The 71,842-nt window shown below is 32.1% G+C and overlaps 7 protein-coding genes across 15 annotated transcripts; 4 read left to right on the forward strand and 3 right to left on the reverse strand.

Moving 5' to 3' along the window:
• Positions 1–435: 435 nt before the first annotated feature.
• LOC100794090 (exocyst complex component SEC5A) lies at positions 436–17,242 on the reverse strand. Of its 8 annotated transcripts, none has more exons than XM_006606146.4 (22): positions 16,691–17,241; positions 14,388–14,554; positions 14,142–14,233; positions 13,193–13,387; positions 12,847–12,974; positions 12,600–12,758; positions 12,201–12,311; positions 11,181–11,255; positions 10,898–11,035; positions 10,615–10,803; positions 10,149–10,292; positions 7,827–7,953; positions 7,543–7,753; positions 5,665–5,780; positions 5,288–5,519; positions 4,739–4,832; positions 3,720–3,797; positions 3,520–3,576; positions 2,596–2,745; positions 2,002–2,217; positions 1,519–1,740; positions 436–746 (listed from the first exon to the last, which is right to left on the reverse strand). In XM_006606146.4, the coding sequence occupies exons 1-21, from the start codon at positions 17,060–17,062 to the stop codon at positions 1,522–1,524; spliced, it is 3,270 nt and encodes a 1,089-aa protein (XP_006606209.1). In that variant the 5' UTR covers positions 17,063–17,241; the 3' UTR covers positions 436–746; positions 1,519–1,521. The 8 variants fall into 8 exon arrangements, 6 of the variants coding, with proteins under 6 accessions (XP_006606209.1, XP_006606210.1, XP_014628163.1 ...); XM_006606147.4 differs by lacking the exon at positions 436–746 and adding an exon at positions 1,221–1,400; XM_014772677.3 differs by lacking the exon at positions 436–746 and having other exon boundaries at positions 1,221–1,740.
• Positions 17,243–21,878: 4,636 nt separating this feature from the next.
• On the forward strand, positions 21,879–22,763 carry LOC100794627 (transcription factor UPBEAT1). The gene has a single exon (XM_003556146.5). The coding sequence runs from the start codon at positions 22,131–22,133 to the stop codon at positions 22,512–22,514; it is 384 nt and encodes a 127-aa protein (XP_003556194.1). The 5' UTR covers positions 21,879–22,130; the 3' UTR covers positions 22,515–22,763.
• Positions 22,764–26,530: 3,767 nt separating this feature from the next.
• On the forward strand, positions 26,531–31,658 carry CDPK-BETA (calmodulin-like domain protein kinase isoenzyme beta). The gene is made up of 7 exons (NM_001348955.1): positions 26,531–27,126; positions 27,875–28,018; positions 28,159–28,311; positions 28,432–28,544; positions 29,367–29,534; positions 29,673–29,897; positions 31,317–31,658. The coding sequence occupies exons 1-7, from the start codon at positions 26,592–26,594 to the stop codon at positions 31,449–31,451; spliced, it is 1,473 nt and encodes a 490-aa protein (NP_001335884.1). The 5' UTR covers positions 26,531–26,591; the 3' UTR covers positions 31,452–31,658.
• A 1,217-nt stretch (positions 31,659–32,875) lies between these two features.
• Positions 32,876–38,424, forward strand: LOC102659421 (calcium-dependent protein kinase SK5-like). The gene is given in 7 exon segments (XM_041013570.1): positions 32,876–32,879; positions 35,821–35,991; positions 36,125–36,277; positions 36,396–36,529; positions 36,894–37,103; positions 37,357–37,581; positions 38,247–38,424. Coding segments are annotated over 7 exon segments (1,014 nt in total). The 3' UTR covers positions 38,364–38,424.
• Positions 38,425–39,312: 888 nt separating this feature from the next.
• On the forward strand, positions 39,313–42,486 carry LOC100795152 (putative 50S ribosomal protein L21, chloroplastic). 2 transcript variants are annotated; one of them, NM_001252777.2, is made up of 5 exons: positions 39,342–39,681; positions 40,018–40,098; positions 41,039–41,140; positions 41,225–41,299; positions 42,177–42,486. In NM_001252777.2, exons 1-5 carry the CDS (start codon positions 39,394–39,396, stop codon positions 42,270–42,272), a joined length of 642 nt encoding a protein of 213 aa, NP_001239706.1. In that variant the 5' UTR covers positions 39,342–39,393; the 3' UTR covers positions 42,273–42,486. The 2 variants fall into 2 exon arrangements, with proteins under 2 accessions (XP_040868992.1, NP_001239706.1); XM_041013058.1 differs by having other exon boundaries at positions 39,313–39,681; positions 41,039–41,299; positions 42,177–42,429.
• A 1,536-nt stretch (positions 42,487–44,022) lies between these two features.
• Positions 44,023–47,576, reverse strand: LOC100796212 (uncharacterized membrane protein At4g09580). Its single transcript, XM_003556149.5, has 4 exons — positions 47,063–47,576; positions 46,682–46,952; positions 46,418–46,588; positions 44,023–44,594 (listed from the first exon to the last, which is right to left on the reverse strand). The coding sequence occupies exons 1-4, from the start codon at positions 47,302–47,304 to the stop codon at positions 44,463–44,465; spliced, it is 816 nt and encodes a 271-aa protein (XP_003556197.1). The 5' UTR covers positions 47,305–47,576; the 3' UTR covers positions 44,023–44,462.
• Positions 47,577–52,420: 4,844 nt separating this feature from the next.
• On the reverse strand, positions 52,421–57,611 carry GMNAC184 (NAC domain-containing protein). Its single transcript, XM_006606152.3, has 5 exons — positions 57,503–57,611; positions 57,242–57,291; positions 55,750–55,924; positions 55,253–55,524; positions 52,421–53,379 (listed from the first exon to the last, which is right to left on the reverse strand). The coding sequence occupies exons 2-5, from the start codon at positions 57,260–57,262 to the stop codon at positions 52,822–52,824; spliced, it is 1,026 nt and encodes a 341-aa protein (XP_006606215.1). The 5' UTR covers positions 57,263–57,291; positions 57,503–57,611; the 3' UTR covers positions 52,421–52,821.
• Positions 57,612–71,842: the final 14,231 nt, after the last annotated feature.

The following is a 71,842-nucleotide window of genomic DNA, read 5'->3' on the forward strand; positions in this document are numbered from 1 at the left end:
CCTAATTAAGGTGTGTGTATGAGCTTTTAATAACTATCACACCTCTTGTCAATCGTCTTTGGCGACAATCCCAGATTCTTCTTTTCACCTTTTCGGTCTTGAACTTTTTCTCTATCTTTTTATATATACTAGGTTTGTATATATGTGTGTTTGTGTGAATGAATGGTAAGAACTTTTTAAAGTGGAGTTTATAATTGTTGAAAGCTTTGTCGACAATAAGAGGGCATTGTTTGTGCAGAGAAGACATAGTAAGTGCTTGATGGGATGAACTGTTTTTGCCGGGAAAGTACGTTAGGTAGCCTTGCGTTTGGGACCTTTGATTCACGTTTAGTTCAATGAACATGACGTTTATCCGTGTCAAAAGGAAAAACACCCAAATCGCACCGTGCTTGTTGCATGATTATGTTAGGAAACTTTAACCACTCATGACTCCTATATCTCAACTTCCTTCTTATCACCAAATTGCTACAAAATTCTAAAAACGTGTTTAATTAATACTTTTACACCAAATTATACCCCGCTCTAATTTTCTTATTATATTTGATCATATACGAACGTGGCTGAAAACTCGTTGCTTAGAATTTCATCAGGCGTACCAAAGCGTGTAGATCACGTTCTCTTCCCTTCATTATCCCATCATGTTTTTTTCTGTTTCCATTTTCTCCCTTCACCTCTCGAATCTACCATGCGTTTGTAACCAAAGCCAAAAACGCTTTAATGGGTGATTTAGGAAAAGAAATGAGAGTCTGAAAAAAAAAAGGAAAGAAAATGAGAAGTTCCACTAAACCAACATATTTTCTTAAAAGCTGCAAAATTATCAAAGTAAGCATTAGTTAAAATTTATAAAAATTATAAAATCGCGAGAATGCAAATACAGAAATATGAATATCAAAACAATCATCCAATATATGATAATAATAATAATAATAATAATAATAATCTCGTCAAGCATCAAATTAGAATCCAAGAGTTATTATATTATAATTCACGATTACATTAATTATAAATTTACGGAAGAAAAGAAATTATCAAGTGATAGAGTAGTTTATGCTACTAGAACGGAAAATTATATGTGGATTGAAGAATCTGAACCAGACATGTATAAATCAAGATTTCACAAGAACATAACTATAGATTTGATCGATCGAATAAAAGGGCACCATTTTTTTTTTTTTGGTTTGTTTAATGCAAGGCTTTGCAAAGATGATGGATAAGCTACATTCATTTCTCAATTCATGTCCTTGATTCACTGTAATGTATACACATCCAAAGGCTCCAACAATTCAGCTAACAAAATAACTCATTTAAAACTTAAATGACAAAACTCACTGCACTTGCGATTGGCATACATGAATGCCTACATATGTTCCAAAACTCATTATGTGGTAATTGTCATCCACCTTTACAAACAGATAACAGTGCAAAGAATACAAATTTTCATCAACTACAAAACCAAAAATATACTACAATAAATACAATAGGCAAGCAAACTAAAAGAATAAGGGAGCTAATTCATACCCATCAATGTCTATGGCGAGAGAAACTTGAGGCTCCGGTATTGTAGGTACCTCTGTGTTTTCTGCTAGGAGAATCCATTGAGTTCCTGAAGGGAGAGTAGGCAGATTTGGCTGGTTCTGGCAAAGAGTCCAAAGGAATAGATTCTGCAAAGCATGCTGTGTTAATGCGTGTCCTCTCAAGCTCTGATTGAAGGAACTCGGAGCTGTACTGCTGTGCAAGAGACTGAAATACCCAAAATATAGCTTTAGATAGTAAATTTAGCAACAGAATTCAACACACTGACTAGTATCAGAACCGACTTCACAACATAGAAAACCAGCATCAAAATAAACCCCATTCTCATATAGCAAAACAAGTCTATAGTATCGTCACATCCAGCACAAACTAACGAACCGAAATAATCACTAATTAATTCAGCATCCCTCAGCATTTAGACATACCACATGCAAAATGAATAACAAACTACATTAACTAGTTGCTTACAATGAGCTCATCAGGTGATACAGTTGTTCCTTGTTGCTTATCATCTGCAAGTGCGTCTTCGCTACCACGAGTTGGCCGACGATTGTGTCCTGGATTGTCAACAGCATCTGTCACACTTTCCGTGGCTTTTTCCAAAAGTAATCCTTGCAAAGACTTCAAGGAATCTCTTGCATCAGAAGTAAAATATGGATTTAATATGGTCTCAAAGTACTCAAGCTGCAAACATACAAGTCGATCAATCAAAAATCTGCTAAAAATTAAGTTCTTGGTCATCATGTCTAAAATATATGCTGCAGGTAAAGGACATGAAACATACATGATAGAAGCATATTGTGTCTTATCATATTATAAAAAGATAATGGCATAAAAAATAAATATTTGTCAGTTCCTTAATATTCACCAGATGCCAGGGTACAAAAGGTGCTTTCTATACTATATATCTTTTTTTCTTTTCCAAATACACCCAAATCTGGGAGGAGCTGGGGAAGGTTGCCCCATTGCTAAATCAAGGCATGCCACAAGCTTCAGCAAGGGCTTAATATGGCCATATCTACTATCATCCAGAGCTTAATATGCTGCAGTACTAAAACTTACCTCAAGCATGAGCTGACAGAATCCATTTGTATCAATTGCACTAAGATCTGTAGCTTCATTTTCATGAAAAATGCTGATGAATGTGTCAATCAAGCCTTCCACAAGAATGCCAAGCGTTTTATCCAACAGAGGTTTAGCACCAGCAAAAACCTATGACAAAAAAACATTGCCTCTCAGCAGACCACCTTCAAATAAATATAATGAAACAATTATTTATATAGTGCTGATATTGTTTAAACTGTAAACATAAAAGTGAAGTTTAAGAAGTTTCTAAAGCGGGGACTGCTTTGACTAAAATGCTCTATGGCCTCTAAACTGAGCTTACGCCAAAATTTTAGCAAAGTATAATATAATACCATTAGAGCAAGGTCAACAAAAAGTATATGAGTCAAATGACCATAGAATTAACTTTCTGAGCACAAATATTCCTTCTTCAAGATCCATTCGATATAGAAACGACCCTTCCTTATCAAGTCCTTCAAGACTTTTAGTCCTTATGTACATTGTCCAGCAATAACTGAAAATGGGTTTTGTAATTCGAGTGAAACACAACTTAACTGGTTTTGTCCAGTGTAATAAGCATAATATGACAAGTGTTATCTGATTCTACACATTTGGAATCTTTGGTGGAAAGGAAATTTCTGATCTCAAGATTTAATTGAAAATGTCAGTATTTTCATGGCTTTGGTGGTGTTCAGCACATAGTGTATTATTTAAAGTAGTCTGTTTAGCAAAAAACATGAAAAGACAGATTTTTCTAGATTTTATTGTGTTCCTAAGGAATATATCTTATCCTATAATGCTTTATTTTTTCTTTCTTGTTCTATCCTTTTCTTTCCTTCAAATAAAATTCATCTTTCAATTAAAAAAAAAAAAAAGAAGCAAATGTAGGATTCATAATCCCAAATGACATGCAATATTTACCTCTGCATGCACAGCTACCAATGTGTGCAGCAACTCTACTGCTGCATCACGGACACCCTGGAAGAGACCAACATAAGATGGAACATCACATCAAAACATCTTGTTCCAAAAGTAAAAAGCAAAACTCATTTTGAAGGAAAACAAACAAATAATGAGAACTGTCATATTTACAATAAACATTATTGTCACTAGCTCCTCACTTTAACTGCAGGTGCTGCTCCCCACTGAATGCCAGAATGCAGCAGATAATTCATGGCAGCAGATCTGATCAAGTTTGCCTGATGAGAACACAATAAATTGTCATGGTATTGAATAATGAAAGCAGGTATACACAGTGCAAATTTTTCCAACAAGAGAATGCCCAGTGTTACTACTTACTACCCTGTCTTTCCTGCTTTAGAATACCTGGTCTTTTTCAATCTGGACAACTATTAATCTAAATTCAAATGTTTTATAATACTTTTAACATTCAATATTCCAGCACATCTAACACAGCTCAACATATACATTAAGATTTTTTTGTTGGAAACTAATCATTGAGAGGGCGAGCCCTGGTACAGCGGTAAAGTTGTGCCTTGGTGACTTGTTGGTCATGGGTTCGAATCCGGAAACAGTCTCTTTGCATATGCAAGGGTAAGGCTGCGTACAACATCCCTCCCCCATACCTTCGCATAGCGAAGAGCCTCTGAGCAATGGGGTACGAAGTTTTTTTTAAACTAATCATTGAGCATCTGTTATTAGCTGACCTGATATTTAGAACTTTGTATAACTTAAGCAGGAGCATATAGTAATTTCTTCAATTATTTTCTTTCATTATTCATAGTCAATCGCTGAAACTTAGGCTGCACAAAGTACAGGTAAGTAGACTTGGAGGAAAGACGAGCATCTGATTACTAGCCATCAATACACAAAACCTTATAATTTATATTGTGTATAATAATATGACTATAATTTGATATTTGAGAAACAAAGGGCAATCTATTATTCTAACTGATAATTTCTCCAAAAACCAATCATGAAAACTGTAAATTATTTCAGGTGATTTAGATAATCAAGAAAAAAACTATTTTAGAAAAATCAACAAGTATAAAGGTATCCACAATTCACAAACCAAAAAGTAATTAGATGCTAAGTTACAACTCTGATTACAGCCTCTATATTCATCTGCTTCCCACCCAGTTATTTTCTTGAAGGAGGGGAACAATATTTTTCTCATTACCTTTGCAAAAGTATATTGTTCAAGGACCTTCCCTTCAAGCGCTGAGAAACTATTCACAAGATCTTCTACATCACTGTTTCCTTCATCCTTCCCCCTGAATTAAAGGCAAACCAAGAACCAGAATGCTCTAGTAAATACAAAATCTGTAGGATAAAATATTTTCAGAGAAAATTATACGTAGCTAGTCAGTCACATAGACCTACAGAATGATTACAATAGAATAATTTGATTAGTTGAAATTTATTGCTAACCAAATTGACTCCCAATCTTAAAAAAAATTGAAATATGTACATATAACCATATTGGATGAATGATGACAAGCAAATTATTGTGAAGATATCAAAAGACAGGAATAACTGATAAAAAAAACTAAGAAAATTCTGATGTGAAGACACCAAATGATAATTTTTTTAGCAGGGTTAGGTAACAAGTTGCAACCTCACGAAGTCAGCAAATCTCACTAAGCTTTAATAGCATGCATTCCTGATGAATTCCACAATATTTTACCAGAACTTTTTATATACTCAGGGAACAACAACGAAAAAGTACCTGGAATGCTGCCAGATGTGTCTGTATTTGTCATACAACTCATAAGAAAGTTCATCTTTGCAATATCCGATATTGCTTAGAACAATCAATAACTGTTGATGGGGATCAATAACACCTCCATGAAGACCAGAAGGTGCATTTTCCAATTCATGTGTATATCCATTTGGTAACTGGGAGCCCTCTTCATCTGTTCTATGTTGGCCAAGTTCGAACCCAATACGCTCTAAACTACCTGACAATTAAACAAAAGCTGATTTATAACTGCAACTTTATGTGCTCTGACACCTTTATGTCCTTTTGCTATCTTTTATTTTCTTTAATTTCTTTTTTCTGGAAAAGCATGCTATTGGGTATAAGATTAACTAAACCCAACATACCAGCAAAATCCAGGAAGCAATTTAAAAATGCAAGTCTGACAGATTCTTGAATTTCTTGAAGTTGCATAAACATATCCTCTGACTTTGTTGCTTCATTCCTTAAGGACCAAAGCATCCTGAAAAGATCATTGAAATATTAACCCCAATTTTCAGAAAGAACCAAGTCAATTAAAGCAGGGGACAGGGATTCTAATCCAAATTAAGAAATTGAAATTTTTCCTTGTTGGTCCATGACTTACAGAAACACTAAACTTCACTACAAAGATATTGGACTAAAAAAAATAAAAATAAGATGATAAAGTATGAATAAAATTTCAAGTATGCCCCCAAATAAGACTCAAGAAAATGAGTTCTTAAAAATTAAACACGAGTTTTGATGCAAACAACATTTAGTTCTAATAGTTCTTGGCTTATTCAACTACTATCAACAACTTAGGTATACAACTATTTCCTTTGTGGATCATTTTGCGAATATTTTCCAATATTTTTCAATCCCAAATAGTGGCTACAGTGGATAGCAAATAGATGTGGATTGTCCAGCCATCCGATCGAGTATAACAAGTGCCTATACCTTTTAGGCACTGCACTTGAGGGGTCAAGTTCCTCCAAGCGTTACTACTCATCCTTCATTTTCTTTTAATCTAATGGTTTTAATGAGTAACTCTTCTTTAACCATTAGATTAAAAGAAAATAAAGGGTGGGAATGGGCAGAGAACATAGAACAAAATGAAATGGTGGAGAAAAGGAAACATTTGAAAAAAAAAAAGCCAAAACAAAACCGAAGTGGCAGCACAGAGCAGGGGTTGACTGGAAAAAGGGTGGCAGCAGCAGAAAACATCTGAAGTGGTTGGAGACAAAGTGATGAGCATTTGCAGCTTTGACATGTAAATGAAAGAAGGGTTTCGAACCCTTTCATTATATGAGGGGGAGATAAATCACAAAATCACCCCCACCCCCAAAAAACACGCGCCTTACATTGTCATCAGTTGCATCTGGCAATTTTACGTACTTTCTGGTTCAATAGTGGCTGCAATTGCCATGAAGAAAAAATGTGATGCAATATGGAAATAGTGGCCAGAGGCTGCAATGCAACGCTCCGCCACAATGTGCTTAATTGATAACAATGGTGCTGCCGCCTATAGGAAAGCTAAGACTTGAACTAAGTAAACAACTGAATATTATTCCTCTGATAATTTCTGTACAGGAAGATTACAAATGTATAAGCTGACTAATTAAATCTAACCTAATAAATACAAGCAAAAAATATGATGCTCTGTTGTCCTAATTATAGATATAAAGGAAACTATTTACAGGAAATAATTTTGAAATAAATCTGTACAAAAATGAAATAAGGAAATGAATATCACATGCTACAACACTAAGATTAGGAACCAATCTATCTGGGAGAAAATTCAGAAGCAAATATTGACTAATAAGATTACCAAACAAAAATCACCAAAAATAATTTCATCGTGTGAGAAGACCAATAAAAGCTCCAGTAAGAATAGCAGATCAATTTAAAAATTATTCTGATTAAAATTATTAGAGAGAAATCTAAAACAAAATATTATGAAAAAAACATAAAAAAAGACCAAGCTCTAAATGGTTTCACTAAAAATTTGTGTTTTCGAAACTTTCTAGAGTTCAGTTCAGTGGCACTGATTCATGTAGCTAAATCCACCAATTGAGATAAGCCAGGGTGTTGCCTTACAGCATACTCAGGAGATAATAGTATACCATGAATTGGCGTCACATATGTAAAAGAAGGAAAAATGAAAAATTACCCACTTCTTTACTAAATAGCTAGCTTTTCATTTCATTCTAATCACCCACTTTTCTTTAAGGCATCCGATCCTATATGAAACTATTTAGACTTACGAATTGATTTGATCCATTGCCGAGGCTACAACTGAACGGAATGTTAAAGGCAAACATGAGATTCCGTATGGGGATTTGTTCCTTTCAAGAATTGAAACAATAACCCATGTCACATCCTTTGAAACCTCTTCAACTGATGCTCGCATCCAAGAGCAAAGCCTCAGTACGTAAATCCTTATAATCTCTGATTGCAATGTTCGGATAGCAGCAACTGGAACAAAGAGAAAGACATGCACTCAGAGAAACTTAATATATGACAACTTTTAGATTTGAAGAACTGATACCAGCAATCGGAGGAGCAGCTTCCTTCAATTCCAAAGCTGTGCATGCATTAGATATATCTTCTATGGCCTCACTCATGTAGGACCTGAGGACATTTGATTCCTCTAGATCATGAAAAATATTAGTAACCTGCACCAATGGGAGGTTGGCTATCAGGGCACAAGCAAAACCAACGGGAAAAAGAGAAAACCATGAACTACACTTGTCAAATCAACCATGTAGCAATATACATTTCTCTAAATTACTATATTAAGTTTTGACATGTAGGTAGCCCCATTTTATGTTTATATATATAAAAAATAGGCTTCCAGATTTGAAAAATAGGACTCAGAGAGAAGGAGGGGGGTGGGGGATACAAGCCAGATCTTGAAAAATAAAATGTTAAACGTATATATGACTCCAGGATAATCAAGACTGATAGTACTAGCAGAAAAATTTGTTATAGCCTAATAGCACAAGAATGACAGTGTGGGTCAAAGAAAGTGTTATCCATTATCCAGACCAGATGACAAAGGCACTTCTGACATACCTCTGTAAGAGCCTCAACATTCTATTTTATGTAGGGGAAAAATGCACTCTTTGTTCAAATCTATAGCTGGATAGAAGAATAGATAAATCTGATATGCACCAGAATTTGAATATGAACAAAATAGTATTTATATTGAAATATAGCTCAAAACAGAAAAGGTCCTCTATTACAATGTTGTTAATGGTGGATGGCGGTTCATGGCAGAAAGCCAAAAATCCGCCATAAGAATATGGCGGATGACGTAGCGGCAAATGGCAGAAGTCATGGCGGAAAAAAAAAAAAAAAAATATATATATATATATATATATATATATATATATACACATTTATATATACATATAAATATTAACAAAACAATAGATAAAAAATAAATATAAATAAAAAATTTAAAAAACAATGGATTGCATTCAAATAAACTAAAAAAGTTTCATGAGTTCACACAATAACCAACACCAAATAAACTCATTCAAGAGTTCAAAATAACAAAAGGATAAAGGAACCAAAATATTTATTATTTGATAACTAAAAAAAAAAGCAGAACCAAAAATTAAAAAAGTGACAAACAGAAAAAAAAACAGAACCAAAAAGTAAAAAAGAGTGTCAAACAGAAAAAAAAAACAGAACAAAAAAAAACAGAATGCTCGAGTGCCTGTAGCCATCGCAGTCAGCAGCCGTTGCCGCCGCTGCTGCCGTTGCCGTCCATTGCTTGCGTCTGTGGTGCGTGGTGCCGTCGTCGACTTTGGGTGAGACCTCCGCCATCGGTTGCTCGCGTGCGTGGTGCGTGGTGCCGTCATTGCTGGTGCGTGCTGCGTTCTGCCTGCTGCTCGCGCTGGTGCGATCTGCTCATGCTCGTGCTCATGTTCGCGTGGTGCGTGCAGCTTATCCCATATTCCCATTTTGATTCGAAAATCGGGTATAGGGTTGGGTCAGTCAGTCCAAGACAATCCAATCTGTAATTTTGGGAAAATTTTCGGAAAAAAAAGCTTCTTCCACCATTCCGCCACCACCATTAAACCTATGGCGGCCGCCATGGCGCTGCCATTTGAAACCCGCAACGCCACCGCTATTTGGTGGCGTGTTTTCAAAAAACCGCCACGCCATGGCGCCGTCATAACCGCCATTTGACAACACTGCTCTATTACAATGTAGAATTGAGGAGAATTTTAAGAAACGTAAACCTATGAATGGAGCAGAGCTCCCTTGCAGAATGGTAAATAGGAAAAACAAACCCAGACCCCCTCCCTTTCCTGACGAAGGAATTATTCTCAGCCTGGCTACAATAACCTTCCTTCAAGAATGACCCTGCCCCTTTTTGGTTTCTCCCCCTCCAAATACTCACTCTCTCTTCTCTGGTCCAGCATGATTCTCTTGTCTCCCTCTACACTCTCCTTGCAAGCTATCCATTCCATTTTACCCACCTATCTTCCTTTTCCACTTCAGCTAGTGCAACTTGTAACACTGATTCTTTCTGCTCTCATACACAAGCAGACCTTGTTTCTGAGGCCCATTTGTCCTTTCTTTTTCTATTCCCCCACCCCCTCTTTTCCCTATCAAGTTCTAACAAGGAAAATTTCAAAAACATTTCTAACCCAAATCTCCAAATTCACATGATGTCAAATCAGAAACAAACTAAATAAATAAAAAAGTAAAAAAAGAAAATGTGATTAAAAATAATATATAGCACCACAGAGAAAAAAATTAGAAAATTAATTTTCCATGCATACTATAAAGAGATTACAAAGTCAGAAAATATATATTTTCATGGGAGAAAGGGTCATGTGAACACAATAATTACCTTGACTCCGTACAGTGATATTGTGCTGCATATCATTGCAGCAACTTCATCAAGAGAATGACTTGAGTATTTCCCATCTCCAGCTTTTTCTTCAATTTTATTTGCAGAACTGTTGGAATTTGAATCAGTGGGAACTTGGGAAGACTGGAAGAACAAAAAACGGAACCACAAATATATAGCACATGTAATTATGTATGATAAGTTTAAGAAAATAAACAACACTAATATAAAATATATAGAATGGTAAAATACAAAAAACAAGATCATAGCTGCATTTCCAGAAGTATCTTATGGAATCTAGATTACCGAGGAAGAGAAATTAAAAACTTGAAAGAAGAAACAGAAAAAAGAAAAGATTTAAGATATTCTGTAACTCGGAATGAAAATAAAATTTTATAAATAATTCAAGCACATATATATACACCAAATAATAATACCTAAGTAAAAGCAAAAAAAATAATAATACCTTAGCAAATTTTCCACTGAAAACAGAGAGTGCAACCTTCCAGAAAGCTGGTATGTAATGGATGATTACAGCAGTTAATCTGCGGATATACCTTCCTCTTAAACCATCAACCTCCTTACCAGGTAGATTCGATGGATGAGAGTGGACCGCAGGATAGGTATTACCAATAGGAGAGTTGTTGATATCTGACTGACAATAGTTATAAAAATAATATTAAAAAAAACTAACATCAAAATATTAACCTAGCTTAATGATATTACAAGACAATAAACTTTACACCTACTGATTCATCCATATCTTCTTGAATCTGCCTCCATCTGACATCAGAAAGAGCCCTTTCACGCAACTCATTATGCAAATTTTCCATTCTAGCCGCATGATCTAAAGTACACTTCTCAAGCAGACCACGAATTCTCTGATTCTGTGAAGGAAACAAACCCAATGGACTCAACAATTTGGCCATTCCAATGGAAGTGAAAATGGACAGTTCTAAAAAACAATCAAAGCTTGAAGGCTGAAAAATTAAAAGTGTGAAAAAACTTGGGGGGCAGTAGGAATTTTTGTACCTGTATATTCAAATAATGCCATACTGGATCTGACTCCGGCTCCAAATCCAACAGTAATCTCACAGTATTCTCAAGCTACATGAAGAACAAGCAAGTGTTATAATCACCCTAGCAACCAGAGAAACAAGATTGCTGCAATCCATCTCTAACTTAATCACCATACAATTAACATATTAAATATCACCAGTCCATGATGCTGTTAGTATAGGTAGGTTTTACTAGTGTCCATGCAAACAAAAAAATTATAAGGATTACGATGCTCGTAACTGTTTTCTCTTCTATGTGATTTAGAACACTACAATGTCATGTAAAATATTGACAAGAACCCATATAACAGGTGCTCAAGTGTGTGAACCAACAAATATTTTTAATTGGATACCTAATTCTGTGACTTCAAAGTTCAAACAGGAGAGGTGTCCAAGCTTCATAGATTGAAAGCCATAAGCAGGAACAACAAAGAGCAACTTAAAGAATAAGTAGCCTCAGTAGTCTATCACATAAGCAATATATTCTAAATTAATTTAATTATGTTGCACACATTGACGTGGTGTTTTTGAAAAGTCAATCCAATAAACTATACCAGTTTTAGTCCAAATGAAATGCAATTTCTTAAAAATGGTTGCACAAATGTTTGAACCTAGTATCTCCTGCAAACTACCCAAAGACCTTGTCAGCCCACTACCAGTGGCACGTCCAAGATGATGTGCTTCAATAAACATTAAAATATCATGTTAAAATAGAATAAAGGAGATAAAATGGCAAGGTGTCAGCCTTCAAGCATATATCAATCTGCATTCTGCAAGCAAACATCAACTCTCCTTATTTGTGCCTTTCTTTTTAACTCATGCAATATTATGTATCGGTTACTGCTAAGCAAGATGAAGGAGCAATCATAACATCATGGGTCAGCACAAACAAAGATACTGCATACTGAAATGCAACCTTGTTTACAGCCCAATGCTTCTTTGCAATTAATTTCATTCCAACATAGCAGGTAAATAGAAGAAATTAAAAAATTACGTTTGTCAGATCTATTTGTGGATCTTCCATAGACTTGAAAAGCATAGTCTTGAAGTCATTCATCACTTTCTCAACCTCTTCAAGAACACGTTTTAGGATACCTACCTGAATCTGAATTGAGATGACAAGAATAGTCAAGTTCAGGAAGTAAAAGATCATGATAAAGCCGATGGTTAGAATAACCAGATAAAATTCACAAACATGATATACCCCTATGTCAGTAAATGCTTGAATGGATGCAATTCTTATTCTTATATTGGTACAAGGGGCGGATGAACTTGAGACCAAAATTCATGAGCATGTATACTAGAATTTCAAGAAACCTCGAAATTAAACTTGTTTACCAATCAAACAAGGGGCACCTACAGAAAAATCTAAATCAATATAAAAGTTTTATACATGGGAGGGCAGAGCAATCGATTTGGCCTTCTTGTACTCCCTAACAGCTAAATCATATTCACCCTTGCTAATGCTGCCACGGATAGTACTTGGTAGGTTGAAAAGTGTTCGAAACCTTTGTAGCATACCTTGGACAGTCCTAATTTTTTCTGCTTGAGCCTACACAATTCATAGAAGTCATGAATAAAATTATTTTGAAATCTGGAATAGCAGCCGCAACAAAATCTAGAATAAATACTTCAGCCACCTGTCTCTCAAATAAAGGCTTCAGGGCACGATTAGCCTGCAAACTAACTTCCTGAATAATATTAAACAAATGGGAAGTCCCAGACCCTTCAGGGTCATCCTCAATCTGTCTTAACTTTGATTCAATATCTGGAAATTAAAAAAGAAGTTTTTCACATCAAAATAAAAAAAATTCTAGGGTATTGACAACATTAAACTTTATTTTTTTACCAACATGCTTGGACAACCAGTGAGAAAGAAAGAGTAAGAGCTTGAGCGTGACAGGAATACTAGACACCCAAGAATAAAAGATTACTTTTGTATGGTTAAACTGGGCTTTGAATGCCATGCAAAAATAAAGTTCATACCATCAATTGTTGTTTTGCAAGAGACAAAGCAATCAAAGTTGTCCTTAACCAACTGCTTTCTCTGCTCAGTACGACTTTTGAAATCAGTTTTCAAAGCAAGTGCACCAGCCTCCAGATCGGCAGCACTGGTATTACTGTGTATCCGTGATAAGAACATCTTTGCATCGAAGTTCTCCGAAAAATACAGGAATTTTTCTGTATAAGGGAATAAAAAATGCTATCAGCCCCATGAACACTTAAAGAAGAAGCATGTGAACACAAGCCAAAAGGAGAGTTAAGAAGAAGAAAGCTGTTACAAATTTCCAAACAATACTAGCAAATGGTTATTTGCTACATTTGTAAAGTAGAGCTCAACTGATAACATGCCCATTTATAGCCACATTCTTATAACCAATATTTGGTATGGTAAGTACTTGTGTGTAATTACAAATTTGCTATTATTTTCATGGAGATTAGCATCCACATTTTTTTGTTTTTGATAAAGAAGAAAAGGCATCCACATCATGACAAACTGACACAAGGGAGATAGACAACAGAAAGTTTAGAGATGATAGCATAAAATTCTGCTTCAAAACTTGCTTCTGAACTTTAAATGGAAAGGGAGAATTCAAGAGTCAGATAGTAGGAATGGTAAAATGAATGTGTAAACAATGTGTTTTTGAGCAACTTCACAGAAAGAGGGAATGGTCATTCCCTTAAAAAATGGATGCAATCCTCATTCCATTCCTTCAGACATGCCAAATGATTACACATTATTAAACCAGAAACAGGAGAGAGAGAGAGAGAGAGAGAGCAACACAATCACACATACAACATCTTGCAACATTATTAACTTGATAGTAAGAGCACTTCCTGGGTATTTCTTTTCTCATAATCAAATCTTGTCACAAAAAAAGAGAACTATAAAGATTGACTTTAATAAAGTAACATCTAACAAATAAATAATTACCACGTAGGTTGCCATCCTGAATATCCTTGTCAGTCTTAGGAGAACTATGTGAAGACTCAGTGATCAACCTTAGCGTTTTGTTGTCTATGATCCTGCCAAATGCCAATACCAGTAAATGTCAAGGATTAATCCCTCAGAGAACTGAAGAAACATGGAAATAACACCAGCAATAGAGCCAAAGACTAACATAACAAAGAGGGAAACAGTGCAAAAGCCATGTCAGATAAGCATCAAAATGAACTTTACCCCAACCCCAGTGGATCAACACATTCCATGCCACGAGGGAATGACTGCAGGTAGGTAAGCCCCTTTCTACCCACTGCAGAACCTTTTTTTTCAAATTTTGGAGCCACAAATTTTTGAGGTGCAGGTGCTGATCTTGTTTCCCTCATTTCACGAACCCTACGAGCAAGCTGTCAAAGAAGCCCAACTACATTATATTAAACAGAATTTCATAAGTACTTTCATATATTAAACAGAATTTCATTTAATTTCATAGAACATGAACAAAGCATCAAAATTCCAAACTTCCCAGCTAATGATAAATAACATATTCCAAAAATTCCATAGTATATTTACAAAAAAAAAAAAACACTATTAACAACACAAAAAGAAATGAACAAAAAACAGAGATTACAAGCTAAATATAGCCCATAAAACATAAGATACCTACAAATCTAATTTCTTTCAACCTGAAAGCGCCAGTGTTGTCAAGTGGCGGTTATGGCAGCGCCATGGCGGTATGACGTGGCGGATTTTTGAAAAAATGCCACCAAATAGCGGTGGCGTTGCGGGTTTCAAATGGCGGCCGCCATAGGCTTAACGGTGGTGGCGGTTATGGCGGAAGAAACTTTTTTTTTCTGAAAATTTTCCCAAAATGAGATTGGGTCGTCTTGGGCTGACCCGACCCAACCCTAAACCCGGTTTTCAAATCAAAATGGGATGAGCAGCACGCAGCACACGAACTCCCAAACTCCAGCGCGAGCACCACGCGAACTCCAGCACGAGCACGAGCACGAGCAGCACCCAGCACCCAGCACCCAGCAAGCACCAGCGACGACGGCACCACGCACCAGCGTGAGGTCTCACCCGAAGTCAACGATGGCACCACGCACCACGCACGCGAGCAACGGACGGCGACAGTGACGGTGACGGCAGCGGCAACGACTACAGACTGCGGCGGCATCAGGTTCTGTTTTTTTTGGTTCAGTTTTTTTTTTGCACCTGGTTCAGTTTTTTTTTCTGTTTGACACTCTTTATTAATTTTTGGTTCTGTTTTTTTTTTTTTTTTTCTGTTCAGTCCTCTTCTACTAATTAAAACGAAGAGGATTATGTTGGGATTGGAGAAGATGATTAGAGCCTCAACCTTTACTTTGCAGTTTGCATTAAGCTTTTATCCTTTTTGTTATTTTGAACTCGTGAATGAGTTTATTTGGTGTTGGTTATTGTGTGAACTCATGAAACTTTTTAGTTTATTTGAATGCAATCCATTGTTTTTCTAATTTTTTATTTATTGTTTTGTTAATATTTATATGTATATAAATGTATATATATATATATATATATATATATATATTTTTTTTTTTTTTTTTTTTTGTCCGCCATGACTTCCGTCATTTGCCGCTACGCCATCTGCCATATTTTTATAGTGGATTTTTGGCTTTCCGCCATTAACAACATTGAAAAGCGCACACAGCCCTCCGAGTACTCATTAAATTTAAGGCAAGTATTTCAGCCTAGTTACAATGTGGACATCAATAATAGGATCTATGATGTTATTAGTATGTTATTTAGACCGCTTGTAGATTTTCCACAACAGATTATCAGCAGTAGCGAAATAAAAGTCAATTACATTTTATTTGAATGGCAGAAAGAGAGCAAACCAAAATGCAACGAAAAAGGATAGTCATTAAAGAACCCCTCGAAAGAAGGGAATTGACAAAGACATTAGTTCCACCATTTCAAGTATACCATATACATCAGGGTCTTGTATTAGAACACACATGTCGCAAAAGCACTAGGAAAGTAGTAAAGCAATCAAAAGTGAAACTACAATACTTCACGAACTGTTCTTCAACTTTGTTTTCGAAACTATCATGTTGTGGTTACTGAACCAGTCTAAGAGTAAGGATGATACATTAGTGTTTATATTGCCAATAAGTAGGGTTCTCTGTTTCAGCTGCTGCATCTATTAGTTTTCTGTAACTTTTCTTGCTATAAATGTATGATAAGCTCTTTTTATCTGCATATCATATCACATCATTCAATCAATTTCAGAGTTTCCTATGGTCTATGGATCCTCTTCTTTATTTTTAACTCTAAGACATGTTTCCATATCATCCTTCTCTACTACCATCTCAGATTCCGAAGATTCCCCTCTGCATTTGTGAAGATCAATTAATAAATCCAGAACATAGCATTAAATCCTATCGAAATCATAGGGTTTAGGTCGGAAAGAAATAAGAATACTAATTATTCAATAGCATAAAAATTGAATTGATTCGGTGCGTCTAAAATGCAAAGCGCTGACATATGCGATTATCGCGTACCTCAGCCTCGTCAACGTGCTTCCAGCGACTAGGCTCCTCGCCATCCCAGGTGCGATCGTCTTCGCGCACCGGTCTTCCGGCTGCGGCAGCCGTGGCGCCTTTGTTCCTGGAGGCAGCAACCGGATATTGGACGTTGTCCTCGTCGCCGCTGGAGATGCTGAGCATCTCGATTTCGGAATCATCGTCGTCGGCGGCGACTCTGCCTTTGCCCAGCGACTGTTTCGGCGGAGGAGCGGGTTTCTTGGGCTGCTGAACGTAGTTGGCGACAGGCTTCCGGGAATTGGAGGAGGATTTGCCGTAGTTGACATCTCGCTGCGCTTGATCCTTCAGCGCCATCTGGAGAAGCTCGTCTTCGTCGCTGTCGCTCGACATCGTCACAGTTCCGTGTGAAGGGAAAAAGAGAGTAGATTTTAGATCTGAGGAGGGAGACACTATGTTTTCCTCGTGGAAGGAGAAGCCGAAACGGTAAGAAAAAAATGGAGTTCAGAGTAGAATCTTCCAATCTCAATGTAATCTTGCCGGAATTCCTAAGACCATCTTTATCGACCATGTGTCATATCTATCCAAATTTATTATACTTATTTTTTTTAGGTGTCATCAAATCATATTGTGCGTCAGAAAAAGAAAAAAAAATCATATTGCCTCTTTTTATTTTCTATAATATTTTAAATATTTACTTTTCTAACCCTTTAATTTATTAGAAAAAAATAGATCATCACTAATCGAAAATCGACTTAAATATAAATAAAATTTAATTAAAAATTATTTTAATTAAGTATCAAATTTAAATAATTTAACTTTAACTTTAACACATTAATTAAATATCTTTTTATCTAATCTTATAGCTTAAAAAATATTAAATGAACTTCATAATAATTGCTTGATTGTTATTATATCATAAAAGAGATATCAAAGAATGATTCTCATATGGGTAACTTAGTGTTAGTCAAAAGTGGGACTTAAAAGTAATTTTTTAGAATTTTATTTTTACCTATAATAAAATTGCATGTCAGATATTTTTGTCAAAATATATATCTTTTTTCCTTTATAAAAAGTTAATATAGCAATTTTTTTATGAGCTTAAAGTTTAAATTTTAATTGTCTTATTTTTAGATTCATCCTTATTTAAATTCTCAGTTAATATTAATTATCAATAAAATTAACAAATATTTTATACTTGTAACATTATAAGAAAATTTTAATTACTCATTTAATTCCTATTACAAACTTTACCTTTTTTGTTTATATGCTTAAAAACCATTCCTTTTAATCCTAAAGAAGAACTTTCATTTACAAGAACTTTTATCTTCGTTTTGTTTCAATTAGAAAAACCTTTAATAGTATCTGGCGTGACATTCACGTGCATTGCACTCTACATTTTACTCTATATACTTGTTCTATTTTCACGTTTTTGTTATACGTGCACAATCTTTACGTTTAGTCCATAAATACAGAAACTACCAGTTTTAGTCCCTATACAAGAATTTTTATGTTTTAGTCTCTATCAACATATTTTTCCTTTCTTCTTCCTCCTTCTTCTCTGGTCAACACCTCTCTCCTCCTTTTATCGTATGGGTTCTGTTTCTTTTAAATTTTCTTGCATTAACTAATTCTAGTTGACCCCAAATCGGAGAGAGTTGAAGTTGCAAAGTTTAGAAGCGCTTCTTGGATAAGATGACTAGATGATATAGCTTGCGAGTAGCGAATTGTATTGGCTCCTTGCAATAACAAGGACTTGTTGCATGGTTTTAATAATATTGATGCATAAAATGGATATACAGTATTAATTATTAAAGGACCAAATGCTTGGAGAGATACGCTGCATTGTTGCATCATTTTAATCTTTGCATCAAACACTTGGGCATGTGTTCCATGTAACTTCATTAGCTCTAGGCTATTTTAACATTGTCACAGAATTGAAATTGGCGGTATAAAATTGTCAAAATACGACTGTTGTTAAATTGTCATAAATTTGAAAATAATGATGTTTTCACCATGCATTGTCGTCAGAGATGATTTTTGGCAAAAGTGTGTAGCGAAAACTTTGATCTAGAAAATAAATTCAGTAACAACTTTCTTGTTTACAAGAATACAAGCTTTTTATGCAACAAGCATAAAACGATATAACAAGTCCCCGCCATCGCAAGGAGTAGCAACACAATTCTGTGTGCACGACAAACATTACATTACAATACATACGTAGGAGGTGACCACAATGTCGGCACTCGGTATAATCTTAACAAATTTTAATTGGGATAACATATTTTGTTCAATATTTTACTTTGATCAGTTGACGTGTTTATTTAAAATAAAAATGAAATTGATTTTTACAATACCTCTATATATGAATCCTCTAGTTTTTGTGAAGTGTTTCTAGTCGTAGTAGAATATATATACCGGATGAACCATCTAAAAGGCATCGATAAGCAAATGCCGGTGTTGTTGAGCTAAGAGATCCCATCAGGCATTTTACTTTAGGTAGAGGAGAATTAACTTCTAATTGTTGTACTTGTCCTGGCCAGAGAATCTCCTGTGGTTTGAAAAACTAGTTGAAAAACCTAAAAAAATGAAAAAGATCACTCGAATACTCTTGTCTCAAGTTTCAAAAACGACAAAATATACTATATAAGTGAAAATGTAGCCGTACATAAAGACAACTTAAATGCACTGTTGGTTTGTTGAACATGTCAATAAAACTCCTTATGGAAACATATGCTATACCATAGAAAGATGGAATAACAACCTATATAATTGAACTGTTTAAGTTTGGGGCATCACTCTCAAATTCTGCACAAGAAAGGTGAAAATAAAGCTTCAAAGATTAATTAAACACGAGTCCTTATACCAAATTGAATACGCTTGCTGTTATAAAGGCCAAATTCCAAACCAATTTATATAAAGCAGTAGATGTTATGACAGTGAGTAGCACTACACAATTATATAGCTAGTAACTACGCACCGCCATCACTTTAAAGTTGGGAAAGAAAATAGATAAGGTACAAAAATAGAAAAATATTATCCAGGTTAAATGTCAGGCTTTTAGTTATGTATGGGCTCCTGTAAGCAAGGTTAAGTAGTATGTAGTGTATTAACAGTTAGAATTCACCAAGTTCTTTATCTCCTCTATGAAGCAATAGTAATCATCATTAATAGGCAAGAAGTAGAAACCAACAGTGGCCTCCCTTAGGTAAAGAATTTTGATGTTTTGTCCCAATCGAAGTTGAAACTAATTGTAGATTTAGCTTGAGTGATCAGTTTGCTCAAAAATATTGTAACACTATAAATTTGTATTCCTCTTATATATTTCTTTAACTTGTTTCTAACCCCTCAAAGGACTTGTTCTCTGTCATTAATTATTACTATTTATATTTGCACCGCATCTGAAGTATTGTTAGCTTGCATATATCCTCTTGTTATTACTTGCGGCATGGATTAGGATCCTCTACAAGAGAGAAAGACACAACAATTTCGAAATTGTAGCGTCCATTTGCTCGATCTAGATCTATATTATTGCTGGGGATCCCGATCTCCTTTGGCATACGCTGGATGCAAGGCATATTAGTAAATCAATGCCTTAAGTGCCTGTAAGAATGTTCTTTTAGTAGAGTAGAAAAGATTTTGTAAAGGATGAATCTATTTAGAACCGAAATATAATGCATGTTTTGATCGGTGTTGAAAAAATTAATTTTAAAGTGATATAATTTATGTTTAAATGTTTTAAGAGAATTAATTTACAATCAATTATGTAACTAGAATTAATTTTAAATTATTTTTCAAGTGAAACCAAACATGTAAATATTTATCAAAAATTAATATGGAGTCTGAATCAATTCTTCAAGGTAAAACTAAACAAGCATGTAATGGAGTAGAGAGACGAATTGAATTTTGGAATAATTTAAGACTTTGGTACGTATATATTGGATTCAGATAAAATGTTTCCTTCTGTGTCCTCCAGAAAAGTGATTCATCGGAGGAAAAAAAAAACTATTAACTAAAAGACATAATGTCCCCGCATAAAAGAGATTATTTTTTTTTTCCAATGTGTCATACTTAAAAGAGAGTGGTTGCTGATTGCTTGGCTGGAGATAAACAAGGTTGTGCAACAGGTTGGAGGCTTTTTAATGCTATCAGAACGATGATTAATGAATGCTGGACAGTTGTTTTTACTCATGTTTACCGTGAGGCAAGTGTGCGGATGCTTTGGTAAATCATGGCTTTGAGATGCAGGAGGAACAAGTGATATTTTTAAGTAAGTGCCAGGTTTTCTAAAACCTTTGTTGCTGCATGTTTGATGATTTTGGATCGAGTTCAGGCTCCTAGGCTAGTTTCTGTGTTGTTTTCTTTTTTCTTTGGGCTTTGGCCCCATCAATTACCAAAGTGTTACATTATTGCGTTAATCCTTTGGGTTATGCAGATGTCATTTGATCGGTCCTTGATTATTTTTTTTAAGTTTCATCGGCGTTCATGTTTTAGTGGAGGCATAGTAATCGTAATTTTGCACCTCCATGGCTCCCTAATTTGTTTCTTAGCGATGTTACGAAGATTCAAAATTAAAGGAAAAAAGGAGAATGTTTGTCGGATTTCATAATCTCACATCGTATGCAAGTACTACGTATCGTTTTTTTATTGCGTCATAATATTGTCTATGTAAAGATCAGGGCATCAGCAACCGTATAGGAATGTAGACACGTATACAAGAGAAGATGGTTGCATTCATCAGTGTGCAATGAAAAACTAATACGGTTCATGAATCTCATATAGGTTATCTGATGATGATCTTATCCCAACATTGTGATCCGAATTGTCCACTTTTTGTTTACACAAGCAGTGACAAATAATAATCCTCCTAATACTTTTTATTATTTTAGTGACCAATAACATGGTTTCCTTTGAAGCAGCAGAGACCAAAATATAATGAACATATGAATTTGTGTGTGGAATGCCACGTTGATTGAGCTGGAAGGAGGGTGAAGGGAGCCAATTGAAGTTGTGAGTGCATTGAATTTGGAAAGTGGGAGGGGAATAATCCAGGGTGGTCTTATTAGATGAAAGGTGAATGGTGGTTTAAGAGAGGTTGGGTGTTGTGAGGAAGAATCATGTGGATGCATGTGCATTTGGGGTTGGAAGAACATGCCCAAAGCAACAAGCAACACACTTAGGTACACCTGTCTCTCTCCCATTCCCTTGGAAGCCTCCTTGGAAAATTGTACCGTGGCCCCCACCTTCTAATCCTTAATTAATGCAAACAAGCCCATGAATATGTACACACAAAGCCATATACAATAAATTAAGATTGTCTAGTTCGATTGGTTGATTGGGATGTCCTACGGATTAAAAATAAAGCATATACTATAAATTATGCTCTCATGGTGTGTCATTTATGCTATATTGTGTTAATAGAATTACCTGAAATCTGAAAAGTGAGAGAGCTAGCTTCATTATGGGAATTTCTTCACAGCCTTCTCTTGTTTCCTTCTCTTTGAAAGATCTGATTCAGGGAACTGAAGAAAACAAAACTTCTTCATCATATGGGTGTTTGTGGAGCAAAGTCTTGACAGCACAAGCCAAGAAGGTGAAAGGCACAAAGAGAAGTGTTAGGAGGCCAAGGAGGATTTTGATGATGAATAGAAGGAGTGGCTCTAGAAGAGGATCCTACAATGGGATTAGAAGACGTGTGAGAACATTGAAGAGCCTTGTGCCAAATAGTGACTCTTTGGGGTTGGATGGACTCTTCAGACAAACTGCTGATTACATATTGTCTCTACAAACGAGAGTGAGAGTCATGCAGGTTATGGTTAAGGTATTGACAGGCTCTGACGAGTGATTGATTTGTTTGTGTAAAGACTAATTAATTATAATTAAGATTTTTGTTTTCCTTGTGGGTTTGTAGCTACAGAAACATTGGTTTCAGAATTTCATGTTTATTATTGTTTCATGTCATCTAGATTTAGATCAGTTTTATGATCATGGTCTCAAAGGTGAATCAGTATGACCGGCTTATTACAGTCTTTGTTATTATATAATTAAATACATTTACTTGTATTAATCAAGCACTCAACTGGGATACTACTTTTTTGTTAAAACTAAGCTCATAATCTATATAATCTTTGCAATGAATAGGATTTTGTTCTTGATATAAGCAGTCCATAACAAGTGATACAAAAGTGAACTTATACGATCATAACAAACACTTTGAAATCTGAAAAAGAAAATTCTTATTGAAGAGTAAAAATGATGCTACATGCACATCGATCCTAGATGCTGTTAATGTAGCAAGAACGAAGAATCGCATTAGTGGGCTTGATGCCATGTCCCAATCCAAAATCTGAAAGTATTAGATTCATGGATTAATCTACTTTATGTGATCATCACTTTTTTTCATTTCTATGAAACGTAAGACTATTCACATTCCGCTTACACCTGAATTTCCCAAAATGACCTATATTTTCTTGTGACTCTACGAAAACATGAGAAATGCTAGGAAAATATTTTTTATCATTGAACAAAATTTATTAAAAATCTTAATAAATTTTGTGAGTTTTATATCTTATTTAATTACTATTTTTTAATTTTATAGTTTTAATAAATTTTAATCCATAAATAAGAATATATTTAAAGAAATGTGTTAAAGGATATGTTTCTAATGGTGAAAACATAATTAATTCTCTGCAAATATTTCGTATGGCTCAAAGTATAGGAGTAGATGATGACGCATATGTGTCTTTGGACACAAGTTCCTATTTTAATGTAAGGATAGTCGATCTATGATCTGATCTATTTTAGCAACTCATTTCTGAGATTCGACTACTTCCTTTTTCTCATGCATGAGGAAACATTGATTTAATATTAGCATTTAGCAACCATTTCATAGGGTTCCTTGCGCTTACACTGGAAAAGCCATTTAATTTGTAGAGAGAAATTATTGTATTGAGAAAAGGTGTCTTTGTAAGAAGCCTTATTTGCAGCGATCAATAACAGATTCTGCTATTTATTATTTACAGTCATATGATAAATAAAACATTTTTCAAACATTATAAGATTCATAAAATTAAATTAAATATTTATTTTAACAATTTTAGTATTAAAATAAATTTTCTTATAGAATACTTAAATTTAAATGAAATTATAAGATCCAAACAATTAAGATAAATAATTCATTTAATTAATTATGCATTATAAATATTCTAATTGTATTTAAATCAAAATCTTAATCTATTTTCTTTTTTAGTTAATTACGTATTTTTTATTCATAAAATAGTAACTTTATATTAATACTTTCAGTGTAGTTATTTTTATAAATGTTATATATGTAAAACAGCCACCACCATCTGTGTGTAAATGTAACTTTTGTAGCTTTTCATCTGCCTCTTTCATTCTAATAAACTTTTCAAAAGAATTTAATAATTTATAATTTATGATTAAATAATAATATAAAAATATTTATATTATCATAATCATTAAACTCATTAAATATTATAGTCTTGCTATATTTTAATACCTCGTTAAAATACATTTCATATTGGATCCTGCAACTATTAAAAGAAATATATATCCTTTTTATATCTGTCTCTAAATTAAATTTTAATAACTTTTTAAATAAGTTATCAATAATAAAAAATAACCATATGTAATCATTTAAATTGTTCGTTACATATCTAAAATATAATTTATATATTTATAAATGTTAGTTTCTTGTGAATTTTATTCAAAATATATATTGGAAATATATATTTCTTATTTACACCAAAATAATATTAAAAAAACATTTATTCTATGTGTCATACTAATTTCTTATATTTTTTTCCATATCACATTTTTTCTGACTTTTAAAAATTATCTTATTTATGATCTTAAAAAATTTCCCTTTATCATTTTTAGTACATACTTTTGTTCTGTTTTAAAAAATTAGTATTGATTATTGTTATATTTTAATTTAATTCTTGTATTGGATCCTTTATAGAAAATAAACCCGTTCCGTACAATAATTTTGGACCAACATGTTACTCATAGGTCATTTGATTTACACTAAAGTACATAGTTATTTGTCATCAGCCTTTATTATTATAGAAGATAATGCAACTTTATCCAAAGTTGTGAGGGTTAGTCTGACTATGATGTCCCATGTCAAGGTTAACATTTTTTTTAATATACATGTGTAATTGTTTGTTAGCAGGAACAAAGTTATATTCTCCCTATACCCATTTCTTTTATATCGAGACATGGATACCCCTAATTTGATGAAAACTATTTATGAAAAATCTCAATTTTGTAAATTTGATTGAGGGAAACGTAGTTTTTTCAGATTATTAAATGCTAACAGTTTAAGAATTTTTTAAAAGTAATATTTTTATGTTATTTTATATTTTTAATATAATAGTAATTTTGTTTAAAAATATAATAAAAATTGGCCAATAATTACATGATAGGTGGACAATCAAATAATACTAATTGAATTAAAAATATATCCACTAACAACTTAATAAAAATTAATGAATATCATACCTTAATTTAAGGATATTATAAAATTTAAAATTCTCCTTAACCAATTTAAAATATTAAATTATTCACGTACTATTTGATTATTAATCAGAATTATGAAAGATGGCATCATCAACTGCCTAATCATTTGCTGGTGTGTGAAGGCTAATTTTTCAACTAAAGTCTGAATTCTTGCAAGAAAGGCCAGTATATATATCTTATTTAGAATCTAATTAATGTCTCAGATAATATTATTTTCAAAAAGAGACATATTATTTAATTGACAGTAGAGACAATGATGAATGGAAAATTGATAATATGCTGTATTTTAAGCATTTTAAAAACTTACATATTTTTTTTTAGATCAATTTTGCAATTTATGAATGGCTAATATAGAAAAAATAAATTTGCACAACCTATATATATCGGGACATTAACTTATGCCACATCGTTACCACGTACGATAATATCATAAACGCGTGCTCGTACCTATTTTTTTTATCAGCCAAATGATAAGGATTAAATATATGATAAAAAAACGCACCGGAGTTGCCAGAAGGAAGTATAAGATGAAGCCTGTATCTAACATACAAGGCCCCAAAATAATAAGTGCATGCCAGAAAACATCAAGTTTTAAAAACACAGCCCCGTTGTATGCCATAAAAAATAATCATAGTACTAAACAAAGACAAATAATACTAATAACATAATCTTAAAAATCCGTTTTATTCGTTAAATATTATAATATTAAACATGTTTTATTTCTTGTTTGATTTTAAAAATATTAGGAAATATCATAACAAACGCTATTATTCAAAAAATCATGAGTCAATTTTTTATCTACGTACAAAATATTAAAAAAAACACATATATTTTTACTTTTCTCTTTAATAATAATAAAAATAATAACTACCATATGTAATCATTTTAAAAAGAAAATATTTGATTTTTTTATTCCAATCTCTCATTTATTTCAATAAATACATTGTATTTAATATAAATTATAATATGATAATTAATATTAAAAGAATATTTTAGTAAATTTTATATTATTTTATTTGTACTGTGTCATGTATAAAAAAAAATTTAATCTTTGCCAAGTACTGTTAAATATCATATATTTTTAACAATCAAACCTAGGCTTAATTAATTTTCCTTCTTTATCATTAATATGGTGATTTCCTCCTCATATCCTCCGTTTAAACAAAATAAAATAAAAATGGAAAGGTAAATAACTGTTCATAATACACCTCATTCAACGAACAATAATTATAGCCTTGACAATTGTTACATAGCACTGAAGAAGTTAAATAAAGAGGGTGTGATCATCGTGGCAATTGAATCCGTGATCAATCATAATATATTACATTCATACCTTGGCTATAGTTTACGTGTTCAGAGGGAGAGAGAGAGAGGAAACAAAATGCAGAAGCATGGTTTTGCATCAAAGCGCAACGTGTTGCCGTATCAAACGGCGAGGCTAAGGGACCACTACGTTCTGGGGAAGAAGCTGGGGCAAGGGCAATTCGGGACGACGTACCTGTGCACCCACAAGGTGACGGGGAAGCTCTACGCGTGCAAATCGATCCCGAAGAGGAAGCTTATGTGCCAGGAGGATTACGATGATGTGTGGAGGGAGATTCAGATCATGCACCATTTGTCGGAGCATCCAAACGTTGTCCAGATACAAGGCACGTACGAGGATTCCGTGTTCGTGCACCTTGTCATGGAACTATGTGCCGGCGGGGAGCTTTTCGACAGGATCATTCAGAAGGGGCATTACAGCGAGAGAGAGGCTGCCAAGTTGATAAAGACCATTGTTGGGGTGGTGGAGGCGTGCCACTCTCTTGGGGTCATGCATAGGGATCTCAAGCCTGAGAATTTCTTGTTTGATACCCCTGGCGAAGATGCCCAGATGAAGGCCACCGATTTTGGCCTCTCTGTCTTCTACAAGCCAGGTTCTTTTGTCTTTTCTCTATTCAAATTCAAATTTTGTATACACAACTTATATGATATATGCCCTTCCTCATGATGTGACTTTGGTGATGTTGTTCTCTAATCAGAAATGGATTTTTACTTGTGTGAAGGTAGTTTTAAATTGCGGTCGTGGTTGTCGTTGTGGTTGTGGTTGATCCTAGATGTTACGAAAAATTGTGGATAAATGTGATCATGATTGCAGTGACTCCAAAAATCTTGGCGTTTCGGCGAAAATTGTGCTCGCAAACCATTTTTTTGAAATCTTCTTGACTTTTATAGCAAACTTTTATTGCTCAGATTATCAGGAGAAAGTATAGTTCTGAATGGAAAAGCAGCTCATATAAGTTTTGTCCATTTTGTAATTCATATACAGGTCTTAGGTGATTTTTTTACCAATGCTTGTGAATTGTGATACATAGTATGCTCTACAAAAATTTTATGAATTATTAACATGTTGGTGCATATTTTTACCACCAAATAAAATGAAAAATTGACATGCAAAGCGCAAGGCTATTCCATGAATCCCTTTTGGATTGAGAAAAGTATATTAGCATAGTTTGGATCAAGGGAATGAAATTGAATGTTTGAATTGAAGAACAATACTCTGCGCCAGATGCAATTTTATTTTATTTTGCTGATGTTGAACATAACTTTTTTCCTTGGCTATTTAACAGTATGTATTTAGTGTGCGTGTATGACTTGCCATTTCCTTTTCTTGTTTCTTCTCAGGACAAGCCTTTCATGATGTAGTAGGAAGTCCCTACTATGTTGCCCCAGAGGTGTTGTGCAAGCAATATGGACCTGAAGTGGACGTATGGAGTGCTGGTGTTATCCTATACATCTTACTGAGTGGGGTGCCACCTTTCTGGGCTGGTAATGGTTCTAATGTGCATTGTATATTTCTTGGTGTTGGACTAACAGTTGTGAAGCTTTTTTCCTCTGTATATTATTCAGTCATCTAGTTGTTATCTTCTTTGTGCTTGAGTTGCATTCACTTTTCCTATTACCTTCAGAAACCGAAGCAGGAATTTTCAGACAGATTTTAAATGGAGATCTTGATTTTGTTTCTGAACCGTGGCCAAGTATCTCAGAAAATGCTAAAGAATTGGTAAAACAGATGTTGGATAGGGACCCTAAGAAAAGAATTTCTGCTCATGAAGTTTTATGTGAGTTCCTTTAGTACTAAGTGTAATTGGATTTTTATGTGCTACTGGTATATATGCCAGATCATTATAGTGTCGCAGCTTTATAGCAGATTTAACGACTATGGAGTCTTGTATAATCAGGTAACCCTTGGGTTGTTGATGACATTGCACCTGACAAACCTCTGGACTCTGCTGTTTTGACACGCCTAAAGCATTTCTCAGCAATGAATAAACTTAAGAAGATGGCATTACGGGTATGTTTAGTTATTGTTATATGCCTTAGCCTTTTCTGTTTGATTTCAGCAATGAAATTAATTTTTTCTTAAGGTTAATGTTAATTTGGTGAATGCGATAAGCTCATAAGTTACATGTGCATTTTTAATTATTTTTTTTTGGGGGTGGTGGATGGTGAGAGGGGGGGGGTCTATATTGATGGATTCTGGCAAAAAAATGTAGAATACAATGCTTTAGATTCCTAGTAGAGCCTGAAGAGAAATTTGATTTTTATTAAAATATAAAATTTTGTAGTATAAAAAACCAGACTGCCTAATATGCAAGAGTCTGAAAAAGTATGCTGTACCATAATTTGTAAGACCACCAAGATATACGACTGACTGGAATAAAATTTTCAGTTGTCGGGCTTCTTAATTATTAATTACCACATGATTTGTTCTGAATTCCTATGAGCCAATACTTTCATATAGAATTGTAGATCTTAGAATGCTTTTGTGATATCATAAATCTAAGGATTGTGAGGTCAAGAGATATGATGAAAGTATATTACATAAGAAAATGTGGGTATCTGAATACAGATGTCATGTCAGCTAGTTATTTATTAGTCAATTTCTATGGATCCATTTCTCTCATATTAGAGGTTAGAGCTTTCTGCATTGATGGATATTTTTATCCTTTGTAAGATTTATGTTTGTTCTCGTTAATGGCGATTAAATATATTATATAGTCTCTTCGTTTCAGAATATCAATTTTATAAAGTTTGTATACTCTATCTGTTTATTATATATATAGTCTGGTGTTCAACTAAATCACACCCTGATACATTAAAAAATTCTTTTCAGGTCATAGCAGAGAGGCTTTCAGAGGAAGAAATAGGTGGATTGAAAGAGTTGTTTAAAATGATTGACACAGACAATAGTGGGACAATAACTTTTGAGGAACTGAAGGAGGGGTTGAAAAGTGTGGGCTCTAATCTCATGGAATCTGAAATTAAATCACTTATGGAAGCGGTAGGTAGATTGCCATTATCATAGAATGTAACATAAAGTGTTTTAATGTTATTTCAAATAAGTTCATATAATTTTTGCTTCTTTTGTGTAAGCTGAGTTGGGTGATCATTAATTGCCTTCCCTTATGAACTTTGTCAGGCTGATATAGACAACAATGGATCAATAGACTATGGTGAATTTCTTGCTGCTACACTGCACTTGAATAAGATGGAAAGAGAGGAGAATTTGGTTGCTGCTTTCGCCTATTTTGATAAAGATGGTAGTGGTTACATCACCATTGACGAGCTTCAACAGGCTTGTAAGGACTTCAGCCTAGGTGATGTGCATCTGGATGAGATGATCAAAGAGATTGATCAAGATAATGTAAGTTCCTCTAACTGTGTTTGCGTAATCTCCAGTACGTGCCGATGTGATTGTTGTCACTGTTTAGTTTCACTAACAACTTGTTGATTCCATTTTTAGTTTTCCCAATAAAATTGATGATATTATGTGAACTCATTATCTCTAAAATTAGTGAAAGTGAAATATGTTTTTGCTTTCTTGATTCTTTTCGAAGTCAGCCATCATCATTACAGATCTGGTATGCTTTTGGAAAGTTAAAGTAGAAAATAATTTTGGTTTATGCTAAATATTGCTACTATTGCAATTGTGGCTGGGTTCTCTAGATCATCATCATTTGAGATGTATGATCATGGGTTTTTAAAATTAGTTCATTACAGGAATAAAAGTCAATCATCATGTGTTGGGCTGTGAATTGTGATTTGGGTTCTATGGAAGTAATTGTGGAATTGTTTTGGATGTTACAATGAAATAAAATCTTACTTATCTCATGCACAATTCTCTATGGCTGAAGTTAACAAAGTAAAGAGAAAGGTGATCTAAGTCCCATTTCCAATGAAATGTTGCCTTCTTATACTATCTGCGCAATTTATTCGATGTTCCTAAGTTTTTATTTTCTTGATATTTGTTGTTTTTTCTGCTTTCTCATGCAAGCAATAGGAACTATGGAACTAGTTGATTCTACATGAAGTTAGAAGATGTCCTCTAATCATAACGTCAATGTAAATTTCATTATTAATTCAGTAGCTGATAAAATTTGGGATGCTTGAAGTAGAAAATGGTTATCTGCCTAAAGAAATCCCGTGCTGTATCAGAATTGTTTTGGCTGTGGTCTGTGGGTGATAATAATCATAATAAACATCATAAATATTCCTTATTCATAGCAGCAAAATAGTAATTTAGGAATTGTATTTTATCTGCTCCTGAAAGCAAAGAGATACGACAATCTGAAGTCAAATCTTTGTTTCATTTGTAACTCTCAATGGGCTTGACTTGAATTGTCTGTTGTGGGGTCATATGGAAACTGCATGAGGATTTCAAGTTCAGAGAAACTTTTGCTATGTTTTTCAACTTTCCTACCATTTACATGTCTATTTTAACATTTTTCAATATTGAAAGTGATTTTATTAAATATTTACAAAATACTCGGGCTTTTAAAAAACTTTTGTATATCATCACCATACATTGCTTTTATTTTAGCTCTAAGGATCATGCTGTAGAGTTAGCCTTTTTTCTTCTGTACTTCTCTAAATTCTTCTCTAAGGGGCAAATTTTAAATGCTAATAATGTTCTGATAGCAGTCCTTTCTTGACAATTTTAAATACATGTATTGCCCCACAACAAGGCTTTTGTTTCTGTGATATATGATTGAAATTATCTTCGCTACCTTTCTCACCAAGGTACTTGAGGCTTTTGGTCCTAATCATGTATCCTTCTTTTCAGGATGGGAGGATTGATTATGCGGAGTTTGCAGCAATGATGAAAAAGGGTGATCCAAATATGGGTAGAAGCAGAACCATGAAAGGCAATTTGAACTTCAATATTGCAGATGCATTTGGAATGAAAGACTCTTCTTGATATGCTACCTGAATTCTTTTGTACAGTTGGATGCATGATGGTAGAAGAAAAATCATTGTCAAAATTTCTTATCCGCGTGGTTATAATCTGTTTTGTATTGGAACTTTGTTTACTTTCTCAAGCTATGCTTTAATCCCTTAACTTTAGAAACCTTCAGTGAAGTTGAATATATTCAGCATATATATGATATAAATTGGCTTGAATGAATTAGTTCACCAAAGAGAAAGGAAATGTGATGCTATTTTTTATCGAGCAAAGAGCAAGAACAAGATAGAGAATAGAGGATTTATCACCTTGGGGTCCCTAGACCACTATCTCATTACACTGGCAAGTTCACCATTTTTTTTTTCTCTTCAAGTTTTTGAGTCAAACGTGGGCAATTGCTTCCCGCACCTATTTAAGCATTCGGAACACCTATTCGAGAATGTAAAATTACAGTCTGCAAAGGCTATTCCACAATAGGTTTAGGAACCAATTAGGGAGGTGCAGGAGGCAATTGCCTCAAACGTGAATTATATAGCCCAAAGCAGAGCCAGAAGGGCTACCAAAAACAGAATGAGATAGGCTAGGCCGGCTGCAAATCCGTAGGTGGACAAAACAATTTTTAATTTTTTTTTCAAAAATATGTTTTAAGAATTAATGGCTAAGTAAGAATTGAACCTATGAATTTCACATTATTAATACAACACTATAACCAACTAAGCTAATAAATCAATTATGTTATAAAATAATTAATATTGTTATATATAACACTAAAATTTTTAATGTATATTTAATACTCATGTAAATTTAGATAATAAATTTTGTAAAAATTAATTTATTTACATATATATTATAAATAAAAAACTATATGTTTATTAACATAAATCTACTAATGTATTTTTTGATCTTATTACAATTGATTTTGATTTAATAAGGTATTTTTTAATATATACATTTTAAATAAAATCATAAATTTCATAGAAATTCATATATGTAAGCATATTAATTATTATATCAAAATTAATTATTAAAAAATTTATTATCTAAATTTACATATGTATTAAAAAAATTAATATTATATATAATGATATTAATTATTTTATAACATAATTAACTTAAAGCATCATGCTAATAATACGAAAGTCACAAGTTAAATTTATCATTAATTTAAATTTATTTGTAAAATATATTTTAAAAAAAAAATCATTTGAGCCACTCACAAAAGGATAAAATGAGAATTGTGCAAATTATTTAACAAGTGCGGTTTAAGTGGGTTATTGCTTCCTACACTCTATTTTGTCTTCTGGAAAAGAATATAAAATTATATTCTCGAATATACTTCTTTTTTTATATTTTCGGATGATCAAATAAAAAAATAAATTTGGAAAGAGTGCAGGAAACAACAAGCGTTTGAGTGATGTGACAGAACCTATCAAATAAAAATGGGTTGATTGTTTTTAACAATGATAATTTGTGACATTAGCGACAACAAACTCATTTCTTTTCGAACATGAAAGATTATTTCTATCCATTCTCAATGGAATTAAAATTGGTCGAAATAGGGTTACGTATCCTACTCCCTCGTATTTCCCTTCACAGCATATCCAAATCGACTCCAGAACCACCAAACATCATGAGTTCCGCAATTCATCTCAGAAAAAGAAAGAAAAATATTAAATAAAATGATTAATACAATAAAGAAAGAAATTGTGGCAAGTGCATCGTTATTTTCTAAAACTCTAGATTTTGTCTCTAACTAACAAGTGCTTCACATCAAAATGTTTTGTACGGGAAAAACTTTTATCATTATGAGAGAAATGTACAGCAAGTATATATTGTTTTAATATATTACAATTGACCGGATATACTTTCAACAGTGCAAAATCCAAAAAATCAAGTTCTTCGTCCACATAGCTTGTCAAGTAAGTCTGAGAGAAGTAGTTGTAAGTGTTTGCTTAATGTGACACCCTCTATCCCTCACATATATATTAATAAAGGAATAAAAATTCAAATATTAATTAAAAGTATTTTTAAAACATTTTTAAATACAAGCTTTTCAAATGGGTAAAAGACTCATATTCACTTTCTTCTACATCATATTCAAACTTGTCCAAATAAATAATAAAGTCATCTCGACTCAAAGAAAGTCATATAAGTCTCATACAATTAATATAGAACCTATATCCTAATGTCACATCCTATCAGAGCGTGGTGTTCCCGTGTCCTCTAGCATGAGGTTCTTCATAGTCATCCACCTATTCGTCTGCTCCCCCGAACACAAGTTCAAGATCATCACAGGATCCAAACACAACAACACACAGGGAGTGAGTTATCACATTCCTAGCTAATAGAGAAACAAGACAATTAAATATACATATTATATAAATGAGATACCACTTGCTTAAACATAGCTCACGTAACTTCACCACTTCATCATTCAAAATTCACTTTTCAATTATCAATCACATTACACAAGAATCCCACACTTCGATCAAGATATAATAACACATCAATTAGCAAGCATATGCAATAATTATGCTAAGACTCAATTCTATATGCAATGTGGTACCATGTCAGTGAAAAACCACCCTGGGGCGCTTAGGAGTACATAACAAGACACACCACACAATGAGTTTGTCAGGTCACTCTCACTAAGTAAGATCATAGGGAGACCAGTCAGGGTCACGATGTTTTGCGAGAATGCTCTAACCATATGAGATCAGCATAGGCTTAAAGGAGCACTCAAACCCGGTGACCCCCAAGGCCTACACTCCGAAGAGTCCGTCAGGGCCTCTCCCTCCTGATTCAGGTCCAACCCCTAAAATAATTTTTTTTACATGCAGACACTGCTCATGAATTATACAATACCCACGACCTTACACTCGTGTTTTAAACACGTTCAACACAATTGCGCTACGATTTAACACTGGTTCCTAAATAGGAAACCTACATTTTCTCTTTAACACTGCGCATCAACGCTTTTCTCAAGATAACGCTGGTCGGGTATTGTACAATTCATAGCTTACAACACAAGTAATTTCACATCAAGTGTTAACTACACACTTATCCACAACTAGAACTCATTCACAATTTCACATCTCATAGTGTCACAATCCACCATTACATGTTTACAAGTATCTCACAAATTAACACATGTTCAACTTTACACTTATACTCAATCTCAATAACAATATTATAATCTCAAAGCAACATGTTATTCTACAATTCATCACATATTCACAATTTGAATTATCATTTCATAGTCTCAATATAACAATTTATATAAAAGACTATCACAACATGAAGACTAAAACCCCTCAAATAATATTACACAATTATATCCAAATCATAGGTCCAAATATACAAATATCAGGAGCACAATTTATCAAGCAATTTTCATCCGAACATCAATATTTTATTTATAATCATAAAGGAAAAATTGCAATTTAACAAACATCCCAAAATAAAATCTCAATTTAATCCTCTAAGGATCCCTACACATGTTCTCACTAATCCCCAACTGTGAATAACTCATCCCTTACCTCTAAGCGGGCTCACGTGTCTTCAGCCAGCGATAGCAACACCTCTAGCGGTTCCCGGAAATTCTTTCAATTATTCATCCGACTGCTCCGATAGAATTCCCAAACGTCAGAGAGACGGAGAAGAGATTAAAACCTCCACTTGTACTGTCTTCATACGATTCCTTTTTCTCCCTCCACGAATATTATCTCGCAAATCCCAACGGTGGAAGCGTGCGGAATTGAATTTCGAACAACATATCCAAATTTCACAATAATCCAACGGTTAAAGAAACCGGGATCGTAATTTTACCAAGACAGCTCTGAGTTTCTGCGGGAAAGAAAAAGGCTACAATACGAAGGGTTTTTCTCTCAGTTCAGACATGATATCGAAATTCCCAACGGTGAGAATGCTCGGAATTGTGTTGCGAACATGATACTCAAATTTCACGATGATCCAACGGTGAACGGGTTCGAGATCATCATTTTTCTGAGACTGGTTTGGTGGGCTGCGAAAAAAAAAAAAGGTTTTGAGAGGAGAAGGAGAAAAACGAAAATGAGGCCAAAAGGAGGCAACTGACTTAACATAACTATTTATACCTAGGTTATTCAGCCTATTATTTGCTCTATATTTATTTATTTATTACTAAAAAGCTTTTTAAATTTATTTACGAAAAATTGGGATATTACACTTAACATCCTTCCAAGAGATAACTCCTTCTGCCATCATAAAAATACAGTTGAAAGTAGATTTTTGGTCGTCAAAGAAACCTGCATAATTAGAATCAAAATAACTAATGACCTGAAGTTGGTGTTACACAAAATATTCCCTTGGCCATTTAACGTATCTATTTTGTATTTAGTATGAGTTTATGACTTACCTTGTTTCTTCTCAGGACAAACGTTTAGTGATATAGTTGGAACTTGCTACTATATGGCCCCTGAGGTTTTACGCAAGCAAACTGGACCAGAAGTGGATGTATGGAGTGCCGGTGTTATCCTATACATCTTACTGAGAGGGCACCCACCTTTCTGGGCAAGTAATGATCCTAATGTGTACTGTAATTCTCTTGGACTAACAGCTTTCATGTTTTTTTCTCTATATATTATTTAGTCATATACTTGTTATCTTCTTTGTGCCTGAGTTGCGTTCACTTTTTCTATTATCTTCAGAATCCGAATCAGCAATTTTCCAAGAGATTTTACATGGAGAGATTGATTTTGTTTCTGATCCGTGGCCAAGTATAACAGAAAGTGCTAAGGATTTGATAAAAAAAATGTTGGATAAGGACCCTGAGAAAAGAATTTCTGCTCATGAAGTCTTATGTGAGTTTCTTGAGTACTAGTTGTAACTGAACTTTCATGTGCTATTGGTGTATGCCAGCTCACTATGGTTTCATAGCTTTGTAGAAGATCTAACGCCTGCAGAGTCTTATATCATCAGGTCACCCTTGGATTGTTGATGATAGTGTTGCTCCTGACAAACCTCTGGACCCTGCTGTTTTGACACGCCTAAAGCATTTCTCAACTATGAATAAACTTCAGAAGATGGCATTACGTGTATGTTTAGTTATCATTGTATGCCTTACTGTTTTTTGTTTGATTTCAATGATGATATTGATTTTTTCTGAAGATTTATATATACAACTTGTTGAATGAGATGATCTCATAACTTTGTATGGCATAAAAGTTGCATGTGCCCTTTTTCGGAAGGGACATCTAAATCTGGATGTCATGTCAGTTAGTTATTTATTTGAAATTATATTTAGAGAATTGCCAGTTTCTATGAATCCATTTCTTTCTTGTATTAGATCTTTCTGCTTTTGCTGGATATTTTATTTTTTATCCTTTGTAAGATTTTTGTTCGTTCCAGTTAATGATGATTAAATCAGCTGTATGGTCTCTTCGTTTCAGCATACCCATTCATATCAATTTTGTATAGTTTTTATGCTTAATGGATTTTTTAACTTAAAAAATTCTTCAGATCATAGCAGAAAGACTTTCAGAGGAAGAAATAGGTGGACTAAAAGAGTTATTTAAAATGATTGATGAAGACAATAGTGGGACAATCACTTTTGAGGAACTCAAGGATAGTTTGAAAAGTGTGGGCTGTGATCTCATAGAATCTGAAATTAAATTCCTTATGGAAGCGGTAGGTACATTACCATTATCGTTGGATGTAATACAAACGAAGGTGTTTAATGTTATTTCAAATAACTTCATACTACCTCTGGTCCTTTTTATAAAAAATAAAAAAAGTTATAGCGTAAATACACTATAAGTTGTTTCTTATAAAAAGGATCGGATTTTGTTATAAAAAGGATGGGATGTAGTATCATTTTTGCTTCTTTTGTGTATGTTGAATTAGGTGATCATTAATTGCCTTTCCTTGTGCACTTTGGCAGGCTGATATAGACAACAATGGAACAATAGACTATGGTGAATTTCTCGCTGCTACACTGCACTTGAATAAGATGGAAAGAGAAGAGAATTTGGTTGCTGCTTTTGCCTATTTTGATAAAGATGGTAGTGGTTACATCACCATTGAAGAGATTCAACAGGCTTGTAAAGACTTTGGCCTTGGTAATTTGCACCTGGATGAGATAATCAATGAGATTGATCAAGACAACGTAAGTTCCTGTAAATGTGTTAGCAAAATCACTTGTAGATGATGTGATTGTTGTCACCCTGCTTAGTTTAACTAGCAACTTCGTTGTTGATTCCATTTTTAGTTTAACAATAAAGTTTATGACATCACTTGAACTTATTATCTCTAAAATTAGTTAAAGTGAAATATGTTTTTACTTTCTTGATTCTTTTAAAAGTCATCCATCAAGATTAAAGACTGCATAAGAATTTCATGTTCAGAGCAACTTCTGCTATGTTTTTCAGTTCAGATTTCTACCATCTTCGTGCCTATTCTAATCTTTTAAATATTGAATGTTTTTATAGTCAAAATCAATTTTATTTTAGTTCTAAGGAATTCTGATTTCTTCCTCTGTGTTTGTTTAAGTACTTGTATTGCAAAATTCTCAACATTTTAGAGCTATTAATCTATATTACTGATTTTGGGGTAAATTTTAAATGCTATAGCAGTTTTTTCTAAATAATGGTATCTCAAGTCCTTGAGTTTTTAGAATGCTTCGTAAGTGTAAAACAGATGCAAACACTATACTATAAGGCTTTTATAATATATGAATGAAATTATCTATGAAACCTTTCTCTCTAAAGGTACTTGAGGCAATTTTTTCGTATGTTATGGGGCTTTTGGTTCTAATTTCTGTATCTTTTTCAGGATGGGAGAATAAATTATGCAGAGTTTGCAGCAATGATGAGAAAGGGTGGTCCGGATGTTGGTAGGAGCAGAAAAGACAATTACAATGCTTCATTATTGGATATGCTTGTGGAGTGAAAGACTCATCTTTATATGCTAATTGAATTTTTTTGTACGTTAGGAAACGAGATGGTAGAAGAAAAATCATAGTAGTCAAATTTTCATATGATAGTTATAATCTGTTTTAGATTGGAATTTGGAACTTTTGGGTAAAGCAGGAATTATAATCCAAAGCCCGTAGGCCTATCAAACTGATCATCGGGTTAAAAAAATAAAAGAATTAGTCTAGGCCATTTACCAAAAATATTAAATGTCTAGAATGTAAATATTATGCAAATATAGAGATCAAAATGTAAAAATATTATAAGGACAGAGAATAAAATGTAATGCACAACATATCAGTGTCACATCGACCACAATTAAAGGTGTTAATTTTTTTTAATCTTTAACTTTTTTTTAACCATAACGAGGATCAAAATGGATCCAAAGATACTTGTATAAGGATCAAAACAAATGATTTTTTTGAAGTATATTCATTAAAAGAAAATTTATATAACTATAAAGATTAAATAAATAATTAAATCATCATTAATTTTGTATAATGAAATTTATAATTGAGGGGAGAGATAGAAAGAGGCAAAAAGGACAATATTAAATAAAATGATTAATATAATAAATAAATAAAAAATTGAAATCATGCAAAAAAATAAAAATAAAAGAACTATAGTTTGACTCTTTCTTTCTCTAATTTTCCTTTGAAATAGAACCAGATTGTTTAAATTTAAAAAAAAATTAAATAAAACACTATTATATAAGTGTTTTTTTATAAAAAAAAATAGATAAGATATTCTTAAAAAAAGAAGTAAAAAACTGTTTTTCTTTTTTTTTTTTTTTAAAAAAAAAACTTAAACAAACTAGCCCATTATAAGACCCCTCCGCCACAAGAAAAATGAACTAAAACAGTAAAAGGGGTACAAATAAATAAAAATGGTGAAAAGTAAAAACCTTTTTAAATTAATTTTTGGGCGATTAATAAAAGCCCCTTGCGGATAGAAAGAGAAGAGAGGATAGATAGGCCTCAGAAGAAGAAGAGAGAGGTCTCTCAACAATGGCCACTGCCACTGTTTCAATTTCAACTTTATGCGCTACTTTCGGAACCCATTGCGCCATTTCCCACAACCCAAAACCTCTATTTTCTCAACCTTTCAATCTCAATCACTTTCCTTCTAACTCTTACAAGCTCGCTTTCTCGCCTCGCTCACCTCTTTCACCCCTTCCCAAGGCCTCTGAATCCGCGGTAGCCGAAACCGAACCCGGTTCGGCCGAGCCCGAACCGGCCCAAATTTCCCCGGCCCAACCTCCCTCCTGGGAACCCGGTCTCTTCGCTGTCGTAATGGTGAGTGCTGAATTGTGAATTGTGAATAGCTTTTTCCGATGTTGGGTGTTGGATTCGGTGACCCAATGTGGAAAAGTTTCAAGCTTTGGTCTGAAATTGTTGACCCAGATGAGTTTTTTTTAGTGATTGTACATGTACTTGTAGATGTGGCACTGTGGCAGTTATTGAGTAAAATGGTTAATTTTGATTGTTTGAACTGTTGCTTGTGTTGTTCCGCTTTCAGTTTGTGGTGCTTTTTTTTTTTTTTTTTGGTTCTGGGGTTTCTGTTAATACTATTGTCTTCTGTTTGTGTGCATCTCAACTTTCTTATGTTGCTGCTGTTGTTGTCTTGTTTAGATTGGCGGACGCCAATATATTGTTCACCCGGGGCGACATCTTACTGTTCAGAGGTTAAAAGGTGCTAATGTTAATGATAAGGTACATAGCTTGCTGTTTACTTGTTCTTAACTTCTGCCATTTTTCAACAACAATTATCAATCTTACTGTTGCTAGGTGTAATCAAGCTTATTCTTATCAATAAATAGAATGCTCCATTCTATCGTGAAATTATGTCTATAGACAAACCCTTGACCTCTCAGTCCTTCATAATGATTTTGCCTATAGTTTTTTTGTTTTGTCTTCCTCTACCTTCAATAATAGGCTACCCTTTTTTTTAGCTCATCAGCCACAGTTTTGCATCATTCTTTAAACTCATTCAATACTTGTTTCTGTGTTTTATTTTGACCATCACTGGCTAACTACCTCCACTTTCTCGCTAAACATTGCTGCTAAAATTTTCTGCCATTTGAATGTGATAGCAACTGGATAATATTTAACTGAATAGTGAATACCAGCATACTGTAGTGTTTATGTATGCACAAAGGCATGGATTACAGTATCTCACTTTTGGGGGAGTAAATACCTTATGTTGTTATTATTATTGTGGTATAATTGGTAGTTATGAGAAAACATATCTGTAACAAACTGACAATTTATCAGTCCATTCATTATGTCAAACTTTTGGCTCTCCCAGAGGACTAGATAGATGTTATAAACTTTTGGCTCATATGATGCCTGCGAAAATACAAATGCTCCATTTCCTTTTCTGAAAGATTGATTATCATGAAAATTTACCTGATTATATCTATATGTTAATAACTGAGTTCGATTAATGATCTGAAGCATGACTCCTACCTGTAATTTCAAGTTTTCCTTCACAGAAGTAATTTTTAGAAAATTTTGCCTGATCTTGGGAATGAAATCATTTACAAGTGGTTAGGGGTGACACTGGCTAAAGTGATAATATTATATGAATAACTATTGTAATTTTCAGAGCTTATTTTACTATTAGTTTAATTTTAGCTGTTGGGAACAACAGATTGCCTTACACAAGGTTTTACTGGTTGGCACTGATACATCTTGCTACATTGGGAAACCAATTGTAACAAATGCTGTAGTATACGCAACGGTGGAAGAGCAGGTACACCTCTTTCTTTTTGTTTCCTTTCTCCAGATAGGATTAAAAGAAAAAACTTCTACCTTAACCGTTTTATTTTTAATGCAGGGTCTAGACCCTAAAGTAATTGTCTTCAAATATAAAAAGAAGAAACATTATCGCAGAAACATTGGACACAGACAGGTACTAGAGCTCTGCTTTTACTTGTGCAATCAAATTATTTATCAAATATTATGAAATTAAAATGTCAGTTTTCAATGCTTGGAAGTAGTTGGGAATTACTTCAATTTATTTGAAGGGATGACTTCTCATACCTTCTAATCTATGAGGGGAGCTTGAAAATATGCGAATGCATTTTCTTTGTGTATGTGTGACTAAGGGAGTAAGGGTAAATATGTTCTTGGCCAGAAATAAGTCATTACTCATTAGTCATTACATGTTACAACAAACAGTAACACATGCATGAAATTTTTTAAATGCATTTACCTTCCTTGGTTTTTAATTTTCCTTTCTTTTATCCAGTTATTTTTGGTGAAGTAGAACTCATCCAGGGAAGAAAATAATAAACCCATGAATTGTTTTGGGTCTTTATGCTCATTGTTTCCATTAAGCTTCTATCTCTCATTGTACAACAGCAATAATGAGATTTAAACTTAGGACATGCAAACTATCCAAATTTCCACTACTAGGCATTTTTTTTATCTCTATAATAAATTCTGTTTTGCTATAGTTCATAAACTTTTCGAGAGGGAAAAAAAGGAGGGGGAGGCAAAATACTGGTGTGGTTATCCCTTTAGTGTACAATTTGGTAAAATGAGCTGTCTGAGCTTTTGAGGAATGTAGAAGGAAAATGGCAAAATTTTGTTAACATCAATTTTACTTTTTTTCATGCCTTTGGAACCATAAATTTGGGCACCATATATCTCATTCCATGGTAGTCATAATCTCACCATGCTTTTTAAGGTGGCTATAATCACATCGAGAATGGTTCAACTATAAATATGATTCTGTCCTTGTGTTTGAAATGCTTAACACTGTGTTAATTTTTAACATGTGACAGCCAAATACACGTATACGGATAAATAGCATTATGGGCTATGAAAACTACCCAAAAGTTACTATGGACGATATCAAATCAGACGAACCCGAATCATGAACATCTTGTGCACTGTGCCTATACTGTAGCTTCTTCCTCTTTAAATATGTAATCATTTGGTCATCATTAGTTTTGCTTTAATTAGAAATGTAATGTATTGTAATATTGTATTGTTGTAATCTCCCGCTTACAAACACATTGCAATTTTTCTCTCCAACTTTCTTTCACGTGCGAATTTTAACTCTTCTATAATGAGCTTGTTAGTTTAGAATTGTTGCATTTTCAGTTCTGTTGCCTTTAATAGAAGAAATACTGGAACAAATTTAATTTCAAGTATTATTTATCTTTTTTCTATTAGTTTTCAACTGATGCGGGATTATTCTAATTTAATTAATGACCTTAAATTTGAGTTTTTGACATGCAATTCTGTTATCCTATGGATGATACATCTGTTTTCTACCAGAAAAAAAACAATTATTTTTCCAAAGTGTATTAGTGGGAGAAATGATGAAAAAAGGAAATGGAGAGCATCTTTTCTCATTAGTAGCACACTTGGATGATATTTCAATACATCTTTTGATTGCTAGAAATTATTAGATTTGCCAAATTTAAGGTTTATTTTTTTTTATCAGTAAGTATCAAAAATAAATATTAGAAGATTTATAATAATTCATATTTTACTCAATTGAGTTAAATTTTCTTTCTAGTATTTAAGGCTCATTTGGATAAACATTTTGATTGAGGTTTTGTTGAATAAGTATTTATTATGTAATTATAGTAAAAATTCTCATAAAAAAAGTTTTAGTAAAAGAAAATAGTTAAAATATTTTATATAAATTTTAATTTTTTATAAGTTATCGGGTTTGATTCCTCCATTTACTGAAGTTTCCAATATTGGAGAGGATTTTTTGTCCTAAGATATTCTCATTAAAATAAGTTGAAAACAACTTGTGGACACATTATAAGTCATTTTCATAAGTTCTTTTAAGCACTTACGTAAGTGTTTGTCATTTAAGATAAATTTCATTAAACTGTAAATAAACTTTTGCAAACATAATCTTAGTCAATTTTATGTGAAATTTATTCAACATAAATAGTATATCAAAAAGAGTATAAATAATGTTTCTCAGCCAGATTTTATTAAGCAAATAGATGTAACCAATTATTTTCTCCTATATTACGACCCTAAAAAAGCATCAGGCATTTCTACCAGCTGTCCAGCTCCACTGTAACCTCATAATTGTAACATAGGCATTTTATATCAACATAAATTCTCCATCTCAAAAATTTCGACCAGCATTTTTTTATCAATATATTATTAAAATATGTTCATCTAAAAAGATCCATTTTTTCAAGTGAGGAAGATCTCGATGCCTTTTTTTTCTTAATTTTTTTTATATAATCACATTCTAAGGAGCAATTTTTTTATAATCATGCTTTTCCATTGTAAGATGCAATTGGGTCACAAGAGATAAATGCTTCTGGCTTTATCTATGCTTAAACTTAACAACCAGTAAATGAACTTATATTAACTACTTCAATACGTTATCAATAACTTAGTGAGATTCTCATAAAATAAATGCTGATTATTGAACTTCCGTATAATCGTATAATGAAAGTAATGGAATGAAACTAAACACCAATTCTTCAAGGGCAGATTGCAATATTTGCTAATATTATATAAACATCAATCCGTTTCAACCTAAGTCGATACGCAACATTGATATGGCTTTCTGGTCCGAGTATTGGTGAATGTTGAGCATCAGATTGGACAACAGTATCAGAGTATAACTAAGTGTAATACTTGAAATTTTCTACGATAATATCTTATAATTGAATAAAGCAATACTACAGGGTAAAAAGTCAGATCCTATTTGGTGCGAAGCACATACATACAGCACCGCTAAACAATCACCACAATCTTCCTGATGACATCAAGGCCAATACATAATTTAATGCTCCAACAAAGCCTCGTAACCTTAGCTGAATTGATTGTACACCAATCAGCTAAGTCTAACCTTACTCTCTCCACACGATCAAAAAATGAAAAGGGAAACAAAAAAACTTAGGCTCCACCACAGAAAATAAAATGGAGCATATGCCACTGTTTAAGTTAATAACAATACATTCCTTTTTCATGGATATCTTTCTTAAATATTATCTTCTCTGATCCACTGTCTTCATCATCTAATTAGATCACGTAACTTGCCTTTTGACAAACTTGATTGTGCAAGCTGAGCCAGGAAACCTTCATTCATATACTCGCTTCCGCTTCAAAAGTGTTGGAGCTATGGAAACAAAACCAATGAGGAAAAGTACTGATAAGGTCTTAAAATCATATAGATCCTTAATTGACTTTAGATCCCCAAGAGCAAGGCCAGCCTGGTTAAACAACCATGGAGAGGTTAGGAGGTTAATAAAAGAAAAGCAGAAGAATCACAACTACAACAAAAGCATGGACAAACCAGCATAGAAGATATTTAGCCTCTTCATTCATAAATTAGGAATTACAAGAAACAAAAATCCATGTTGATTGACACCAAAATATGACACAACACAACAAGGTAAAAATGAGAAAAAACATACTAACATATGATCAGCATCGACCCAGTTCAAATGAAAGGAGAACAAAATGCATATGAGCAATCAACAAGGGAACTATTCTTATAAATTCGATTACACAATCCAGCTAAATGGTGGACAACAGAAAACACATTCTAAGAAGTTGTGAAAACAGGATTTAGATGCATTTCTCAATATTGCGGTTCTCAATGGAACTAAAGAATGTACTGCAGGAATCCTCAGCAGCGCCTTTTCAATGTGAACACTGCCAGTATAATCTTTCAATTCCTCAATATCCTTCAAGATAAACACTAGCTAAAGGTCTTGAAACCAAGGACAACCCCATATTCTCCTTGAGATCAGACTCTATGACATAAAAAATTCTTAGCTTAATATTGTTTCTCTTTCCACTATCTTTTGTCTACTCGTATATACACATATTTGAAACAGAATTACTTCAAAACAGTAAGTGAACTGTTCCCTTTAGAATAAAAAACATCATATCCAATTTAAACAGATCTGGATTAAAATAAAAATAAACCCAGAGGATTGTTAATGTAAAGCTAATATACTAGGAAAATATCTTAAATCCTGAGTCACACGGATCTTAAGTAGATCATCCATCCAATATATTTTGTCAGAAACATTAAAGACCCTTCATCCATCATTTCTTCTTCCTTCTTCATTTCTCTCTTAGTAAGAAGATGAGATTTCAAACTCAAGTTAAAAGTTCTAGATGCAAAAGCTCAAAGTTGTCAAAAGTCAAAACCAAGATCCTACTTAGAAGTTAGAATAACATTAAAATCATAAATAAAAATTCAATTAAAAGTGCATACGATAGATAATTTTATTTATGTATATAAATATAAGTTTTACTACCAAAAAAAGACATTTTTCTACAAAATTGTCTCAGCTATTAGTCACATGGCCCAGCCCCACCTAGCAAAGTCTAGAGTACTTGCTGACTAAATATCACCACAGAACTTGCAACCAAAAACAGATGAACAGATTGAAGTCAAATGCAACTGAGATTGAAGTCAAATGCAACTGAGTTTGCAGATAGAAGGGTTGAAGCCAAAACCGATAGGAGAGAGGTTGCAATACTGTCAGGCGAAGAGGAAAGATATTTCAGGGCAAAAACATGTTTATCTCATCCGGCTTGCCCAAATCAGAACACATCAAACCAGGTTGAGGAAAGGGATTAGTGCAACATATACTTTATTCAAACCACGTGTATGCAACTTGAGGAAAGGGATTAGTGCAACATATACTTTATTCAAACCAGGTTGCAAAATCTGACCCAGTAGGTTTTGGGACTCAAAATCACTAGGGTTTGCAAGTTTTTCCATCGATCCTAATCCAATTCAGGTGGCAATCCTGCATTGGCTTGAGCATGGAGAAGCAAGAGAAACAGTAGAATAGTGCAATCCTAGGTGCAAAATCATGATCTTCTCAACCTTGCAAAAGCCTATAGGCAACTACAACAGACTAACTAAAGTGAACAAAAACTCAAACAAAAAATAATCAAGGCACGTGTCCAATACAAACATCTAAATTAGAAAGAAAAAAAAAACATCAATTTCATAGAAACCATTAAAGCAAGCATATTCTAAAATCCCAGCAAAACAGGCACAGATGCTTACTCTGACAGTAATATAAGAGGCTGGAACGAGCCCAATCAATGTCGCCGAAAAGAATATATGGAAGGGAACATCAACGATGGGAGACGCCAAATTGATGAACAGATTCGGCAATGTCGGGGTTATCCTCAGAAAAAGCATGTAATTCAGCAGCCTATCCCTACGCTTCGCAATCTGATTCAACCACCCAAAAAAACAAAATTCCACATTAACAACACCCAACAAATTCAAAATATTGACATTATAAAAGGGGGGACAAGGACAAACCTCAGCTTGGAAGAACCTTAGCTTTTCAGGCCACAACCAAGAAACCAAAGGCCTCCCAATTAACTTAGACAAAAAGAAACAGGAAGATGCACCCGCAGTGGCGTTGAAAACAACCAATAGGATTCCTCGTACAACTCCAAAAAGCGCCCCAGCCAAGAGGGACATGAAGATTGTCCCAGGAATCATGAAAGTTTGCATGAAGATGTAGGTGGAGCAGTACCCAAGAATGAACTGCGCAGGGTGGTTACTCGCATACGTCGAAAGATGTTCCCTTTAACACAAAAAATTAAATAAATAGACATTTCATATAATAATTAATTAAAGTACAATAGGAAGAACAAAAAGAGGCATGGATTATTGATTAGGGTATTAATAATATACTTGAGGAGGCGAAGATCGGAGAGGGTGCGGGGGAGTTTGAGGTTGGTGTAAGCGGCCGAGGGCATGGTGAGGTAAATGCAGAAGAGGCCGGTGGAGAACACCAAGAAGACGGCGACGGCGACGGCGAATTCCCACGTGTTCAGCGGGAACCTCTCCGATTTGGGCTTCTTCGCGGAGGGCGAATCATCGTCCTCGCCCTTCTCTTCGTCCCTCGTCGCCGTCACATTCCTCGGCGCCGCCATCGTACGATCCAATCAACCAAATCTCATGGAGGATGTGGAATCAGCGTGTGGGGTTGGGTAATCGAATCGAAGAGTTCGAGGAATTGGGGTTGTTTTATTTGGTGAAAACCCTAAGATTTGGGGCGTGGATGAGAGAGAGAGAGAAGGATAGTTCTGCGAAATTTAGCTGCAATGCAATTTGGTGGAGAGAGAGAGAGAGCGCAAGGAGCTTTTCAACTTTGAAGAACATAACCATTAAAGAAGAAGAGTGTGATCTTTTAAATTTTATTTCTACTACTTTTTTGCCAATTTCCTAATATTTTTATAAATATGGGAAATGATAAATTATATACGGAAATTACGCAACGATATGGAATTTGCAAGTTTATCAAATATTTAAATACTTCCTAATAATAATGGAATTGATATCAATCTCCTAATAATTAATTATTTAAATAACGTTATTATTTTTATTATTGAATTTGATGATTTGGTGATTTTTTTTAATAATTCAATTAATTAATTTATAGCTACCTTATTTATAATTATAAATAATTTATTCAATTGAGACATTAGCATATTTGTCAAATAGTCAATTGATGTTAATTATAAATATTTTTTTATTAATCAACAACACTTGACACAAGCTAAATAGTTCAGATTGAATCTAATGATTCTAATGTCAATCGCTAAAAAAACATTCTAAACAATTTTAGAAGAATATTCTCAAATTGTCTAACTGTAATTTGCTAACTACACTTTATTTATGTAATTTTTAAATTTATTCTCAAAACCATCATTTTCTGGAAACTAGATTAAGGGATGGATTAAAATTTTAATACTTTCAAAAATGACTTTTCGAAAGCGTTTTTTGCCTTCGAGAAACTACTTTTTGCAGGTATTATAATGCTTTCCAAAATTTATTTTCTAAAGGCAAAAAAAAAAAAGAGTTATATAGATCTGCCATTACTGGTGAGAGACACAAAGTAGGACTCCCGAAGCCTGATGTATCAAAGTCTACTCTTAACACTTCCATCTTAACACTTCAAAAAGTAGTTTGATAAGCCAGTTTAGAGTTGGATAAGTTAGAACTCAACACTTCAAAAAGTAGTTTGATAGCATAAAACTTCTAACTTCACCCGTTTAGAGTTGGATAAGCCAGTAAGTCTATCCCATGAAGCCTACAACTACAAAGTTTGTCCGGCCAAACCCACATTCATAATGATCTCGATTACATAGTCTGCGAGCTTAGTGGGTTAGCCCACATTCACACACACAATTTAAAAAAATGGAAATTAAATTTTAAGAATCTAAAAATCAATCAATTTTTTAAATCATTTTAAAAATAATTGTATATTATCTAAAAAAACATTGATTAGTGCTAAGTCTATATTAGTAACAATTGTGAATTGTCTAAGAAAGCCATTTTTAAACCATTTTTAAAACAATGGTAAAATTTAAATGCACATAAATACAGGATTTACTTCACGGAGTAACAAAACAACTAACAGTAACAACAAGCACGCACGGGTATTAGGGATTTAGGGGAAGACATAGAGTCAATTTTACTAAAAACACCATTATTTTTACTAATCCACACACTTCACCATATTTTTTTAGGCAAAATTGTAAATTTAGTCTCCCAATTTGTCTCCAATTTCGATTTTGGTCTCTCTTTAAAATTATTGACAAATTTTATCCTCTTATTTTATCCAATCACGTAATCTTGGTCCCTCAGTCCAAAATTGGACGTTGATTGTTACAAAGGAATGTTGATTGTCACGTATCATGTTCTTATTCGATGATGACTGTCACGTGTCATATTCTGATTGGATGTCAACTCCATAGAAGATGAAATGTATTGTTATTGTTATTGGTCAATCAAAACATGACACGTGATGGTCGTCATCCAATAAGAACGTGATATGTGGCAGTCAACATTCCTTTATAACAATCAACATATGATTCTGGACTGAGGAATCAAGATTGCGTGATTGCATAAAATAGGAGGACAAAATTCGTTAATAATTTTAAAAGGGACCAAAATTGAAATTGGAGATAATTAGGAAGACCAAAAATATAATTTTGCTTCTTTTTAATAGTAATATTAAAAAGGCCCGTGGGACACATGACTACATCCACAAAAGCCGTAGGTTAAACGACCCAACCTAAAAAGTTTGCATTTTTAATGGACTTAAAAAAATAAGACCCATATATTGTGTGGGTTGTAGGTTTCATGGGTGGTAAGCGAGTCGAGTTCTATCTCCATTACACCTTCCCCACGGTATATCATCATTGAGTACCACTTGGTTGTCAACATCACCACCATGCTCTAGCGTTCTTGGTTGTCGATACTTGCCTAATCAAAAAAGAGATCAGGTTCATATGCTTTGCATATTCGTTAGAGGTGGAAGTGTAATGAGGGGAGGCCTAGCGTCAAGGGCAAGTACTTTATGAGAGTATAGGGAGTAGACTCTTAAGACAATCATGTTTAGGGAGTTTGTTTCATGTCTTTCTTCACAAATTCATACAACCCATATTTTTTATTTTGAAAAGTGTTATAACACTTTCACAAAGTAGTTTTCTGAAAGTATTATAACACTTTTGGAAAGTAATTGCTCGGAGGTATTAAAATTTTAATATTTTATAGAATTTAGTTTTTAGAAAAAGAATAATTTTGAAAATAAATAAATAAAATTACATAAGAGAAAGGCATCTAGCAAATCCTTTATTAGTTTGCTGTGGGCCGAATCTTTAAGAAGTTTGTTTGGTCCAACAGAACAGATGCTTTGGTGCAAAAATATTTAGAGCACTATAAAATGCATTTTTGTTTTCTTAACCTAAATTTTTTTGTTTAGAAGGGTGCCAACGAAGATCGAATCAAGAAAATTTATCTATAATCAAAGTGAAAATTACTTCAATTTTATTTATAACAAGGCTCTAAAGATCATGCTATAATTTTTTATTTTAAATCATGATATGTTTTAGAGTGATCAATAGTTACAAATTTTTTTATTAATTGTATTATAATTATTAATACTCTTACACTTTATCCTAATATTCTTATAAAAAAATTATTTTTTCACATACATGATCCGTCTTTTTTACCTGATTAAGCTTTGAAAAGTTTGAACTTAACTTTCATTAGAAAAATAAAGTCTCATCGTGACTTTTTTTTATTATTATTACAAGCTAGTCATGTCTATTTTATTATAAAGCCTATAAAAAGACTGATAGGCCTAGCTACTAGCTAGTAAACCCGGTAACCTAATTTTTTTTATTATGTGATATATATATATATATATATATATATATATATTGATTTAAATAATTTTTTAAAAGTCTAAATCTATCCATTTTAGTAAACAAGCTAGGCCATACCAAAACCTTGTATAGACTAGATAGTAAACCCTTGGTAGGTTACCTAATATATTTTTAGCCCTAACCAATGCCATGAAATTAATTTGAATATTTGATCTTAATCATAAGAGGAAATTTTGTAGTTATATTATAAAATATTCCTCCATTTCAGATCACAGCCCATATTTTTTTGGTGATGCCCCTTCATAACTGAACAAAATTGTTTATTTATCTATGTACTAAAATAGTATCCTCATGAAAATAACTTGTATTATTGAATTTTCATTAACATATTGTAGTAAAAATATAAGGAACTTATTTTTTAAAAATTACCAAAATAAATTTCCTAAAAAATAAAATGTAAATTAAAAAATAATCAAATAAAAGAATTGAAATATAGAAAACTGAGGGTTACGTAATATATATAGTGTGTATATGAGAAAAAACACAGTTAATTAAAGAAATTTATTTAATTTAAAGTTAAATTTCATTTTGATAATTTTTAGTGACGAATTTAATTTTGATATGTTATCAAAGCAAAATACTGTTAATTAATTATAAAAAAATTTGGATATAATTTTTCCAGTAATTATTATCAAAATCAACAGTTTTCAGATTTATACAATTTATGATTGGATTGACACGATAATACAAAATATTTTTGCACTCTTAATAATATGCTCTAATTAAATCCTTCATTTTTTGTGTTTTTAATTTTTATTTTTATTTTCATAATTTAATTTTTTAAGTTTTAGCTTCTATAATTTTATTTTTATTTTTCATAATTTAATTTTTTAAGTTTTAGCTTCTATAATTTTTTAAATTTTTTAAACTTTCATTATTTGTACATAAAAAATTGATACTATATGTGATATTATATATAATTATTTTTGTTTCTCACTCATTTTTTATTTACTTTTTTTTGTATAAACACATGTAAAAAATACACTTTAAATTAAAGGAATAATATTTTCTCTAATACAATACTAAGAGGGGAAGGCTACTATGACGTTGAGTAAAATCTTAATAGCATCTCCCTTTTACGTCTCTCTTTAATTAACACATTGACAAAAAAATATAACAACTAAGAAGAAAGAGAATGTTATTTTTAATGATGTATTATCTTTTAATTAGAGTAACAGAAAAAGGTTCGAATTTGAAAAATAGGGAACAAATAATTTCAACCCCTCTAATACAAAGATATAATCAAATGGTCTTTTATTAATTTAATAAAAAAATTTAATAGTTATAAATTAAAAACTTTACACGATTAATCAATAACAAATTATCGTTACTATAAATCTTTTAAGAAAATTATTATAAAATTAATAAATTTATTATACACGATAATTTAGAATTAAATGACGATATAAAATATTTTAAACTTATTTTTTCTAATAAAAGAGTAATGTTTTTCGTTAAAAAGTTTCACAATATTTTTTACATGTATTTTTTTTATATAAAACAAGTAACTTATGTTCTTCCATATCACTCATTTTAGCTCATATTTTTCTCTTTTTTTATCACTCTCAATATTGTGAAAGTTTGAAGGTATTGTTAAACCAACATTACTTTTAGAAAAATTCATCGCAATCACAATTAATAGTCCTCGTACTTAATGTTTCGAGCATTATGCCCTTGAAGTAATAAAGTAATTGTGGCCTCATATATGTCCTTTTATTCCTTCTAATTGAGAGAAGAGAAAAGAATGAAGATAAACTGGAAACTCCCTCCTCTCATGTAATAGCCATGTATTGATGAATAACACACAATGCTGTCACAAAATACAGATGATTACGTATAATTGATTAAAGCAAAGAAAAGCCACACTATGCATGCAATAAAGAGAATGTACATTTATAAGGGACATAACCAAGGTAGGACAGTAAAAATCTAAACTTATAGTACCCAAAAAAAAAAGGCTTATGATCTTCTGAACTCTAAACAAAGGAAGAGATTCACTCTTCAAGCGAATCTCCTTTATCACGAAAAAAATATATATAATATCATCATCACCTAAAAAGCTTGTTGGTTCAATCTCCCAGCAACTTCTAAATTAGCTAACTTATGGTAAGATAAATGGAAAACTATGATATAATGAATATTATATATCCATCATCTTACTTAGACTTTATTCATTAATTTGGCTATGGATTATGGGTTGGTGACACAAGTTAATTATGAATCAGGGAAGCATCCTAGGATATGACTAGCTTGATCATGGTTATGGGGCATCACCAAGGGCAAGTTTGGATGTGAAAAATAAGCTGCATTATCACTCAATTGTGACCCAAACAAGTTGTCGAAGCTCTTCCAATCGATGCCTTGTGCACTGCTATTGCTTCTTTCATCACTGCAATACTCCTCATTTGTTAGGCCATTGTGTTGTTGTTGGTTACATTCTTTGATTGCCAAACTTGCAGTGGGACTATCTAGCTGTGGAAGCTCAAGGAGTTGTTTGTCCATAATGATAGCAGTTTGGTTTGATATAATATTATTCAAGTGTTGCTGATTATCCGAGTTGAAGGAGTGACTAAAACTTGTACCTTCAACAGGGTGAGGCACATTATTTGTTTCATTCAAAATGTCGGCAATTGATAAGGGTCTTGCATAGCTTTGAATTTGATCTCTGAAAAAGTGTTGTTGTTGACTACTAGTGCTGCACCATGGGTCAAAACCTTGCCTGTGACTTGGACTAGGTTTTCGAAATGCTCGGCACACAACCCATCCTTCTTCCTGCAATAGGAATAATTTACTACCAACTTCAGCTACCTTTAATTTCTCATGATACTGAGATGAGATATGTTCTTCTGTATTATCATTTGGGCCTTGTTAATTGGTATCTTAGCATATTAATTAAAAAATAAAAATAAAAAATATTTATTATAAAAATTATAAGAAAACGTTTAAAAATATCATTAATAATATAATTTTAATAAATAATTTCTTTTTTTAATTGTCTTATTATTATGAACATATATGATATAAAGAAGCACAAGCGAGTCGAAATTTACGTTTGCCACTTTGAGCTCTATGAAAGGCAAAGTACTTTTGGAGAGAGTGGAGGATATCTTTTCATTACATGTTTGAAATTTTGTTGTATGTTACGATTGCTAAAGATGCATTCTATATATGCTACCTCTTAAACTAATAAGATTTTTTTAACTATCCAAAATTTTATACCCTACCTCTATACTTATATATGTACTTATGGACAGAAAGAGAGCAAAATAATAATAATTAAAAGTATAATGTAGAAGTTGGAGTGTGAAAAAACATTTTTACTTTAATTATCATGTATTACTGAAACTATCTTTTTATTACTTTGTATCATAGGAGTAGAGGTGAAGTACAAAAGCAACTCTTGTTGTAATAATTAATTAGCTACCAAGTTTTCCAAATTTAAGAAATGTGCTATATATGCTAATGGATATATACGTACGTGTTACGTATTGAACGCATAAGCATATGATGATCCTCAATTTTATATATTTTTATAATTAAATTCTTAAATCATGTGACCTATTCATTTTTTCCAACGTTAAATAGCTTTTATTAAGATATGTTATTAAATTAAAAAAATATTATCACATCGTTGTTTGATTTGAAATTTCCATATCAATAATATAAGAAATTTGATATGACTGTTGTCATAAAAAAGTTATAAATCAGCATGCTTTTATCACTATAGTTAAAGGGAAATGTTTAAATCGTGCAATTACAATAATGATTATAAGAAAATTAAATTTAAAATATTTATTAAAAGAGTGTTAATTATTTCAAAATATAAAAATTATTTAATACTAGTTTAAAGTAACTACAAAAAGAATTTAATATAATATATTAAAATACTTTTTGTTGACAGCATAATATATTAAATACTATATACTTTAACTGGTTTTATAATACTCATTAAAAAATCATTTAAAATTGAAATTCTGAAATCCAAAAAAATAAAAGACAAAACCGAAGTATTTATATAAAATTTCTCTCAAAAAAACAATTCTATATATAGATAATCCAATAACCATTTGGTTTGAAATTATGACAGGAAAGAAATATGTGTATAAAAGAGAAAAGAAAAGAGACAGGATTTTACGATAATAAAAAACGTCAGTAACATTCTCTTTTATATATAGTTTTTCCAATAAACCGTTTATTATTGAACTAAGTTCACGAGTCTTATTTAATAAAGGTTCAAATCCATATTATTTAATATGAAGAGTTTTAAATAGAAATAAAAAAATTGTGGGAAAAAATGTGTTCAAAAGTGCGATACCATTAATGATGGCGCAATTTGAAAAAGAGAGTGTGTATGATTGAAAATGAAGAGTATGAAACAGGAAAAAAAAACTGTTTGGAGTGGTTTAAGAATAATTTTGACTTTTATTTTTCGATCAAAATGACATGTTTGCCTTCCCCTTAACTTACGTAATGCATAATAACAAAAAAAAAAAAAAACCTTACGTAATGCATACGAATACATAATATTAAACAGATTATTGGAAACAACCATTGAATTATACTTTGCATTGCTACTAGCATATATAATTAAACAACTTCAATTGAAAATGGTTGATATGATTCAAGAGAGAAGAAATTAACTTGCCTGGGGAGGGCCATGTTCAGAGGTTTGATGCCTATATTCATGCATAATCCAGTCTGTTTTCCTTCCATTAGGGGCACGTCCCTTGTAGAAAACCAAGGTCTTCCTCATTCCTATGATTCTATTTTTGGACATCACAGCCTTGTCTCTTCCCGTTGCCTTCCAGAATCCAGCAGCAGTGGCCCTGTTAGTTCTTGTCCCTGTTGGATACTTCTTATCTTTATGGCTGAAAAAGTACCACTCATTCTGCTGCTCATATCCTAGCTTGCACCTATCTGCATATTTTCAAGCACAAAAACTTGTCACTATAATGTCATGCATGATATGTCTTGCTCCATAAGGTTACGATATGGGTATAATTAACTGATGAAGCTTATCAAATTTCTAAAGTTGACTTTTGTTTTGAATTATATTATAATTACTTAAAGATTATTATTAGGCCCCTTTAAGAGAACATGTGTCTAGCTAGATAATTGCATTGTGATAACTAATATATATACCTTGTATGTCCCAAGGTTCCATTTTGTAGAGATCAATCTCAACAATAACATCTAGATCGATTTTTAGCGAGTTTATCTTCCTCTTGAGGTAATACCCCACAAGCTCCTCTTCTGTGGGATGAAATCTAAATCCAGGAGGCACACATGATTCCATATCAATTGATGATGATCTCTCCTGAAAGAAGCAAAGGAAAACGAGTCATTATGTAAGATCCATTAATTGACCATTTATGTATGTTAGTTTTAATTTGAATGCGCATATATAAAAGTTTAGGTTATTCTCTTTTACGTGCATCAAGAGAAAAAATAATAACAATAATAATAATTATCAAACATATAAATATGATACTCAAATTCTTTTGGCCAAGGGCTAACGGCGGTAAGGGCAGCATTGGAAGATAAGGAAAAAAATTCAATGGCCATTGGCTACGCGTTGCTCTTCGTCAAAGTCATAATAGGTTACAAGCTTATACTAGCTAGCTCTAAAAAAACTCTAGGGGATGAGATATTTAGAAGTAATGATGATGATGATGTATAACTTTGTTATTGGACCCAACAATTGTGAAGCATGTGCAATGACAAAATTGGCAGACCATGTGTGGAGCCCACCATTAGTAAAACAAATTAACTAACAAGATAGGCCTATGATTAATCCTAAGAAGCTCTTTTTGATGCCTTTATTTGCATGACATGAAGTTGGCAAAAGTATATTGAACACAAAAGTTGGCCGAAAAGCTTGACTTTGCTGTCACAAGCATGTCACATTTCTTTGAGTGCAGTGCACTCTCAACGCCTGCTGGTGGTGGAGAAAGACCTGCCCTGTCGTGATCACAATTCACGACCACCAGGCACACACATGTAGCCACCCTGATACAGATAAATCTCCACTCATCAGCTTAAGCCAATTTTCAGAATTTTATTCCAAGGATACCATCGATCACTAGTTCACTACCCATGGTTTTGTTAAACCTTGACATGACCAAACCAACCCTAACTAGCTAGCTAATACTAATAGACTTAATATTTAATTTTCTCTTGGTAATGGGGGGAACTACTTCATTGATGGTTTGAAAATTTTCAAATTAATCATATCATTCTCTCTTTCTACTGTTAAGATCATGATACACACGGGTTCTCAGTTGACAAAAACCAAAACATATCAGACTTGGATTAGTGCATATGCCATTCATTTTTGTTCAGAAAACTAACAAATGTGAAAGAAAAGCAAGCTATAGAGATCCATTTAACATTTTCAAGCTTGTAGATAGGCATGGGTTTAATATAATAAGACATCATCAGAAGCTGTAGTTCCCCTTTCTTGTAAAAAAATTAAAAAGGCTGCATATAGTTCCCTTGAGAAAAACCATCCAAAAGATTATTACCAAATGGATTCAAGGGTGTTTCAGACTTCTCTTGACATGCTGTAATTGGGAAAAGAAAAAAAATAAATAACCGTTACATTATGGACACTACAAATACATAGAATACTCACAGGAATTGGGGCTAATGTCATCTTCTTCTTGAGTTTGCTAGCTACAAGCACTGAAAATAAGATTAAGGGAATTAAAATCGAGAGAGAGAGAGAGAGAGAGAGACTTAGAGAGAGATGTGTTAGAGTAAGGTGAAGGTGAATGTTTGTTTAAAGAGTGGTAGGAGAGTTATATATATGTATTTGCAAGAGCATGGTATCAAGAGACATCAGAGAATGTTGTACAGAAAAGAAGCAGAAGAATAATATATTATAAATATATACATATATAGTAACATATTGTAGATGAGGTTATTGATTGCGCGTGGGGTGGCAGATAGATGGAAAGGTCTTTGTTTGGACGGCGTGACACCGAGTTTTCACGCCACCCCCCCTTCCACCGCTATATTGTACCCTAAGCCTTTTCAATTCCACCACTTTAAACAACAATGCTAGCTACTGTGTACAGTGCTCAGTTATTTTTAACCATACAGTATATTACCATGGTTTTAAATCGTGGTGGTCTGTAACTATAATTGTGACCACAATATTAATGGATGTTGACATTCCACAATCGTATCATGACTATAATGCAAAGATTTATTTTTTCACATTTATTCGTAATGTAAAGATTTATTTTTCACCATAATGCAATTCTGATCGCAATTTAAAATCATGTATATTACTGTTTATATTATTATATGTAATGGGTCGTATAGTTTTTATTAACTTGAATTATATACTTGGCTAATATGAATCGATCGATTGCTAGATCAGAGGGTCTCTCACTAATTAACAAACTAATTAACACCAATAGAGTGTGTTACATGTATGTCACATTCTCCTCCTCTTCGAGCCTTCACAAGTGAGGTTTCACAATTGTCTGTTTGGTGCGCCGTCCCTCTACATTTGGCACCATTGCTTTTTTGACATGTGGAAGCTGTGTCAGACTCCTAAGCTGTCCATATCAACATGTTAATCATTTGTGTCATGTGACTTTAGTGTTTTTATATGCATACCATAAGACCTCCACCAAAGTTTATCCGATTATAGTTTAGCGCGGGTGTGGTTTTGGTTTTTGCATTCTATGCATCAAGTCATCAACACCTCCACCATAATTCATCTTCTGTTCTATGTAATTAACTATTATCCGATAATCAAACAATTGGATCGATAGAACACTATGTCCAATCCATAAAACATTATATACATGAAATAAAAGCAAATTACACTAACTTTTGTGAGATTCCGTTAAGTTTTTGTTGATATCTCCTGCATTAACTTTGCTTCATTGTTTGAAAAACAATTACACTGCTGTTACTCAAAACATATTACACTAAGTACTCTTATAAGATATTGAGGTAAATCTAAGAAGTGCAATCTCAATATTTAAGAAGTAGAATGTGTAATTTGCTCTAGAATAACTTATAGATGCCTTGTATTGTCATCTAATTAAAAACATTTATGTATATTAAAATTATTGATTTTTATAATAATTATTTTTAAAATTATATATATAAAATTGACTTTTGATTAACTAATAGTGTATTTTTAATTTTTTACACTCAGGTTATTAATTAAACTCATATACATATACGTACATGAATTATTGTAAAACTTCATAAATTATTACTGTTAGCAGAGTAATTATTAGTATATTACTATATATAAATATTAACATAATATAAATTAATAATTATAAATGATTTTCAATTTAATTCTTTTCATGGATTTGCAGTCTACACAGGACAAAGAAACAAACTTGGCTGTTCAAGTTAGAAGACCTCCCGTTTTTCTCTTAACGAAGTTCCAGCTAAATGACTTGATTATTGAGAAAGAATACACTTTTATATATTATCCCTTGCTAAAGTAAGAGTAACTGATAACAGGTTTCTTTGAGAACAATGCACTCTTTTGGTATATTATAAAAAAGTAATGAAGTATATATTAATATGTTGATCAAAAAGGCAATTTTGGGATTTGTATTATATGTGGGTATATATAATAAATACACAGGATTAAGTTTATTTGTTTTATACATACACATAAAGCCTAGATAAGCTGGGATTACCAACCATTGTACTTTTCAAGGGTTTGTTGTCTTATTCAGAGTAGACCCATTAATTTAATAAATAAATATGCTGCAAATCTAGTACATAAATTCCATTTATTATATATATGAAAGAGTAGTGACCAAAAGCCGAAAGCTTGTATAGAAAGCTTACTGTTGCCATATTATTATACCCTGAGGGTACCCTTTACACCTACTGAATACAACCTTCTAGGGACTCTGTTGGCAGAACAGCAATATTTAACGAGCAACTTGTCACCTATAAATTAAATAATTAATGGTTTAATGCTGACGTTGACGTCATTTTGTCCCAACCCTTGCTTAGATATACTTTTTTTATGCCCTCACTATGCACTTTTTATTAATACTCTACTGAAACTTTTATTTGTTTATTTAATTACTCGTTTTAAATTAATACTAAGATAAGTGGACCATGGTTTGCTATGTGTCTAGCGACTCTATGTCTCCTTGGATTTCTGTTTCAAACCTCATTCAACCTCAATTCACAAATTTTATTCAGTAACGTTAGAGTGCATTGAACTTCGTGTGAACACAATCCAGACATGGTGTCTATATCTAGTTTTTCAGTTAATTAGGGAGAGTTTATCAATTTTGGTTGAATTTAAACCTTGTAGTCTTGTTTATTGATTTTGTTTTAATTTGTTTTGTAGTGGTATTTGGTGTATGGCAATTTGTTTCCTGTCTATCTAATGGAAACCTACTAAAAGCTATACCAAATCGATTTAGACGATATGTAAGTATATGTATATGCTCCAAGTATTATTCTAGCTATCAAATATACTAAAACAAATTGCGTTGCTAGAAATATAGTCAAAATTTAATTAATTAAAAATTCAACTACATTATTTAAGTGTATATATAGTTACGGGATGAGAAAAAATTATGAAAATCAATTATTCCCTAAAAGTCACCAAACTTATTAGTGTATAAAAATGATTTTGTACAATTAAATGGCCTAATTAACTTCTCTCGTCCCTTTATAATAAGATTAAAAAAAAGTGAGAAGTAGAAATAATTATACACAATATATATCAATTATATTATTTAAAATTTTAATTTAGATACACTACTTAAAAGTTTTACACTGATATTTAATTAGAAATTGTCATAAATATCATTTTAAAGTATAATTATTGTAAAACTTGACAATTATATACCATACTTAATTCGCAATATCTATGATTGAGTTCCTTTTAATTAAATTAATTATTTAATGTTAAAATAACAGAACTTTTTTTTTGGCTGGTAAAATAACAGAACTGTTAACTTATTTTATCGAAGAATTTCTAGCTATTTTCGGTATCATCCAATATCCATTAAAAATGAAATGTGTGCAGTAAATGAAAATATACCGCATTCACTATATTTAGAACGGCTACTTATACTCATATACTTTTATATAAATTTAGTTAAATTTGTTTTATATGGTTATGTGTTCCATTATTTTATGAATAAAAACATGAAAGGTTAGAAATTATTTTGTATAGTAATAGGTTAATTATGATAATACTTACCGCAATGAAATAATGATCATTAATTAGTGACTAACAAAAGTAGACCTTGACTTTTGTTTTAATTAATGAGCGAGGCGGGGTGCAGATTAAGCTCATAGTAGTGTAGTAGTCTGTTGAAGTCTCTAATCAACTTATGCGAAAATCAAACTGCTAAAAAAGGTTAAGTGAAAAATAAGACTTCCACTTTTTTTTAAGAAAAATTAATATTTTGTACTATATATTATGTGAATATGAAAATGCATGTGTTGATACTAATAGGATCGGAATATGATTTGAAACAACTGGATCCAGTTTCAATTATAGTTCTATGATATAATATTATTTTAGTTTGACCTAGACTTAGGAAGAATGTTGTATATATTAGACCAAATTATTGTGTCTAAACTCTAAGGCAATTAATTTGTCGTTGTTGCTTTATATTAGGGCTATAATATACCCGTGGCTTGGTCATATACGTTATTTAACATCTAGGTTCCAATCTGAGGAAAAAGAAGTTTAGAATTTGGAGCATAAAGTGAAAGAAATAGTGAAATACTTTTACGATGTTAATAGTTGTACTGCAAGAAATATTCATAAAAAATAAAGCAAAGAGAGAAAATTAAAAATGGGTTGCTGTTTGCTAGTTTAATTTTTCAGGATAGAGAGAAAACGAAGAAGCAAAACACAAACACAATCAAAGGCAATGTTCACGTCCTGCAATTCAATTCTCCTTTTAATTAAGTTTCACATCTATATATAAACCTCATTTTAGGTTTACATATAATGAAACAAGCTTAGGTTTTAGTTTTTCTTGAATGTAGTTTTCTCCAGTGTATATTATATGCACCACTTGAACAGAAAGGCACTAGCCCTCTATCACAAATTCAGGAACAAGAAGTTAAACAAATATGGAAAGTATTCTTTGCTTCTAAATATATCTCATGTATATTTTATCTAGTGGTGTGGAACGGGTTGCTTGTGTATGAGCCCTGAAATTCGTTTATTAGCTTGCAAACAACTGCACTAAAGCTTTAAAGCTTGGAATCGAAACGGAATGGTTTGGTTCATTCTAGAATCAAATTGGCTTATTTTGTTTCATCTTTCGTTATTAATTTACTTTAAGAAGACGAAGAAGAGGGAATCAATTAAAAATGTATAGAATTCATGATTGTTTAGGTCCCACGCGTGAACTTTTTAGAGGACCCACTTAGGGGTTCAAAAGTTCCTATTTCCGACCCCATCTCCAAGTCCAACAACCAGTGATCAATGACAAAGAAACAAAGAATGGGAGAAGGCTTAACAATTTAGGGGATAGGGGAAGGGCGTGGGGACTACAGATGGAGGAAACTTTTGCTCCCATTGCAAAACCTTAGCTCATCAGGTTTTGATAATTTATCATATTTTTTCTACATTATTTCTAATTTAATTGTACATTTTTGGTTCATTCAATTTGGATTGTGTGAGTTTTGTCATTTATTTATTTTACGAGCCAATTAATTACTTTTACTTTTGAAGTTATGTAAGTTTGATTATATCGTTAATTGTTTTGTTCTAAAATTATTATATTTCTTATTTTTCCATCCAAATATTTAGAGTTTTTGATAGATTTAAAATATAAATTCATTTTAAAAGCTCAAAAGTATAAATTTAATGATTTTTTTTATAAAACTTAAAATATTTTGTGGATTTAAAATTAGAGGTTAAATGGACAACTTGGGACTTTTTTATTTGAAATTTGATTGTTTAGTTTTTTATTATTTAGAAGAAAATTTAAAGCAATTTGATAATTCAATGAGAAGATTTAAATAGAAAAATAAAATTTGAGGATTTTGAGTATAAGGAAATTTATTGCAAAACCAAATTTGTTTAGATTTAAAAATAAAAAATAAAAATTAATTGATTAATAAATATTTAAGAGACTAAAATCCTACACATTTCAAATTAATTAAATAGAATAGTAAATATTATTCCTTTCTTTCTAATTAATAATTATTGTCTAAGTTTTTAGAGAGTTGATTTCTTTTGGTGAATTTTCGAGAGTTGATTAATTATCTACGTTGATATATGCTTTTTACTTGTATTAGTATATTTAAGAAATTAAGTGGGTTAAAAATTTAGACCAAGTCACATATTACGTTGCATATATATATATATATATATATATATATATATATATATATATCGGTCAAAATTCTGGGTCACACCTTTTTGTCATATACGAAAAATGTCAACTGTAACTAATAATAAGAACCTAAAACACATATATAGCACTAACTTATATACAGTAGTAACATTAACTACTACTTGTGGTAGTGATAAAGTCAAGGAGCTAGGATATATAACATAGTGATATAGCTAGTAAAACACAGTCATGCAGAGGTCGGAAAATGCTCCCACGATGTAGGATACATTTTTGAGAAATTAATTAGAATTGTTTTGACATGGAAATTGCTTTGTCTCACACCTTTAGACTAAGTCTATAATTTTCTGTTATTTATTTTCATGATCTACAGAACTGTCACCAGACAAGGCATATTCATTCGCTAAACATGACGTAAACAACATGTTAATCTGCAATAGAAATAAAGTTAAAGATATGTGAATTGTGCAAGCTAGGACTAAATTAAATAAACAGAGAATGAAAGTTATGGCCACAAAATCTTTTACCACTTCCATAATTGTCAAATCAGTATCTTCAAATGTGATCGTCTCTCTCTCTCTCTCTTTTTTAAGATTAACCTATCCACATCTTCTTAGATAGTCGGTGCTGATTTTTCAACGTAAGAAACAAAAAGGTGAATCCAATGTTCAGGAACTTCCATGACCTTATCAATCTTCTACTAGTAGTTAACTAAAAGGATGAAACACTGCTTTAACTACCAAGACCATCTTCTTTACTTAATTTTCAATTTTAGTTTCACCACCCCCCAAAAAACAAGAGAAAAAGGAAAAAAGAACTATTAGAAGGTAAAAATCGTGGGTCCCGTCTTAATTCTCATAGATTACAGAAAATCATGAATCCAATCTGAAAAAATCATCACAAACAGATATGATCTACCGACTTTACGTTTTCAATGATATTTTAATGCTGTAATTATTGGCCAAGATAGATTTTCCATTTCTAATTGGCTGAACTACCAATCTTTTTTTTAAGGTAGGGGGGTGCATCTATCAAGTGTACATCAATCTTTGATTAAGAATTAATGCTAAATGGGTTTGAAATTCTATTTTTGTCTTTAATTATTTCAGATAGGCAAGGGTGGAATTAGTACTTAGGTAGCAGCAACATAACAAAAAGGGTAATTATATAGCACAATAAATAATCAAGAGGAACAAAACAAATGTCATTATTATTATGGGCGCGTATGGTGGAGCTTAACATCTTCGGATCTGAAGCTAGATACTGTTGTTGTTGATTTAACTCAAACTGTCTGAAAGTGACCCTAGCCCTCCACACCTCATCATCTGAAAGTACCTCTGCTATAGCTATAGCAATTTCTTCAAGTACAGACTCTACTATTGAGGTGGGACAACCATTTCTCTATATGTAAACATTTCTACTTCCAGATCAAGCTTGTTAGAGAAACCTTGCTCAAATACTATGATGCAGACACTGCATGTGCAGGACTATAATGTTTTTCTAGCCAATACATGACCTTTTATATATAAGTATATAAATTTCAAGTCCTTGGTAAATATATCAATTTGTGGAGTTAAAATTCACACCAAGCAATTAATGTTCCTACTACATGCATTTTAAGCTAGGCTTTATCAGAAAATAAAAAAAGTGATATAATTCTGTCATATGATCATATATTCATATGTATGTTTTAAAAATTATAGTCTATATCTCTTGTGGATTATGATTGTAATCATCTCAATCTCATAAGGGTATTTGGCAAAAGCAATTATGAACAAAATGGCCTTGAGGAGTCCACCAGGTCCACCACTAGATATTTTTGTTAAATGAGTATAGCTATAATTCCGAGTTGGGGAGAAGGGAAAAGGAAAGGAAAAAAATATATCCGGAATCTAGGTTTCAGTGCAAGCACCATGAGACTTGCGTGTGAACGAGATGCAAAATTCATTGGCTGAAAGAGAAAAGGCCCATTATTATTTTAGCATGCAGCATAAGGAAGAAAGGATAATCATTGTGATATGTATGTATCCTGTTCCCTGATTTTATTCATTATATGTAGTGTAACAACAGAAAATATCTTACCGTTTTCACTTTTGTTATTTCTCTCTTCCACTTTTTCATAGACATAATCAGTTTTCTCGTAATGAATTCAGTCATATATTGTGGCCAAAAGCATGTAACGTACTATTCACACTAATTTGAAGAGCTGCAGTTTGTCCCTCTTCAATTTTTGTTGTAGCTTGCTAGGTGTAATTAAGTCATACATACCAAATTAAAAGAGCTAAGACAGTAAATTCTTATCTCAGGAAGCATAAAATTAACCTCTGTTCAAAAGGGTGGAATAATTAAAAACCCATCTCTGTTCATATATTTAGTCAACTTCAGCCAGTAAGCAAAAATGAGATCGATTGAAGTCAAAATCTGTAGTAAGTGAGATTGATCATCAATTTGTCACTATCATGGTCGGTAACCAAGTTGTGTCTATGGTGACCGGACGGCACCAGTGACCAGTGATATGTCACCAGAGTGGTCTTAATAGGAACTAGCAATATTAACCTTCCTTCAACTCAATTTTGACTTTATTCAATTTGCTTGACATTGCTTATTTTGGGTAAAAATTATCATTTTGGCAATGATGCTCATGCTCGGTATGATTATAATCTCTAAAAATATGGGGCTGGCATTAATTAGCACTGACACAAATATTAAAATGTCATATATAGTTTTTGAACATATCGTAGCTAATTATTGTTTTGTATGATAATGACAACTTTTGTATGCATGGTATGGATATATGTATGTATATATATATATATATATATATATATATATATATATATATATATATATATATATATAAATTTAAGATTTTGTGTGACCCTTACTAATAGAGCAAAATTCTTGCAACAAATTTCAAGCAAAAGACAAACACAAACCTAAGTAGCTAATACTTTTTTTCTCATCATTCTCTTTAGTCTTTTACCATCTTCTCTTGTTTTAGAATAGTAGTAGGGAACCAAACCTTTGTGGACAACCATTTGGGGTCTCTTTCATTGAAGCTGAGCAGGGGAATGGATAACCAATACATTGTTAGGAAAGCAGCCGCAGAAAAGAAACTATTGGAAGGTGAAATGGGGGATGATGGACCCTACTATATTACAATGCAATTCTCATCATTTTGATAAGGGGGGAGTGGTGGGGTTGCTTCATCAAACAAAGAAATAGTGCAAATCAAGCAAGTTGAGAGAGGCATTTGGGGCGGTTTGTGGGACTGCAGAGGAGGTTGGGCTGCTGAGTCCCACATACACATTAAATGTATTTATAAAGCATACATTTTCAACTCTCCTCATTATATATCCATATCATATATACGGATTATCTATGTGCTTTTCTTGCTTTATTTTTGTCACACTACGTGCTTCTCTTTAAGAGCAAACCTTCTAGATAGGAAATTTCAAGCTTAACCCAAGTTTGATAACGACATGCCTTGTGTCGCAACCCAAGTTGTCTCCCTTTATAATTTTTTCCTAATAATATTGTGTCAATAGATGAATTGATGATTAGTTTTGGTGATTATTCCTTTTGTCTGTTGTGAACCTATTGGCTATGGCTCTAAAGAATATTTAATAAATAGCTTGGGACAAGTTTTATTTATTTTCATTTTGGGTTGTTCTATGGCCACCAAGCTACCTGGATTGTGTTCCATATATGCTACTTTCATTTGGTGACACACAAAAGACAAAACACTTGCACTATGAGTGTTTGAGAATTTCAGTACTAGAGAATACAGTTTTAAAACAAGGCGAGCTCTAGGATAAGGTGCTTAAAACAGGGCGATCCAAAGGACAAAATTATGTGTGGGGATTTAATATTTTTTATTATTTTAAAATATTAAATCTAAAACTTGAAAAGAATCGTAAAAATAAATATATTTTTATAAAATTTAATATATTTGACATTACAACGGAAATTTGTTTAGTTTCCCATGATCACATAACCTCTAATTCTAAGTATATATACATTATTATCTCGAATTTTATTTATTTCCCAAAACTCCTCCTCTTTACCAAATTTGCTTCTTGATGATGCCAATAATTTATTTGGAAGCAAAGAGAACATTAAAGAAGAAAAATCAAAATAAAAAATATAATTTTATATATCAATTAACTTGTGGAGTGATCAAGTTGGTTAAGTGAAAGAAATAAGTAGAATTACAAAATATTCACGTTTGATGATTTTTATATATTTTAAAAATATTAATAAGTAAAAGAGTGAATAAATAAATTTATCATTTAATTATTTAATCAACTAAATTTTTATTATTCTCTTTATTATTTTTCAATGACATGAAAAAAAAACCTTACTGTGAGTAACACTTTGAACTAATTTATAGTTTAATTGATCTTTCTTCCAACAATTATTTACATAAATTATTAACATGATAATTTCTTTTTTAAAAATCTTTTCAGTAATGAATAGTAAAAATAATATATGATTATGCTACTTTTATTCTTATAGAATAGAATGACATTACAATGAGTGGGCACGAATAAAAAAAATCCTTCAAAAAATAAAAGAATGACATTACAGAGACAATAAAAGCTGAGTCTGGAATTCAGGGTAGAACGGTGGACACGAATCCTCTCCCATTTTGAAGGCAACTGTAGGTACAGTTAAAGAAACTATAGCCGTTGGATTATATATAAATCATTCAGATTATGTCACGTGTCCCTTTCTTCTTCTTTTTTTTTTTTCAATTCGTGGCTTCTCTCTCTTCAACGCTCTTTTCTCTGGTCCTCCTCCACCATGCCCATCACCCCCTTCCAAGACCGCCACGTTGCCAGCCTCAAGTGATAGAAATGGCTAAAGATCAGTTGGTCAAAATTGAATATCCATAAGATTCAATAAGATAAAAACTACAATGATACCAAAATGAAAATGTATGATCCATATAGTCAAACTCATAATTCAAATAACATTGTATTAAATGTTAAACACATTAAAAAAAATATTAAAGAATTCAGACTTATTCATTTTCTAAAAATTTAATTTTTAATTATGTCAAATAATATGTGATTCATATATTTAATGTCCCTTAGTGAGATAAAACTTTCTTCTTGTTTGCTCATAATTTACCTATTTCTATGCAACCTAAAGATTGATTGAAGAGAAAAAAGGAAGAAATCTGTTAGCCGTCTACTGTCTACTGCGCCTGCATAACAAAAAAAAGAGAGAATGCATAATATAAATAGATTTAAATACTTTTTTATTTATGTAATTTAAAGTTTTTTTTTGTTTTTGTAATTTTTTTAATCCTTATAAAATATGTGTGTTTTATTTTTCATCCTTCAATCCTTTTAAATAATGTTTTTTTACTGTTTAAAATATTTTTTATGGTTTAAAGTATTATTTAAAGTGCTTTAAAGATTAAAAACAAAGATATTTTATAAGAACAAAAATGAAAAAAACCCTAAATTAAAAAAGTATTTACGCCATAAATATATTGTTGCTTTTTAATCTAGAGAGTGCATAATAAATTTCTAATAGCTTTTATGAACTGCCACAACTGGTTTGGAGCATAGTGAAAGAAGAGTTCAAAACGTCCTTTTAGCTTGTCTTCCACAAGGTTCTAGCTAGAGTCACTCCAATTCCATCCTGTCTTTAGAATTATAAAATTGATTTGATGATTAAAAAGAATGAGAAAAAAGATATGGGTTCAAATCTTTTTCATTAATAAATTAATAATTAATATTGATTTTTTAAGGAAAAACAAGATTGATTGGATTAGGGCTTGGCCCAACTATTGAACAAGAGTTTGGCCCAAGTTTTCTATTTCAAAAACTACTTCCTTTACAAGGCAACCGCAGAACATTCATATCAACAAGGAAAAAAAAGTTTTTGTTTCTAATTATACAATTTCGGTATTATGACTTACTATGATTATAATTTTTCAATTTAAGTTTGTTTTAATATTGTGATTTAGGGGTATATTGGATTAGGATTTTAAAAGACTTTTTTAGCATAAAAAATGTTGAGAATTTTTAAAAGACTTTGTGAAAATATAATGACTTTTATGATTTAGATTTTATAGTTTAGATTTTAATAGATATATAAACACATGAATTCATAAGATTTGAAAAGACTTTATGCATTTACAAAATTTTTAATAATTTCATGAATTTTTAAAAAATATTCAAAATTATAAGAGTTTATAAAAAATAATTGATAATCTGTAAATTCTTTTTTTATTCATAAAAATCTAATGAACCTTCCATAAAAAATAAATAAGTAAGCAACATGATCCTTTTATTTTTTATCCTATTTTATTCAACTTTTGAAAATAATAAACCTTATTCAATTGACAATTGAAGCTAGTAAATTAGATTTTCGCTACAACAATTTTTTTTCTATAATAAATGATTGTATTTGTATTAACAATGAAAAGTTGAATATGCCATAAGGAGTTCCCATTAGCCAAAATGTCTAACTAACCATAACACATAACAAATAATTGCATTTGTATGTAGGCATGACAACAGGAGCGGTCGGGGTCGAGTTTTGCTTACCCCGCCCCCACCCTTGTCCTCCAAACCTAACAAGGGTATAGATTTATCTTCCATTCCCGCTCTGTCCCGTCCTCGACATGCTTATAAAATTCTATAAAAAAATAAATTTTTTAAAAAATAAAAAAATACAATTTTAAATAGCAACCATAATATATTTTTAGATTGTACATGATAACATAAAATCCAATCCAACAATAGCATAAAATCTAATCCAATAGTTTCATGTTTTAATATGTTATATATATGATATTTTTGTAAATTAATTATTAGTGAAACGGGTTTGAGTCGGGTATTAATAATCTCATCCTTGACCCCGAACCTGACTTTGGTTGTCAGATTTTCTCCATCAAAATTAGGTTCAGACCCCATTGTCATGCTTATTTGTATTTTGATAATGAAAAGTTGTTACAGATAAACAAGAGAAAGAATAAGCAACATGTACATGGGAGCGATAAGTTATTTTAATGTTATCAAGGAATTGAGTAATGAGAGGGGGAAAAAAAAGAATTCAAGAAAATCTCAAGATTTTTTTGTGGGATTATAATTTGATATATATTTTTTATTAAAAAATCACATAAAATCTATCGAGATTCATACTAAAAAAGAATTTATCAAAAGTTTTATATTTTTAAATACTAGAGGACTTTTTTAAAATTGTAAAAAATCTTTATTAAATATCAATGGATTTCATTATACTCCTTAAAAAATTCTAATAATCCTAATCAAATATTACAAGACTTATTTATATTATTTAAAAGTCTTGATTAAACCCCTCGAGACTTTTTTTTATAAAAAAAATCTTTTAAAATTCTAATCTAATATACCTCTTACAAATTATTTTATTTGTTTATGTTGTTCTTTTTCGCATATGTATTATATATAAGTGTAATTTTTAATTTTACGTAAAAATAGGTAAGATATAATATTAAATATATACATTTTTTAGCTCACAACTTATGATATCATGCATGTATGTTTAACTTTGTAAGTATACAGTAAAAAAATCAAATATAAAATTTTAAATAATGGCAATGATTTATAATTAAGAACAATTATCTAAGTAATATAAAAAAAATTATGATGATATTATTGATAAATAACAGTAACATATAATGATATTAAAATTAAAGAATAAATAATAATAATGATTTTTTTCTTACTTCACAACTAGACTTATCTTTAATGAGAATAGAATTAGGTTAATTATTTTCTATTTTTTCTTTTTAATGTTAATAGATATAAAATATATAATATAGTTAATAAGGAATAGATTATGTATATGTTATCAAGATGTGCCTTAATTATAAAACATTTAATGGATTGAATTAATAAAAAAGAAATTAATGATTTTTATCAGGGCTGGCAAAAGCTGAGTTCAATTCCAAACCGTTGAGCTCTGCCTCTTCAACTTGGAGTGTTGTGTTAGAAACCATGTTGGGGCTCTTGTTGCTGGTTACGTACATGAACTCGAGGTCACCATGTATGGATGTTAAGGAAGATGAAACATGGGTCCTTCTCACATATGTGATTTTCGACATGGATTGCAAGAGCATTGTGGATAACATTATCAAACCCTCCATGGATGATTTTGAGTTTGGTAACATTATCCAAGACTGTAGAAGCATTTTTAGCCGTAACCCGACCTTTTCCATAGGTTTCGTTAAGAGAAAAGTCAATGAAATTGCCCATAAGCTTACAAGGATGACATCATTCTTTCCAAGTCTTTATAGTTTCTATCATACAATTCTTTGTATTGAGCAATTGTTAAGTAATGAAATGAAATGAGTATGTTTCTGTAAAAAAAAAAAAAAAATTCTATTGAGTTATATATAAATAACAAACTTACCAAATAAAATACACTTTTAATGATATTAAGCTAAATTAATAAATCATCAATGACAAAATCATAATTTTTAATGAATAACTATATAGCACCTCATTTGATAGCATTGTTCTTGATTAATTAACTAAGAATTTTACCAATAAGATTAAATGTATACATTTTTTTAGCTCAAAGTCTATGATATTATGGATGCATGTTTAACATCTTAGATATGGTACAACTTTTCAACCAAATATAAAATTTAAAATAATGACAATTAATGCACATAAAAATAATAATAATAATTATAAGAGCAATTATACTAACATAAAAACTTATAATAAACATTATTGATAAATAAGAATAGCATATAATGATATTAAAATTAAAAAAGAAATAATAATAATACAAAGAAATGTTTGATTATTGTTTTTTTCATACTTCATTTTTATTGAGTAAAATTGTATAAGTATAGAAGCACTCACAACATTATTATGATGATATGTCACAAG

The sequence above is a fragment of the Glycine max genome, chromosome 20, assembly GCF_000004515.6.
Source record: "Glycine max cultivar Williams 82 chromosome 20, Glycine_max_v4.0, whole genome shotgun sequence".
NCBI lineage: Eukaryota > Viridiplantae > Streptophyta > Magnoliopsida > Fabales > Fabaceae > Glycine > Glycine max.

What these genes read in the sequence shown, in the direction of transcription:
- LOC100795152 (XM_041013058.1), top strand. Translation starts at nt 39,394, where the DNA reads ATGGCCACTGCCACTGTTTCAATTTCAACTTTATGCGCTACTTTCGGA. An exon ending in GTGCTAATGTTAATGATAAG is followed by an intron (nt 40,099 to 41,038) that starts GTACATAGCTTG and finishes TGGGAACAACAG; the next exon opens with ATTGCCTTACACAAGGTTTT. An exon ending in GAAACATTGGACACAGACAG is followed by an intron (nt 41,300 to 42,176) that starts GTACTAGAGCTC and finishes AACATGTGACAG; the next exon opens with CCAAATACACGTATACGGAT.
- CDPK-BETA (NM_001348955.1), top strand. Translation starts at nt 26,592, where the DNA reads ATGCAGAAGCATGGTTTTGCATCAAAGCGCAACGTGTTGCCGTATCAA. An exon ending in CTCTGTCTTCTACAAGCCAG is followed by an intron (nt 27,127 to 27,874) that starts GTTCTTTTGTCT and finishes GTTTCTTCTCAG; the next exon opens with GACAAGCCTTTCATGATGTA. An exon ending in TTCTGCTCATGAAGTTTTAT is followed by an intron (nt 28,312 to 28,431) that starts GTGAGTTCCTTT and finishes TTGTATAATCAG; the next exon opens with GTAACCCTTGGGTTGTTGAT.
- LOC100794090 (XM_006606146.4), bottom strand. Translation starts at nt 17,062, where the DNA reads ATGTCGAGCGACAGCGACGAAGACGAGCTTCTCCAGATGGCGCTGAAG. An exon ending in TATCACTGTACGGAGTCAAG is followed by an intron (nt 7,954 to 10,148) that starts GTAATTATTGTG and finishes CCATTGGTGCAG; the next exon opens with GTTACTAATATTTTTCATGA. An exon ending in TTGCTTCCTGGATTTTGCTG is followed by an intron (nt 5,520 to 5,664) that starts GTATGTTGGGTT and finishes TTTAATTGTCAG; the next exon opens with GTAGTTTAGAGCGTATTGGG.
- GMNAC184 (XM_006606152.3), bottom strand. Translation starts at nt 57,262, where the DNA reads ATGACATTAGCCCCAATTCCT. An exon ending in TGACATTAGCCCCAATTCCT is followed by an intron (nt 55,925 to 57,241) that starts GTGAGTATTCTA and finishes TGCTTCTTTCAG; the next exon opens with GAGAGATCATCATCAATTGA. An exon ending in CTGAACATGGCCCTCCCCAG is followed by an intron (nt 53,380 to 55,252) that starts GCAAGTTAATTT and finishes TTCCTATTGCAG; the next exon opens with GAAGAAGGATGGGTTGTGTG.
- LOC100794627 (XM_003556146.5), top strand. Translation starts at nt 22,131, where the DNA reads ATGGGAATTTCTTCACAGCCTTCTCTTGTTTCCTTCTCTTTGAAAGAT.
- LOC100796212 (XM_003556149.5), bottom strand. Translation starts at nt 47,304, where the DNA reads ATGGCGGCGCCGAGGAATGTGACGGCGACGAGGGACGAAGAGAAGGGC. An exon ending in TAAGGTTCTTCCAAGCTGAG is followed by an intron (nt 46,589 to 46,681) that starts GTTTGTCCTTGT and finishes TGGTTGAATCAG; the next exon opens with ATTGCGAAGCGTAGGGATAG. An exon ending in CCTCTTATATTACTGTCAGA is followed by an intron (nt 44,595 to 46,417) that starts GTAAGCATCTGT and finishes TTGTTTAACCAG; the next exon opens with GCTGGCCTTGCTCTTGGGGA.